Raw genomic sequence first — 72,089 nt, forward strand, 5'->3', positions numbered from 1 at the left:
ACTCCCTCTAGGGGCCGCCACTGATTAAAGATACTGCCTGCGAGGGACCTGCAAAGTGAAGAAATGTGCTGAGGATGCGTCTTGTATCGGGGGTCCAGAGGAGACTGTGTGCTATGATGTGAGGTCCAGCGTTAGGGATATGAGGTGCTGCAGGTGTTCCGAAGCACAGCTTAGAGGAGATACATAACGCTGCATCAGTACTGCCCACAGGACTACAGATGGGCTGGCAGAGCAGCTTAAGGCCCCTTTTCAAGGGTCCCACACTGGAGTCGTACCACCTAGCAGGGGTACTTACAGCAGACAGAGTACAGGTGCTGGGCTCAAAGTGTTTGGAGCTTTTTATGTCCTGAGGCTCTGATCATCAGGAGCCAGTCTTCTAGCTCTTGGAGTCACTCTTTTAATCCTGGGTTCAAGATGCAGGTTCAGTCCTTTTCACTCAAGCGGCAGGGTAACAGATCAACAGTGCAACAGTGATGTACACGTGTGGTAGGTGACAGCTCCTCACCCTCATCAAGAGATGGCCCATCCTGCTAACACCTATTCCTCTTTGTCTCTCTGTCTGGAAGCAATACAAAAAGGCCAATTGCCAGCTACACTGTTGCCGATACCACTAACCTGCGGTAGGTTTCTAGGCTCAATCCACAGGAGCGACAAGAAATTCTCCACTCTCTTAAAGTCAGTCTAAGGGCGAGAAGAAGAGGAACCCTTACACCCCCAAATTGTCTCCCGGAGATGAGAGGATTAGAAGCCAGGACTTTATGCCTCAAATCCTTCAGCGGATTCCCTCAAAATGACCAGCGTGGAAGAGAGGGTAACCTACAGGGAAAACAATAAAAGACAAGATTAGGAGATAAACTTCCCCTCCCAGGGAACAGTACAGATCATAAGGTAACACCATGCAACTTTTATGAAAACACACAGTCCCTTACCAACTGGACATCTCCTGGTGCCAATAGGAATTTATGAATGAGCAGCAGTGCAGAAAAGGACTCTGTCAGCTATCCAGCCAGGAGAGCTAATAATAATTCACCTTACAAAATGATGTAGGCTAAAGGTGAATATAAAGGAAGACTAGTTCTTATTGCCAAATTAAATGAATTGAGGAGTAGGGCAAGGAACATGGTAAGGATAGAAACGAGGCAGAAGGATTCTAATGCACCACAACAGGAGCTGTCATTGCTATTTAATTATTAAAAACAAGAAATATAAACACACGCGCACCGCGCGTTTGAAGCAACCTGCCTCCAAAAAGGAAATGCTGGGAAACGCGAGTATGAAAAATACCCTGACTCTTTCTAAATTTGAGGGTACTGGTTACAATGTAACTGCAAGGGATAAAGGAAAAACACAGCCGCGGATAACCGCAAGGCAAAAGAAAACACAGTCGCGGTTAATTACAGACCTGGACGCGGCCGAGTTTAACTGGGGAAACAACTCACCGCGCAGGGTAAACAAACACGAGTCAAAGCTACGAGCACCGATAACAGCTCGAAAACGCCTGACTCGGACAGACCTGCGCCGGCAAAAGGACGAGGGGACAGGAAGGAAAGAAGACTGGGAAACGGGACAGCGGGAAGGCGGGGAAACAATTAGAAGCAGCTATGAGGATCAACAGGACACAAACAATTCCAAACAGGACAGGAAACGAAGGGGCGTGGATTCACAAGGGCGAAAGCCAAGCATCAGCTTCCTGTCCACTCAAGGTATTTAAAGGGGGAGAGCGTCCATAACTGCACCTCCCATATAGATGGCTAGGGACCATGTAAAAAGTGTGTGTTCACAAAACAAGCATTCAGACCTCTCCAAAACGCCAAGAAATTACACAGGAAGCCTGATGTCTAACAGTTCTCCCACCCAAAGGTCATGTCACAGGACAAGGTTTTGTAGGGTGTAGGGCATGAAACCTACTAATTAAGACAGGAGCATGTACATGTTCAGCAGGTTCCCATGATCTATCTTCAGGAGCATGCCCTACCCAGTCAATCAGATATTGTACCTTACCCCTATATCTACGGGAATCTAGAATTCTCTTGACTTCATATTCCACCTCGCCTCCTACTATGACAGGGGGAGGAGGTTCTTCAGGGGACTGTGAGGGTGTATACTCTTTAAGTAATGAGACATGGAATAGGGCATGAATCCTCATCTCTTCTGGTAATTCAAGTCTTAATGAAACAGGAGTTATTATCTTGGTGATGGCATAAGGTCCTATGTAACGAGGTTGTAACTTGCGAGGACCTTCTAATCTCACATTTTTAGTGGATAGCCACTTTATACTCTGGAACTGGTCGGCGGTGTTTATCAGCCTGTACCTTCATGGCTTCTTTAGTCTTCAATAACTCACGTTTGGCGTTCTCCCAAACTTCTAGAATGACCTCATGATGTTTATGAACCTCAGGGATGTTGTCTTAATGAGAAGGCATGGGAAAAGGAAGGAATCTAGGGTGATGGGCATGAGCAAAAAAAAAAAAGGAGAAACACCTGTAGATGAATGTGTTGTATTGTTATAGGCAAACTCTGCTAAAGGTAAAGCCTGCACCCAGTCAGAAGTGATGGTCGATAACAGGCACCTAAGATACTGTTACAAGGTCTGATTGGTCCGTTCTTTTTGCCCATCTGTTTGCGAGTGGTATGCCGTAGATAACCTATGGTCTATTCCTAGGGAGATGCACAATCCCTGCCAAAAACGTGACATAAACGGGGTTCCTCTGTCGGTGATTATTACTGATGGAATGCCATGTAACCAAATGTCCGGCTCCATAAACACTTGGGCCAACTCTTTAGATGAAGGGAGTTTTTTCAGTGGGATAAAGTGAGCCATCTTTGTAAAAAGATCGACTACTACTAATATAGTATTGTACCCTTGTGCTCTAGGTAGGTCAGTAATAAAATCCATGCTGATGTTGTTCCACGGGACTGAGGGAATCTCTGTGGGGTGAAGTAATCCTGCAGGTGCAGTGTGTAATGATTTTTGTCTTGGACAAACAGGACATTCAGCTACATACGACAAGACGTCTTTATTCAAGCCCTTCCACCAAAACCACCTTTTACTTAGTTGGAATTTTCATTCTCCGCCAGGATGACCTGTCAGGGAGGTATTGTGACACCATTTAATAATCTGTTGCTGCAGATCTACAAGAGGTACATATATCTTGTTGTCATGGAGATATAACCCATCTTTGATAGTGTGCAGTGGTTCTTTTACCGATTAAAGAGGAGATAAGTTAGAATAGGCAGTTATTAGCTGAGTCAAAAAGGGAGTGGTTTGATCTTCCACTTCTCCTACTCCAATGATTTTTTGACAAGGAATGAGGGGAGGATGCTCGTCTAATCGTATTCTTTTTTTCCGATCCCAATCTAGATAGAGCGTCCGTTTTCCCATGTTGGGGCCCAGGGCGATAAGTAATGACAAAATCGAATTCGCTAAAAAATAGAACCCATCTCGTTTGTCTTGGAGTTAACGCCTTGGCAGACCTAAAAAACTGCAAGTTCCGGTGATCAGTGTTTATAGTAACAGTGTGAGGAGACCCCAATAAGTAATGTCACAATTCTTGAATGGTGAGTTTTATTGCCAGTAGTTCCCTTTCTCCTATGGTGTAGTTTTGTTCTGCGGGAAGAAGAGTCTTGGAAAAGTACATCACAGGATGTAAACAACCTGTGGCCGGATTACGTTGAGATAAAACTCCCCCCACTGCGTATTGAGAGGCATCCGCCTCAACAAAGTATGGCTGAGTGTTGTCGGCATGCCTAACGATGGGGGCGGTAGTGAATTTTTCTTCAGTTGAGAAAAAGCCTGTTCAGCTTCGTTGGACCAAACAAAAGCAACTCCTTTACGAAGCAGACATCTAATAGGAGCAATCAGATCTGAAAAGTGATAAATAAAACGTCTATAAAAGTTTGCAAACCCAATAAAAGATTGAACCTCTTTTACGTTATTAGGACTAGGCCACTTGACTAATGCATCGATCTTCTTTGAGTCCATATGTATGCCCTCTGGTGATATAACAAAACCCAAGAACTCCACTCTGTGAGTGTGTAAGGTGCTTTTGTCTAGTTTGGCAGATAATTTGTTTTCTTTCAATCTTTGCAGAATCTTTTGTATATGCCCTAAATGTTCTTGCTCAGTATTGGAGTATATTAGAATGTCGACAATATAGACGTGACAAATAAATCCAAATACTCCCTTAGGATGTCATTGATAAAAAATTGAAAGCCACAGGGGCATTGCAGAGACCAAATGGCATGAAGCAGTATTCGTACAATCCGAATTTAGTTCTGAATGCCTTCTTCCATTCGTCTCCTTCCTTGACTCTGATAAGATGGTACCCCCCTCGGAGATCTAATTTTGTAAATATCTTAGCCCCACAAACTTGATCTAGTAATACGGAGATGAGCAGAAGGGGATATTTGTTTTTTATGGTTACTTTATTGACGGCGTGGTAGTCAATGCAAGCCCTTAAGCCGCCTTCGCATTTCGGAATGAAGAAGATGGGAGAGGACACAGGAGAGGTGGAATGCCTTATGAACCCCTTACTCAACATCTTGTCAATATATTTCTGAAGATACTCCGTCTCTGACTCCGTTAATGCATAGACTCGACTCACAGGTAACTCGGCTCCAGGAATTAAGTCAATTCGACAATCATAACTCCTGTGAGGGGGTAAAGCAGAAGCCTTTTCTTCATCAAACTCTTCTCTGTAGTCATGATAAAGGGGAGGAAGGTTATCCTCTAACCCCTCCATGGCACAACATAAAGAGTTTCCCATTCTTGAGCTTCTTTATAGTAATGCAACATGCAATATGGAGATTTCAGGATAACTTTGCGAGTGTTCCAGTCAATACAAGGGTTAAGCACTTGTAACCAAGGCACACCAAGTATGGCCCCAACATTAGGAGTATCTATTAGATCAAACACTATCTTTTCATAATGTCCATTACTACACACCATAGTTAATACCGGTGTATGATACATTAATAAGCCGGAAGACAACTCTGTACCGTCCACCGCTCTAACAGGTTCTGGCTTAGCTTTGGGTAAGAAGGGGATCCCGAGATCTTGAGCAGGGTGAATATCTAAGAAATTACCTGTTGCCCCTGAATCTAATAGAATGGATAAGGCCTTTCAACATTGAACGGAGACAATGAGAGTTATGGCAAGCGTAAAATGCCGTGCCACAGGAACCGTTATATTGGCTATTTCAGGAGAGACCTTGAAAGCATGACAACTTGAAGAAACGGCCTCCTCTTTCCCCAAGCTCTCTAGTTTCCTGCCAAAGGTGCATATTCTTGACACATAGCTATTTTCTTGGTGGATATAGAGCTTTTAGCAGGACATCCACGGGCGTAATGTCCTCCTTTGCCACAATATAGGCAGGAATTATTCTTTCTACGGTTTTCTTTTTCTTCTGGTGTCAAAGGGATCTCATGCCTCTTATTTCCATTGGTTCACTAGTGTCTTTAGTGTCTTTGGAATCTTTCTTATCCCCTCTAACTACAAGGAAACGAGCCATGTTTCCACAAGATTTTTCACCTTTTCTTTACGTTTATCTCTGGTTTAATTTTACTACTAGATCGTTAAAGGCGGGACAGTCTTCAGGAGGGTCAATGACTTGTGAGAGAAGATCTTTTAAGTCATCATTCAGTCCTCGATAAAACAAGGACGTCCTCTTCTCTTCGGGCCAGTGTGTCTCAACTATCAATCGGTTAAATTCTGTGATGTAATGAAGATCATCCTCGTTCCCTTGTTTCAGGCTCAACAGTTCACTATCACTAGCCTGTACATAAGTATGGCGGGCAAATAAACTTTTCAACTTATCTTTGAACAAGGTATAGTTATATAAAAGGGGGTCATTGCTTTCAATTAATGGAACTGCCCAATGAGCCGCGTTACCCTCTAAGTACGAGATTACAAAAGCCACCTTGGCAGCATCATCAGGAAAAGCAGATGCTATGCACAAAAAGTGTAATTGACATTGATTTATAAATACACAAAACTTTGCACTATCTCCATAAAACCTCTCAGGTACAGCTAAAGGGACTGGGTTCTGTATATGTACAGACACCTGAATAGCCTGTGGATTAGCGGAACTGGAGGTGGAAGGTTCTGTCGAGGAAGAAAGAACTGTGAATCCGGCTGGTTGTATGTAAGTATGTTTATTCCTTTGTGAGGCTTCTCCTGCAGGGTTACTAGATGCATGTTGAACTCTTTCTAATTGTGTATGTAATTGCTGGTTTTCTGCTCTAAGTCTCCCTACTTCTCGTTGAAGATCTATGAGAGCCGCTGCCAACTCTTCTACAGTGGGACTCTGAAGAGGACCCTCCATTAAGGAGCTAGCCCCTTCAGTATTCATCGTCGCTCGGGTGGAATTAATACGTGGGCTTGGCTTTCTGTTGCCGATAACACTAACCTGCGGTAGGTTTCTAGGCTCAATCCACAGGAGCGACAAGAAATTCCCCACTCTCCTAAAGTCAGTCTAAAGGCGAGAAGAAGAGGAACTCGCACACTCCCAAACTGTCTCCCGGAGATGTGAGGATTAGAAGCCAGGACTTTATGCCTGAAATCCCTCAGCGGATTCCCTCAAAATGACCAGCGTGGAAGAGAGGGTAACCTACAGGGAAAACAATAAAAGACAAGATTAGGAGATAAACTTCCTCTCCCAGGGAACAATACAGATCATAAGGTAACACCATGCAAGTTTTATGAAAACACACAGTCCCTTACCAACTGGACATCTCCTGGTGCCAATACGAATTTCTGAATGAGCAGCAGTGCAGAAACAGGACTCTGTCAGCTATCCAGCCAGGAGAGCTAATAATAATTCTCCTTAAAAAATGATGTAGGCTAAAGATGAATATAAAGGAAGACTAGTTCCTATTGCCAAATTAAACGAATTGAGGAGTAGGGCAAGGAACGTGGTAAGGAAAGAAATGAGGCAAAATGATTCTAATGCACCACAACAGGAGCTGTCATTGCTATTTAATTATTGAAAACACAAAATATAAACCTGCCCCCAAAAAGGAAATGCTGGAAAACGCGCTCTGCGCGTATGAAAAATATCCTGACTGTTTCTAAATTACAGGGTACTGGTTACAATGTAACCGCAAGGGACAAAGGAAAAACACAACTGCGGATAACTGCAAGGCAAAAAAAACAACAGCCGTGGTTAATTACAGACCTGGACGCGGCCGCGTTTAACTGGGGAAACAGTTCAGCGCGCAGGGTAAATGTTATGTTGCTGTATCTTTAAGAATGTCATACTTGATTACATCATTGATGGAATGATTACATTCCAATTGTTGAAGAATCAGTTTGCTGTAACTTCTGCCTGTTGATGGTTGTACATTAAAGCTCCTTCTACAACTTATCAGATTTCTGAGCTTTTATCACTGGCGACGAGGACCAAGGCTTGATTGGGGACAAGCACTTACAACCACCAATTCCCCTATCTTTTGAATTTCGTTTTGGACTTTGGATTTGGACTCTGGATTTACTCAAGTCTTGTTTTGAATATCGGTCTACACTTTGGACACTGGATTTACTTGGGTTTTGGTCAATTTGGATTAACATTTTTACAAACTTTTCGCAGTTTGATGCCCCTTTGACTTTTTTTTTCCATCTGCACCTTCGAGGAGTTTACCAGGACCGAACTTGCAGGTTTGAACTGACTCATACTTATGTTGGATGACTATTTCATGATACTGAACATCAAGCCTCTTTTGGACATTGCGCTCAGATTCGAGAGAAACGAGAAACAAACAAAGTGATTGTAAACTGGTTTGGACATTCAGCTGCTCGGCGAAGCGAGGTGGCGCTCAGCGCTTACCGTTACATCTTGTCTTTATTTGAATCTCCATGTGAAGCTTCGCGTGTGCTGCGGGTGCCATTGCGCGCGTATAACAACGCCTCCTACTCGCGCATTGAAGAAAACTTTGACCTCGCGTGCAGCGTCATCACGCAGCGTCATCACGCTGACAGCGGCCATCTTCAATAATATTTCATTACCATAGCTACCCCGATATGCACGGCAGCGCATTTCACCTGATTTCGAGACGCTTCGACACTCGGTGGTGTATTCCTGGTAAACTTTCACAACGTTAAGGTGCAGCAAGGCTTCAACACACTCTCAAGAGCATCATAATCTGGCCAACCATTCCTGATAACATTCCTCAGCAGTTGAAAAACAACATCATCATTAACTTTCCGTGACCATTCTTCCTCGGAAATGCTAGACTCCAAAACCCAATTTATGCAAGTGACTTCATCTGTAACACAATCTCTATCAATGGGAAGACGTGATAAGCAATCAGCAGGTTTATTGTTCAACCCTGGAATATACTGTACTATAAAGTTGAACTCTTGCAACCCCTCACTCCATCTCTTCAACCTTGGTGTCATATGATCACTTTGATGACAAGAAAAGATTTGAACAAGGGGACGATGATCGGATTTAACCACAAAAGGAATCCCCCATAAATAAAATTTGAAGTGATATATAGACCAAAACACTGCTAACGCTTCTCTTTCGATACAAGAATAATTATGCTCAGCCTCCTTTAAGGCTCTTGAAGCGAAAGCAACAACAACTTCTTCACCATTAACAACTTGGGAAAGTACAGCCCCCAACCCCTTAAGGCTGGCATCAGTTGTCAAAATGGTTTTGAGTTTGGAGTCAAAATGACCTAGGGTTGGCATCTCACCTATCTCCTTCTTAACCAATTCAAAGGCTTTCTCGCAATCACTAGACCAAGAAAAATGTACACCCTTTTTTAAAAGAGACATAATGGGCTCAACAAGACTGGCAAAACCCTTAACAAACTTGGAATAAAATTCCGCCATCCCTAAGAATGACTTGACCTGATCCTTGTCAGCTGGAGTTGGTGCTTTAACAATGCTCTCAGCTAACTCTAATTTGGGTTGAATTCCACTCCCAGAAATGACATGTCCTAAATATGTGACAGAATCTAAACCAATACGACACTTTTCCTTCTTCACTGTAAGTCCACTCTCATTTAACTTATCTAAAACAGATCTTAACACTTTGTCATGCTCACACATGTCTGCACCATGAATCAAAATATCGTCCTGAAAGAACATTACGTTGGAGAGACTGCCTAAAACTATCTTCATCACTCTTTGAAAACACGCAGCTGCTGAAGCTAAACCAAAAGGCATTCTTAAAAATCGATAAGCACCTAAGGGTGTAACAAACGATGTTAAATGCCTGCAATCTTTATGCAGAACAATTTGGTGGTAGGCTGAAGAGAGATCAAGAACACTGAATATCTTTGCACCTTTCAACACACTAATACTCTCAGCTATGTTGGGCAATGGCTGTCGATCTACCCAGATCCATTCATTCAATCCGCGAAGATCCACACACATTCTAATCGACTTCCCACCATCTTTGGGTGCAAGAACCACAGGACTCAACCCCTCGGATGATTCAATCTCTTCAATCACTCCTAAGTTTAACAGTTTTTCAATTTCAAGTTTAAGTGGCTCTAGCATCATGTTAGGTACTTTCCTGACTTTGTGCACACATGGTTTTGCAGATTTTTTAAGGATGATTTTGTGTTCAAATCCGTTTAAACACCCCAATTTATCAGAAAATACATTTGGATAATCATAAAAATATTTGTCTGACTCACATACAAAATCTACTTGAGAGGGAAGAATACTAGAAAGAAAATCTTCCATGAGCATGACTTGATTTTTTGGATCTTCTGCTCCCGGATTAAGAATAATCCCTAAATCATGCTGGTGTCGCCATCCAAGATTGTCACCTCTGACAGCTACGTAAACCTTACCAGATATACTCCTACCATTGAAAGAAATGTTGGCCACAGTGTACCACAAAATCTCTATTTTGGACTTATTATAGCTAAGAGGAGATATATCAGGAGGTGACAGTTGAACATTTTCCAAACCAACTACTTCATCCCAAATCTTATTTCCAATTAAGGTAAAAGGAGACCCAGAGTCTGCCATAAGTTTAAATGTAAACTTGGCAATCCTTATTTCACAGAATGGCATAAAAATATGTTCTGTGTCAACCATAGCACCATTAACATTGGAGACAACAAGTGTACGTACAATGTCAGAGGTAGGTTCACTGATTTCCCTCTTTTTACCAGACCTACATACACGTGCATAGTGTCCTTTGATACCACAGTTATTGCAAATACTGTCCTTAGCGAAACAATGAGGAAAATTTGAAGTGTGAGAAAAACTCCCAAACCTGAAACAACGCATTTTTTGATTACTTAAAGGACGTTGTTGGCGAGAATCACGCTCTTTAGAGAAATTAGACTCTTTGGAAGAAGAACGATTTTCAAGAGTGTTTTTCTGGAAAACTGTTTTTTGGATAGGTTTCCCCTTAGAACTTACACTGACTTTAGCAACTTCCTCATGACCATCTCCAAACAGCTCATCTTCCTCTAACATATGAACAGAGTCGGGGATTTTCTTTTTATTGTCACTGACAGTGTGACTATCATCTTCTTTATTTTTTCGTATCTCTTTGACCCATGTAGAGGTGTTCTCCATCCCTTCTACTATATCTAAAGCTTCTTTCAGGGAAGGGTTCTTGGATAATAATTTCTCTTGAACCCTAGAACTGTTCGTGCATCGAACAAGTTGGTCCCTAACAAGAGATTCAGATAAATCCCCAAAGTCACAAGTACGTGAAAGAGTTTTCAGAGCAGCAACATATGTCCCGACACGTTCACGAGAACCTTGGACACGAGTAAAGAATCTATGTCGTTCCAAAACAACATTAATTCTTGGACCAAAATATTGTTTTAACATTGTCATAGACATCTCGAAAACATCAGCAGGCTCACCATCAGCCCCACCCACTGGTATACTGTCCATACTATCATAAGTGTGTCTACCTTCAACTCCTAAATTGTGTAAAAGGATGGCTTGTTTCCTAAAGGCTGAAAACTTTTCTCCACCAATAGCAACTAAGTATGAGTCGAATAAGTTCCTCCATCTCTTCCAAGGAAGAATGGGTTCACCTTCTTCTGAAAGGAATGGTGGTGGTTGTGACATACTAGATGTAGTAGCCATAATGAAGAGTGATACAGTATACTTCAACTATTGCTAATGTAACCCAGAATAAATAATCTTAGATCAAAATACTTGTATGAATTATTAAAAGTACATAATACACATAAAAGCAGTAGTCCAAAAAATATACAGTTGAGTGTATCAGCGTTGTTAATCCATTTAAGAGAGAGAGTGGTTAATCTTGCTCATGAAGGGCATTTGGGCAGATATCTTACGAAAGCTCGTATCAGAGAAAGATACTGGTGGCCTGGAATGGATCGCATGGCAGAAACTGTTGTCAAAGATTGTCATTTGTGTGCAGTCAATGACAAGTCACGTACCACCAGTCATTCTCCATTGTCACCTGTTGAAGTTCCTGTTGCTGTTTGGACAAAATTAGGCTTAGACATTGCAGGTCCATTTGAGCTTATGCCCTCACATGAGAGATATGTTGTATTATTAGTTGATTACACTTCCAAATGGGTAGTGTCCAAATGCATGAGTATAGTTAACTCCAGAACTGTAATTGAATTCTTAAAAGATGTGTTTGGGTCGGAGGGTGTTCCCAAGTTTTTACTCACTGACAATGGGGTGCAATTCACTTCCAGTGAGATGAATAGTTTCTTGAAAAGCCTGGGTATTATTCATCAGAAAACAGCCCTTTACTCTCCTCAAGCAAATGGTCTCACGGAGAGGATGAATAGGGTTGTGAAAAGTTGTGCACAGAGGGCTTTAGAGTCCAAGATTTCGTTTAGTAATGTTTTACGGGAGATGTGGTGGGCACACCGCACGACTCCCAATGCTGTCATGCAGAGGTCTCCCTTTGAAGCCTTGAGAGGTAGATTAGCTTGTTCTAAACTCAATCCTACTTGGCTTCCGGAGAAGGTTGGTGGAGACAGCATTGAAAGAGAAGTAAGGAGGAGAGAGGTTTTGACAAATTATCAGCAGAAGTATAAACAACGTTATGATGCTAGAATGGTTGTCAAACATAAGAAATGGAACTTAGGTGAAAGCGTTCTTGTAAAAAAAACGAAATTTGGTCACAAGGGTGTTTCGAACTTCAGTGGTCCTTTCACCATTGTTTCCATTAGAAAAAATGTTGTCACTTTAGACAATGGTTGCACTTGGAACATGTCTAAGCTAACCAAGTGCAATGATGTCAGGAATCATTTCAATGCCAATTCCGGTCTCTCCAATAATTCTGATATTTCTCCCTCCACTAGTTTCCAGAGAGGTCTTTACAGCTTCCCAAGAAGTTCAATGATTATGTGATGCATTAATATCTTTTTGTTATTACACTTTCTTCTCCTATTGCTGTTATTTCTATTCGTTAACAAAGATCTCATTTTATTATTTTATTATGTATAGGGGATGTGTTATGTTGCTGTATCTTTAAGAATGTCATACTTGATTACATCACTGATGGAATGATTAAATTCCAATTGTTGAAGAATCAGTTTGCTGTAACTTCTGCCTGTTGATGGTTGTACATTAAAGCTCCTTCTACAACTTATCAGATTTCTGAGCTTTTATCAGTAAACAAACACAAGTCAGAGCTATGAGCACCGATAACAGCTCGAGAACGCCTGAGTCGTACAGACCTGCACCGGCAGAATGACGAGGGGACAGGAAGGAAAGAAGACTTGGAAACTAGACAGCGGGAAGGCGGGGAAAAAAATTAAAAGAAGCTATGAGGATCAATAGGACACGATTCCAAACAGGACAGGAAACGAAGGGGCGTGGATTCACAAGGACAAAAGTCAAACAATGGCTTCCTGTCCACTCAAGGTATTTGAAGGGGGAGAGCGTCCATCATTCCACCTCCCATATAGATGTCTATGGACTCTGTAAAAAGTGTGTGCTCACAAAACAAGCTTTCAGACCTCTCCAAAACGCCAAGAAACTACAGAGGAAGCCTGATGTCTAACATACACATAGTCATGTGACGCAAGGTTGAGGCTGCAGGAACAAATGGTTAGGGCAAACAAATGCTAACTTTCTAAAAGTGAAAAACACAAAGGCATGTCACTGACATGCCGAACTCATGCACTGCGCGAGTGGGACCTTTTCCCATGTTTGATCCATCTTTTTAGTCCATATTTCTTCAAGCTTAAACAATGTGCTCACTGGTTTAATCCATCTTTTTGATTAGATATCACCGAGACAAAGAAATTCCTGTGTAAAAGTTTATTTGACATTTTCAAATGCTGCTGCTTTCCGATCCAGGTTTTAGACAACAACACGTGCAATTAAATAAACTTCAACATCGACCCAGTTTATGTAACCCAATGCATTTCGTGCCAAAGAGGCACTTTGGGGTCGATTATGATGGCGGACGGACCTGCGTCTGTCCGCCACCCCCGAGGTGGAGGGACCGTCCGCAGGGGCAGCGGCGTTCCCTCCGTTGGAATTAGGATGTGACCGCCACCCTGGCGGTCACATCCCGTATATTTAACATTGCGGCGGGTGCTGCTTTAAGCAGCACCCGCCGCAAAGTTAAAAATGCATGCTGTGCATTTGCATGCACAAAGCGGCAGGCACTGCGCATTGCCTGCCGCGTTGTGCATGCAACTGCAGGGGGGTACCATAGGTACCCCCCATGTGCACCCCCCACCACCCCCTTCACCCTGGGAGCCCGCAACGGGCCCCCAATGCAAGGACCATATGCCTTTTTGTGGCGGCATTGCCGCCAAGGAAAGGCAGAGCCCCCAGCACATCCTAATATGGCTGGCGGTGTCTGATAGACACTGCCACCATATTAGAGCTTTTCCGCCGCAGTCGCAAGGCGACCGCGGTGGAAAAGCGGCGGGCGGTCTTCCCGTCCGCCACGGTCCCCCCCGACATTGTAATATGGCGGGGGGAAAATAGGTGGCGGACAGGCAAGGATGGCGGACGGATCGCCAACGCCTGCATGGCGGTGGCGATCCGTCCGCCATCCTAATTGACCCCTTAGTCAGGGGTTTCTGTAAAATACAACAGAGTCATCTATATCAATTGCTCAAAACAAAACAACGAAAGCTATAAATAAACACAATATGCTCCACCATCTGATCCTTCCATTCCTTTATAACGTGCATTATTCACTCACAATCATAATGGTACCCCCGCTAAAAACCTACCATTGTAGCCGCCCAAAGTTATCCCGAAACTACACCACAACCGAAGAAAAACTTCCTATTGTTTACCTGTTGGTTTCCTAAAGCCAATACTTGTTTGAACGATTTCCTCCATTCTCGCTCTCCCGCAATTTACTCTCGCATTCAACCGCCCAAACGGAACCATTATAAACAATGCTCCTCCCGATCACATGCCATCAATCATACTGGACCATCCAACCACATGAAAACACTCTCATCTCGATCACAAAACTCAAACACCCATAATGCACTGCCTAATCCTCAACCAAAACCGTACTAGCGCATCAAATCACCCAATTCCTGCATCTCATTCAGAACCCAATCATCACTAAAGCAACGACGCATCCTTATCTGCACATTCCTACCCCTCCCTTCTACCTTCGCATTGCACACCTCACCAAAATCCATTTGAATTCCACACGAATCATAATACCCTCTCATCGTACGTGCCACCAGTCTCTGACTATTCCGTAACAAAAATAAACATGGATATGTAACAAAAGAGCCTGCCTGCATTAACGTGCTAATTACCCTCAACCAAACAAAGAGAATGACCAAAGTAAGAAGACATTAGATATCAATACAACTAAACAAAAATGCAATTCAAATACAACAGTCTCATATTGAGCGATGTGTTATGACCATCCATAATCCGGGCTCTCTTTGATATGAAATTATCGATGTCTCCGTAGTGAATCTTAGTCTTATAGCTCGACTATACTTTGGGGTGCACCCATCTCCGGGACGAAAATATTGTGGGTAACAAGAATACTTTAATCAGAGTGTACTCCATCCCTTGCGAGTGATCCTTGTAATCCTACATTTTCTTAAATTGCTTGCAAGTAGTTAAGTGACCCGTCCCAGGTCACTACTTGAAAGCGAAAAACACAAAGGCACGTCACTGACGCTCGAACTCATGCACTGCACGAGTGGGACCTTTTCCCATATTTGATCCATCTTTCTAAAAGTGGCATTTTCAGAACTGTGACTTAAAATCTGACTTCATCATTAAAGAGGGTTTTAAATAATAATGCTGTAGAAGCTAAGCTCAAAATTCCTACTTTTTCACAATTGGAAGTTAGCATTTATTAAATATAATAAGTTGACCCCATGAAATCCTACGGGAGAGGTAGGCATTGCAGTAGTGAAAAACACATGTAAGAGTTATTTGCTACCAGGACATGTTAAAGTTAAAGGTACATGCGCAGCTTTTTTATTACACTGCAGCTGTCCTATGGGCTGTTTAGGGCCTACACTAGTGGTGGCTTATATGTATTAAACAAGAATGATCAGGTCTATCAAAAGAGTTATTTTGCCAGGTCAAAGTTTACAATAGCATAAACAGCCTGCAATGGCAGGCCTGATACATGCTTCAAGGGCTATTAGGTGGATGACACAATCAGCAAGAGAGGCTCCTCCATTAGAGAGGAGGAGCATCGCCCTGCTAAAGAGATGCCCCCAGAAATGCCCCAGAGGTGAAAAATAAAATAGAAATACATGTAATTTATTATTAACATTTTATTTTTCAGCAACCCATCATTATCTGAGTGTCAGGATGGGGTGCGGCCATTGCTGCTGAGTGGCAGCAGCGAGCTGTACACTTAAGTTTAAAATGTGCATGTCTCTTTGGCCGGCTGTGTTGGGACAGCCAGCCAGACATGCACATTTTAAATGTCTCCAAGCCAGCTGTCTAAGACAGCTGGGTTGGAAGGAGCACAGGCCTCTAATGCCCTTAAGAGCGCAGAGAGAGGCAGCTCTCTCCAACCCTGATGCTTCTCTCATGCTCTTTACCAGCCTGAGACCAGCACCATGATTGGTTAGTGCAGTTTCCTGGGTCCCATGTTGGAGACTTGAGGAGAGAAGACAACCCCAGAGCAAGGAGCAAGTCAGGAAGGTAAGTGACATTTTGTTTTTTTAGTACCACCTGTATTTTGCCCACCCTGCCACTCTCCATGCATGGCAGTCACTCGTATTTAATTTACAGGCCCTAGGTACATGCAGCACCACTTTACTAGAGACTTACAAGTAAATTAAATGTGCTGTTTGGGTGCAATCCAATTTCACCATTTTTGAAGGAGAGTGCACAAACTCTAGTACTGCTTAGCGGTGGTAACGTTTGCAGAGTCCTAAACACAGCAAAAATGAAATCAGCAAAAAAACGAGAATGGAAGGCAAAAAGTTTGGGGAAAATCATGCTAAGGATGTCACGTCCAACAGTATCATACCAGCGAATATCTTTAATCAATGCAGACACCAACATATACTCATAAATCTAGGTAATGCGGATGGCTCCTATTATTAAGAGATTGGTGTTGGAGGAGCGAAATGGTTTTATTCCAAATCATACTACTATATCTCATATCAACACAGCTATAACTATGCTTGACACAGCAAACAGAGTCTCTGAACATGCTAGTATGATCCTATTGGATGCAGGAAAGTAATTTGACAAGGTGGCCTGGTTAGTTGCATTGCAGGTTCGCGTTGGATAGATTTTGGCAATAAATTCAGAGTCAAACATGTCAATATGGCACAATATTTACATCAGAACCCTAGGGCATCCAAAACAAATTCTCGATTCAGAGCAGTACACACTAGTGTTGACCTTTGCCCCCTTTAATATTTGCTCAACATTTAGAACACTTTCTGGTTCAGATCAAAACAGATATAGGGGATACAGTTAAACCCAGGTTGCTGCTTATGCTGATGATATTGCCATTTTCACACAGGATGTCATCAAAGCAATGTCAAAAATCAAATTATTGCTTCACAATTTGGTAACTTTTTGGACTAACTGCTGAATACGGCCAAAACTGAGGTTTTAACCAATTATGATATTGACCAAATTACAATTACTTGGGCATGACCATTTCCTGTAATCCACATAGGATTTATGAACTGAAATAGAGCATCTCTTCAGAAACGTTTTAAGGCCTGGACAAAGAGGGCTCTGGCCCGGGGCCCTAGCCTTTGAGCGGGCTCTGTTCTGCTGAGAGTCTTGAATAATTGTTGTTTTAAATGCAGTTTTTTTAAAATGTATTTTAATGTGGGTGATTGTGAGATTCTATTACAGATATTTTGCAGGAAAATGTGTTTATGTTTCAAGCAATATCTGTTAAAAAAGTTTATTTTAGATGACAATAGGATCTCACAAAACATGATATAAATAGCAGTAAACTAGGACATGTGTTCGTCTTGTCTCTCTGTGGTGGCATACAGAACAATGATAACTTAGCAGCATAATGACCATACAGAATTAAACTGCCCTAAGATAAAGTACTTCAGTAATACTCAAGTGCATAAAGCTGCTGATATCCAACAGTTGGATGGCCTGAAATGTCACACAGTTCCTACAAATCTAATTACCCTGATCCTCCATGAGTATCCCCTAGTTGGCCCAATCGCTCCTCCTGTGCCAGAATCCATTACGTCTTCCCTAGTTATACTCTCCATCCATTCATCTACTGGAGCCCAGATCAGATTACCACATGTCCTTGCTCTTCTCCCCTTCTGCTCTTTGTGGACTTTTTGCATACTATACATGGCCAGAAAACGTAATCTCAATATATAAGCTTTGGGGGATCTGGGCTAATCCATCCAGATGCTAGACACATCGGGCCATAGTCATCACAAAAAAAAATCAAGTACACTCCCCCTTTAAAACATTCCGGATCGTCACTGACCCCAAGAGAATTACTTGGGGCATGATATTCACATGATTTTTAAGAATCAGCCCAATAAAACCTGCAAATTTTTTTTTAATAATTAGACAGCCGGGGACAGGTACAAGAAATATGTATTAAATCAGCTTCTTCATCACCACATCTGTTTAATCCAGCCATTTCCCCATTGGAATAATTTTGTGGGTGTATAGTACGAGTAGAAAGCTGTTCTAAAATGTTGGCTTTTGAGACAGGCAGCCAGGAGTATCTTGTTGCAGATCTCCAGAGAGTTCTCAATTACTAGCCCAGCTACCCCCAACCTTGATTCCCACTTCGTTTTCCAGAATTCCAAGTCATCTGGAAAAACCTCTATTAAAGCATCATAGATACACCCGATTTGGCTGCCTTGATCCGCTACTTCTATAACTGAATTGGACGTTGTTTTTTTATCCAATTTACTAAGATACTTTTGAATCTGAAGATACTTATGAAACTTCTCCTTAGCTAACCCAGGCTTCTCCTGTAACTCCATCAAGGAGTACAGTTGATTATTGTCATCGAGATCCCCAGGCCTTGCACTGCTTACACATGCAATCTTGGAATATATGTGGCAGAACAGAGGAGCCCCACAAAGGCGTATAGTGGTTTAGTTTAGTGATATGGCCCTTCCTTCTGATCTAACACCATACCTTCAAAGCCGCATACAATGTTTTAAACTTGGTCTTCTTATAATAACTTCTCTCAAGATCTGCCCCCGAAGCCATCCACGATTTTAATAAAATTTGTCTAGCTATAAAATCTCTTTTACCCAAACCAATTTCCTGTGTTAAAAGTGACCCAAGATGGTTCAATCACGAGTGCTCTGAGGCAAATGAACAACTGCGCAAAGTTTTATTATCTGATCCCTGATGGAATCTTAAAGTGAAATCGGCCAGGTTGAAGTATAAAACTGCAATCTCTAATCGGAAAGGGGAAATTTAAAAAAACGTTGGGAGGCATAGTGATAGCGGCAAGTTTTCAGGTGACTTTCTATACATTTCCGTTTCTATCTAGATAGAAACGGAAATGTATAGAAAGTCTACTGACAGAAACAACACTGTTCATTTCCAAAGTTTCCATCAGGATTCGCTAAAAACTCACCTACCCACAACTCAGATGATGAGAGCAAAAAGAATTACCTCGGAATCCAACAAAATAAAAAGCACATTAGAAACCATGGGCGAAAGATTTCGCAAGAGGGGATATCCGACTAGCCTGATTGAACAATCAATTGAGAAGGTGAAAGGCATATCGAGATCAGAACTAATGAAGTCACGAGTCAAAGCAAAGCAAGAAAGAATGACTGTAGTATCTAAATACTCAACGATGAGCCACAAATTCAAGAAGATAATACGAACTCATTAGAACATCTTACGAGCCGAAAGTGACTTCGATAAGAGTTTTGAACATTTTCCCATCTTTGCTTTCACCAGAGGCAAAAATCTCGGCGAATTATTAAAACAAAAGAAACTGAAAGAAGAAACGTATCGAGGTACCAGACCTTGCCTACAATGTGGGCACTGTAACAACATCATTAGAGGAAGTGTAATCACACATCCAATGAAAGGACACAGTATCAAACTCCGTGTAAATGCGACTTGCGACACGGCCAATGCTATCTACATGCTGAAATGTCCTTGCGGGAAGGTTTATGTAGGGAAAACCACCCGCAAGTTGAAGACACGACTAAATGAACACAAGTCAAACATCAGGACTGGCAATGTCAAGTCATCCGTAGCAGCTCATTTTAAGGAAGAAAAGCACAACGTGTCTCAGTTACAATTCACAGTTTTAGAAGTGATCGAAAAAATTGAAGGACGGGACGATAACAGATTTCTCCTTCAGAGGGAGAACAGTTGGATGTATATGTTGAACTCACATAAGCCTTTCGGGCTTAATGATCGCGTGGAATTTACCTGTTACTTATAGATATTTTTCACAAATTCAAAGAAGCACAAGTGTGCTTAGCCTTACCTACGTTAATGGACGTCGGAGCCATCTGTCGTAAATACATTTAATTTAATTTGAGTTTGTTTAATTATGCTACTATGTTTTACCACTTTTGTAGAAGTACATCCCTCATTGATAACTCAGTTTATCTCATCTTGTGGTAAATAGTGTGGTTTAGAGTAAAGATCTTCCTATATGTCACCGCAATGACAGCTTTATTGTACCCTTCTCTCGACCGCTTACACAACACCAGAAGGGATAGATTGGCTCCCATTGGCTATAGTCCCGATCACATGATCGGACGTATAACCAATGAGAGCGAAACATATGAAAGAGCGTGTGTAACGTTCAGTTAAAGCACTAGCAATTGGACCGGCATCGTGCTAATGCCGGAACCCTTTGTTTTGTTGGAAGAGCGAACAGGATAGAGAAGACGTTTTCCTTACGTCAATTAAGTGAGTAACACAGATATGTGAACAGGACAAAAGAGAGATAGGAACGGCACGTTTTGGATAAGCGTTTTTCTATTCTTTGATTTCGTCCGTTTTTCTTGTCAATTTCCCATATAGTGTTGTATTCAATGCGAGCAGCACACACAGAAAAAAGTGAGTGCCTGACAGGCGTTTTTTGTCACAATAGAGCACTAGAGCATGTTTACACTCGGGTGTCTTCACAGATGGTCACAGTTCTGTTTTAATTAACATTATGAACATGCTTGAATGTTTCTTGTCTATATTTTATTATTTCACCACTGATATATAGCATTGTTATGCCTTGTTTCAGCTCAAATGGTCCCAGATGAAGGTCGCAAAGACCGAAATGCATTGGACTGACATAAGAACAGATATGTATATATAAGATGTTTAAACAATGAATACAAGCAACAAAAGAATGAATTTTGTGAAATAAAAAACATGAACAGTTAAAACTCAGTGTGGAGTAAATCATAGAGGAACTCTGGGTAGTCCCCAGTAGGATCTGACAGCAGTGCATCAAGGGATGCTCTCACCTTTTTAGTGGAAAGCACGACTTTGGGTTATAAAAACAATGTCATTGACATATGCCACCGCTTTACACTGCATTTGAGTCACTGAAACTTGTTGGATCTTGTTGTTGCTTTCCAGTTGGGCAATGAACGGATCTATGTACAAAGCAACTAGCAGGGGCAAACAGGGACACCCCTGTCTTGTTCAGCTCATAATAGGGATTTGGCTCAAACCTTTGCCTATAATCTGCAATCTGGCCTGATGGATTTTGCTAAAGCCCAGACCGAGTCCCTTCCACCTCAAGCCCTCCCAGAGGTAGCCCCAAGAGACTCAGTTGAAGGCTTTCTCTGCTTTGAGAAACAGCAGCCCCAAAGGTGATTTAGTGACCTCAGCTATATCCAATAATTACCCTGCGGACATTATAAACGATGACCTATCCAAGGATGAAGCCGAGCTGGTGGGGAGAAACAAGCTTGGCAATGAGCTTCCTGAGCCTGCTAGCTAATATTTTTGCATAGATTTTAGTGTCCGCCTTTATTAGTGAGATGGGTCTAGATGATCCCGGCTTTAGAGGAGGTTTGCCACTTTCGTTAAATACCACAATATTGGTGTCTTCCCATGATGGGAGTATTGCCCCCTCTAACTGTGCCACAAGAAAAGTGAAAGGCACAACCTGTAGGAGCTCAGGAAGGAATGCTGCATTGAATTTCAGATGGATTTTATCGGGCCTAGGAGCTTTCCCTCTAGCCCGAGAGTCTACTGCCACCATCAGCTCTTCAGAAACCCTTGGTTGGTGGAGGGAGGCCTTTCCTGCTCATTCAATGAGCTCCCCTTTACTGTATTAAGAAAATGAAGATAGTAGTTTGTTTGTGGAAATATATCCTCTGCATATAGATCTGAATAGTAGTTGCTAAAAACTTCAAGAATATCTGTGGGAATTTAGGTCCTACTACCCTGTTTAACACAGATAGCCTCCGCCCCTCTCTCTACCTCCTTCTGCCCAGTTCGATTTGCCAGCAATGTGCCGGTACTTTCTCCATGTTCAGAACACTATGCCCTGTACATTTGATATTTAGTTGCCACCACATTATATTGTTCAATAATTCTGGCCTAGATTGCTGCCATTTTCTGTGTCATTTCTCCACAATCCAGCCCTTGCCTTATTGATGTAGCCAGATTGACTTCATGCTTAGAGATCCCATTATACATGTCCTATGAAAGGATGTGATTTTGCAGTTGTTTTAAATAACCGAAACTCATTGTCCCCCCTTATTCCTGCTTTTAGAGAGTCCCAAACCATCCTGGGGCTGATGTTCCCTGACTAGCCAGAAGGAATTCCTTCGGACACTTATGCATATGTACCAGATAATCACCTTCATTCAAGAGCTTCTTCTCGAATGTCCAGAGTCTGGACTGTCTTTAAATGCTGCTATCGCACAATCTAGTACTAATGGATTGTGGACCGACATTCACCCTGGGAAAAGATTTGACTACTATCCGTCCTGCTAAGGAGGCTGATACATAAAAATAATCAAGGTGAACCAGCCTATTTTGAGGACGAGAAAATAAAATAAACACAGGATCTGGATAGTAAGGTGCCCCCCATACATCAATCAGGCCATGATATTTGATCAATTGTTGGACGGCCGTGTAAGCTAATGGCTTCCTGCCAGGATATCCAGAGAATCCCCTGGATTTCCCTTCCACTTTGATATGAAAATTAAAATCCCCACAGATAATAAGAGGAGCTGGCCTTGAAACATAGCCGGGTCTTCCAAATTAGGACCATATATAGAGCAAATTTTAATCCTCCGAATACTAATGCTCAAGTCCGCAATAGGTCATCTTCTCATTTTGTCAACTTTGGCCTTAATGAGCATCCCAATAGCTCGATTGGCCATTATAGCTACCCCTCTCACAGTGGCCCCTGCATTGAAAAACTTAATAATGCGTATCCTAGATCCTCTAATATTTTCCTTCTCTCTCACAGGATATGAGTTTCTTGTGTACAAACAACATTGGGCCTCAGAGCCCTGAGCCCCAGAGCAGTTCTACCCCTCTTACCACTGTCATTCAGACCACAGACATTCATTGTATAAATGTGTATTCTATCCTGCATCAAGGGCTCCACAAATTTTGCTCTGGATTGTATAAACCATATTTTATACCAGAATAAAACCATTCAAACATGGCTCAGATTCCTTGCAATGGCTACTTCTCTGCTGATAGGTAAAGATTTTGTGACCCATACCTTTCCTGCACCCCCCAGCTCCCACCTCCCATTTCCCTGAACCTCCCTCCTACCCCAATCAGCCAACACCCCCGCCCCTCCCACCGCACCCAACCCTCCAACCTCTGCTAAGGCTATTGGACCAGCCTTGGCCCACAAATGCAAGTGCACCCGATCCCCAAATCAGCTCCCGGAAGGCAGTTCAATTAGGCAGGAGAAGGAATAATATGGAATAAGATAGAGTAGAAATTCCTACAAATCCTCCTACTTAAAGTCGCACATCATACATTTCTCATTGATGCAATCCTCTTGGATAATGCATCAATAATCAAGCGCTCTTTTCTCATACTTCATGAACGAACACAATGCTCAAATTATTTCGCACTCCTTTCTACTCCACACCCTTTTTTCCCCCTTTTTGTTAGCTTGGAACACCGGTGACTACTACCTGAGCTCTCCAGGAACTCCTTAGCCTTCATTTCAGAAGAGAAATAATATTTTTTTATCCTGTAAGATGATTTTAATTTGGCTGGGTTTAAAAAGAAAGCTTACAATCCTTTAGCCTGCAATGGTTGTATCAGCTGTCTCTGTCATCAGCGTCTTTCTACTGTGGTATGGCAAAATTCTGGTCCCACGAAAACATTCATAAGTTTGTCAAAGGCATTTCTGAATATACTGACAATTAAATTCCGAGCATCATCCTTTACGGTGCCCTCCTCAATCCCTAGGACCCTGAAATTTTTGTGCCTTAAATGATTCTCAAATTCTTCAACCTTCCACTGGGTATCCACCGGATGCATCTCATGATCTGGTCCAGTTTATCTGAGAAAGCAAACACAAGGAGATGATGGACGGAGCGCTTCAACTTCTCAGACACTCACCCCCAGTCACAGATTTGGGTTAAATCCATTATCGTTCTTGAGCTCACTTCGCCTTCCCAGTTCAGACCCAGTCATATCCAAACCAGTCTTGATCCTATTCCTCATGGGAACAGTCCATCCCAAACTGCCAAGCCAGGTCTTCCCTGGACTGGAAACAATCATCCTGGGACCAGTATCGGGCATCATCCCTCATTAGCCAGGCTACCTTAAAACCGGTGGCATAGCAAGAACAAGACATTCCCCACAAATAGCTCTTCCATTCCACGCCTCCATTTTCCTTAACCACCTAACCAATTCCTCTCTGGCCTACACTCTGGGAACGATTTCCTCTGAATGCTTCAGACCACTCCTTAAAGGCTTGGTTTTTAATCTCTAGAGCGCTCAATAATTCAAATGTACTGGGAACATAGCTTGTATCGTTGACAACAGATAATCTGTTACTCTTGCTAGCTCTCTCAATGACATTCTATCCACAATCAAAACCTTGCGTACTTCTTTCCTTATTATCTGTAACTTCTCCTTTGGTAATTTCAACTGTCCATCCACTGTATTCATCATAAATCCTGGAAACTGCGTTTCCTGCTCCGGAATAAGACATGTCTTCTTCCTAATCACCACAAACCCTAGATCCTTTAACAACCCTACTGCAAATGTGTTTGTTGTACCAACTTCTACTTGCACTGATTCAGCAACAAAATGGCATCCAAATAAATAATTAGTCTTATCCCCCTTTCTCTCAAATATGTTGCCATAGGCTGAAGAACCTTCGTAAAGCACCATGGGGTGGACGACAACCCGAAAGGAAGACAAACAATAATCCACTTCCTTCCTCACCATCTAAATTGTAGAAATCGCTGAGGGGGCTGCCAATCTGGGATTGTCAGATATGCGTCTTCAAATCTAGATGAGTCAGCCAATCTCCTATCTGCATCACTAAATTAAGTCCTCCCATCTTGAAATGGTGATCCTCCACCCAATCGTTCAAACTTCTCAAGTTTATCACCCATCTCATCTCCTTGTCTTTTTCTCCACAAGAAAAATGTTGCTGAAAATTCCTTTTACCTACTCTTTTACTTCTGCTATAGCACCTTTGTCTACCAAATCCTGAACCTCCTTTTGTACTAAGGCTGAGAGTTCTACATTAAACCTTAACATCTTTGAAAGGTGACTGACACGGTTCCTTTATAAAGTCTGTGTGATATTTCAGAATGGTTTGCAAAAGCCACGGATCCCTTGTTACCCACAACCAATTCCCCAAAAATGTAGCAATTCTACTGTCCAACTTTTGTAGAGTTACAATAGGGTCTTGTCTTACCTGCATCTCTGGAACGTCGATCACCACATCCACCTCTTCCTCTATTCCTCTGTCTTTGAGACTAGAAGCCGCCTGTCTGATATGAGACCTGGAAAGTACGGGGTCTAAAAGAAGACCTTGTAATGCCTTGTTCTAATCTGGGGAACCAACCTCTCACTCTCCTGGTCCCTCCAAAAACACGCTTATCAAACACTTTTATGATCTCCCTCTGGGATTTCTGCAAAGAGCTAAAAGTTCCCACATATTTGGACATTTCCTTAATGAAATTGTCCCCAAACAACAATCCATTCACTGACTGACCACCTTCGTTGTTTAGGAAGTTCCTCCAACTTTGTATCCATTTTTAATCAAATACTCTTTCTGAGTTCAACCGACAAGGCAGTGTTTGCATTCCCCAGGAGATGAAATGATCTTTTATCCACTGTTTCAATTATTCAATATCCAAACACTTGTTACCAACATTAGCCTCTTTGGCCACTTCAAATATCTTTTGTTATAGGACCAGTCTAGTCCAACAAATGATCCTGACACATTTTAAGGCCCTTATCGAGACCTTTTCTAGGATCCCAACCCCCTGTGCCTATGAAGGCTATATTTTTAGCATATAGTTCCGGTGTCACCATGATCTTATTGGCCAGACTAGGCCTTGTACAGTCAGACCTCAAACGAAGAATAACATCCTTAGGAATTGGCCTCCTAACCAAGTTTCCACGTACTCTGCCACATGAGCCACCGGAGTCCATTCTGGTGACGAAGGGTGTTTTATTAACAAGGGGTCAAACATAAAATTACCCAAAGGATCTGTAAGAGCCTCTTTCTCCCTACCATTCTCTGTCAAATCTGCAGATGTCACAATGCTCCCTCTGAGTCAAAATCTGAGGAGCAACTTATTTTCACCTCTGCACTTCCAGAGGATTCATCACACAGCAAAGAGGAGTGTTTACATGCCTCAAAAGGCTTCTTGTGTAATATCTCCGGACCCTTAACTTTGTCCCCATGTGTGTCCTTGACACTTCCATCTTTTTTTTAAATCACCGAAGCCTTTACCAGAGCTTGCGTTCCTATATTTGTTTGCTATTGATCGCACCTCCACCAGATGCTTTTTTTTCCTACTTACCTTACCACTTTTTCTGGCCCTTTCCCAGCTGAATAAAACCTCTCATCCTGTACAACCAGATCTTTACTTTGTAATAAATTATGTAATTTCCATTCCATTTTATTATTAAAGTCACTTGAAAATGTTATCATACTCAAAATTCTCTCCTCCATCATACTACCCTTGAGCCTTTCCAAATTACTTGTCTCACTCATTCTAAAAATGGGCCAGCTAATTGCTGCTCCAAACCAATCATCGTGACTCAAACTCCAGTGAGCAGCCTGTAAACCAAAGTCGTTCACAACGAACTTCTGAGCCCAAAGTGTCAAAATTGTATCCTCATAAAGACTAATGTACTAATCCCAAACCTATAAAATGTTCATCATTAATCTTGCAGGAGAACTTCTCACTGATTTCCTGCTGTGCATGACCCAGGCACTCAATTCCCTGCAAGACCAACCTGAGCGAGCCGTGTCTCCTCATGCGATAAACCCTCCAACCGCGAGTGACCGATTTGGATCTTGCACGCGTGCCTACACATGCACAACTATGTCGCAAGGCAGAACTTGCTGACAATCATTTCCTCAACTAACATACGTGGTAATGGTAAGGCCATCATTCAACTTAACCCGTTAAAAAATACATTTCCAGCAGTGCTCAAGTTAAAATTTTAACACATTCTCTGCCCTTCGTCATTAAGCTTCCATATACAATGAAAATTAAATAGGAAATCACAATTGTTTAAAATATGAACTCATACATAGCAAATACATTCAAATGAAAGAACCAAAATTCCTCACAAAATTACCAAATAAACAATATTTATGTAACCACATTAAAATACACATGGCAACTTGTTTAGCTCATTCTCACATGTGGCGTAATGAGCTGTCATAGACTACTTATCTGTTTGTGCAACAGCAAAAAAGAAGGAAGAGGAATGGGGGTTCCACTGTTTTAAAGTGATGGAATTGTTTGTGTTTTGTGTTCTTATTCTTGAAGCTTTGTGTGGGGGCATTAAAGGAGAATGCAATAATGTTAGCCTCCAGTCTTGCCAAAAAATGCTGGTCCTGTTATATATTTTGTTAAGGTCATCTAGGGGCATATGTATCATCCTTTTTTTTAGTCGCAAACTCTGCGATTCGCAAAAAAAGCAGCGTTTGCGACTAAAAAAACGGAAAATGCGATGTATGATTAAAATCGCATCGCAAAATTAGGGAATCACAAGATTTGTGAATCCTTAATTTTGCGTCAGCATTTAAGGACTCGCAAATTGCGATTCCTTAAATGCTATGTATGAAGCACCCAAGTTGTGCGATTTCTCATTAAGAAATCGCAAATTACCACCAACTTGAAGTTGGTGGTAATTTGCGATTTTATTCACAAATGCACTTTTTGGCATTTGTAAAGGTGCCATGTGGCGCACATGCATGCCATTAGGGCATGTATGTGCGCCATATGCGCACACATGTAAATTTCAGGGGTGCTTCCGGGTGTCCTTATGACACCCTTGCACCCTTGAAATTATTCTCAATTTGCGATTCTCAAAATGCAAATCAGTTTCAGTTTATAAACTTTATATCGATTTAAAAATAATCACAAAAGTTATCACAATAGGAGGGTAAAACCCGGGTTAACCATAACATTAATCTTGGGTCGACAAACTTGATTGTACAAGGACATAACACGATCAATTTTAAGGAAATAAATATTACAATAAAAGACTAAATCTAAAAACATGCCTTGATGAGGCCTATACTTTAATTTATCCAACTCCTTTTGCAATTCATTAAAAAAGAGACTCCAATTTCATTTACAACTCGTCAAGAGGAACATAGGACACAACATGCATTCATAAAAGAATAAGGCATACATGTACAGAGGACACGATTACCTAAACCTTCCCCCAGCCCACCGAATCACCCACACCTGGCCCAGAAACTTGCCATTGCTATCATAATTGGGCCGTTTATTGCACTTTTTAGTATTCTATACACTTCTCTATAATCTCTAATACACAGTACTAGACAGGTTGGTTTCAACCAGGGTCGCCTCGGTACACTGTAAGCCGAGCACGCAAAGAAAATGTGTGGTATGGATTCCACCCTGCCTGGACAGTATGGGCACATGCTGGTAGTTACCTCAGATTTTGACCGCCACCTCGAAATAAAGGCCTTGGTTGGTAAAGAGCCTACTCTGAACTGATGGAACAATTTCCTATCACGCGGAAAAGTAATTATGTCCCAATACAGTTCAAATTTGGGTTCATGCTTATGCTCAAAAAATTTGTGCTGGTCAGGGTCAGACCAGTGGAGACTGTGAACCGTCTAAGGTTTATCATATGCCAGTAAGCTGCCTTTAGTTCGGCTTTGCTGGGAAAGGTGCATGCTGAGGGCGAGGTCCACGAATGTCTCGGCACTAACTCACAAAAAATGTTCCTTACACAGCTAAACCACGGAAGTTTCTTGTTGACATCTAACTTCCTACCTTTATCCAGAGCCAGGGCATAATTAGCCAGCTCTGGTGTCACCCAGAGTCTCCTCCAGTATACTACTAGCCTGTAATGCGCAACATCTTTAATGGAGCAGCACCCCAGGTCTAAATATAAGGGAACCAGGGGGGTGGATTGCGGTAGCCCAACCACAGATCTTAAAAATGTGTTTTGGCTCACCGCTAGGGTAGGGGTTCAAGGTTCCCATATCCCCACAGCTCAACACCATACAAGATAGATGCGCTAATTTTGGCTTTGTAGATCTGCAGTATAGGAGCTATGGGCTTAGTGTAAGAGCATTTATGTTCCTTGAGTAAAACCCCAGAGAGTTGGGCGTGCCTCACTGTCAAGCTATCTATTTGCGGTTTCCAGCTAAGTTTTTTGTCAATCATAACCCCCAAGTAGGAAAAAGTCTCTGCTTGTTCTAAGATACCCTCCTGCATTCTGACTTCGCCAATAGATTTGCTACTGTTCTGTAGGACCATGAACTTTGTTTTGTCTACATTGACAACTAGGTCATTCGCACAGAACACCTCAAATCTAGAAAGGGCGCGTTGGAGTCCCTGTCTACTTTTTGATAGGATCAGGGTGTCATCTGCAAACATCAGGAGGGGTATCCCTTTTCCTGCTAAACACGGGGCATCGGTGGGATAGTTTTCAAAATAATCTAAAACCCCATTTATATAAATGGAGAATAAGGTGGGTGCTATTACGCAACCCTGCCTTACTCCCTTCTCCACCAGAAACTGTGGTGTTACCTGCCATGTCCCATCTAACTTGGGCATAGTTATCCATATAAAGTTTGATTAGAAAGGCCAAGATTTCCAGGGGCTTGCCTAGTTTGGAGAGTGTTAGCCACAACTTCGGACGCGGAACTGAATCGAAAGCGGACCTAAGGTCCACAAAGGCAGCGTATATTGAACCTTTACCCAAAGTCATGGTTCGCCAATATATTAGGACAAACCTTAGAACCTGGTCCACAGTACTTATGCCCTGCCGGAACCCGGCTTGTAGGTCAGAAAGAACATGACAATTCCCCAGCCAAGCCTGCATTCTTCCTAAAATTACCCTGGCCACGACCTTCTGGATGCAATCGATCAGGCTTATAGGCCTGTAGTTTCCCGGTTTGGAGCGGTCCCCCTTCTTAAAGATGGGAAGGATCACCGCACCAGCCCAGGTTTTGGGAATCTCAGCACCCCTATCGATAGCATTCATTAAAATGTGTATGTACGTAGCCCAGGAGTCCAGATCCTGGAGAAAAGAATCTGCTGGAATACGGTCGAGTCTCGGGGCCCTGCCCTTTGGGACCTGAAGTAGTGCAAGTTCCACCTCCCTCTTGGTAATGCAGAGGGCGGGCGACGAAGAAGGCATAACAAAGGAAACTTGGGGAATCAGGTCCCCTGCAAACTGACTACTAAAATGTCGGACCCACTGATCTGGTTCCACATTGTTAATAGGCACCTTGCTCGGGTTGCCACTCCCCCACTTGACCAGGTGCCAGAATTCAGACATGTCTCTCCCAGAACAGGCTCTGAGCAGGTCGGCCCAGTGTACTTCATCCCACTCTCTTTTGGCCCGGGATTGGGCTACCTTGTATTCCTTCCTTTTCTCTTTTATGGCATCCCTATCTTGACTCCTGATAGCCACTGCCAGGGATCTATAAGCCGTGCGGCAGGTTGAATTGTACCAGACTGCCGCCTTATGGGCGGGTGATATACGTACTTTTTTGTTTATGGTTATAAAAAAACCTCTTAGTTGGTTAATAAGAGTCTCATGTAGGTGACCAACTCTATCTCCATCTATCGCATCAGTCTGTAGTACTGCTAAGGTATTTGCTACTAGGTTACTCATAACTAGCAGGGTCTCCGGATTTTGCACTACCTTTGCCCAGTTGAGGCGTCTCGTATCATTGGACAGGTGACCTTGAACAAAATCCACCTGAGGTGGCAACCCATCGGCTGGCTTGATCTCGGGAAGCCGCAAACTAACTAGAAGTGGGTTCTGGTGGCTTTCGGGCCGAGCTTCTACCACCATATCTACCAAATCAGACCAAAACTCCTTGTTTATGATAAAATAGTAAATTCGACTGGAACGGAGCCCACTATTATAAGTTGACGACCCAAGTCTGTCTGATACAGTGCGACCATTTACTGCCCTCAGCCCGTGTTCCAACACAGAAAACTTTCATTTGGAGTGCTGCGCTGGTCCACTTTTTTATAGGTTGCAATTCCAGGCGAGGAATTAGCCACTGCTCGTCTTCCTCTTTAATAAAATTCATGTCCTCACAATCAAGGGGTTCGTAGGTACAGTTAAAATCCCCGGCTATAACAGTGTTCGTGTGACCTCTATGATTCAATAAAAAGCCATCTAAGTTAGCAACAGTATCAGAGGCCTTTCTACCTGGAAGACCCCTAGAGTAAAAATTAATAATCAGGATATCCATGGAGTTGCCCAGTTTTACTTTAACAATAAGGATGTCCTGCGAATCAATGGCGATCTCCTCTATCCTGATGGTCTGAGTCTGCCTAACCCACAGTGTCAGGCCCCCTGACAGCCTATACCATTCACCCCGTACTGCTGGTTTGGATATATTGATGTATCCCTCACAAAATACCCTGTCCACTGCCCATGTCTCTTGGAAACATATTATATCATTGTTCTCAATGAAGGCGGACCATTCAGTAGATACAACTTTGCTAGCTAGTCTCGCAATATTCCACAAGACAAACTTTAAATCAGAGCTGGGTACAGTGAATACTCGACTGTCTCTAGGGGTTCCTAGGACTGGCTTCAACAAACTGGGGACTGGGGCCTTAACCTTAGTATTTAGTATGGATGCTTTGCCCATAATCCATACCCCACCCATCACCGAGGGAGCCAAACTGGTAGTCTGTGTATGACTCGGGGAAACATTTATATAATCTTCGCTTCTGATGCTGTGACTCACTTCATAGGAGTCCCCACATGGTGCCCGCAATACAGATGTGAGGTTTACGTCAGGAGTTATAGAATGAAGTCAATCAACATCCTCCAGATCCGCAAAACAATCAAACCTATTGAAGGTTGGGACAGAGTATTCATATGTTCCCTGGGTGTGAGTCAGTGAATTACAGCCAGCCCCACCCCCTGGTGAATGGGGGACTTTTGATAAAAGAACCCTAAGGGCATACTACTAATGCCTTCCCTCTTAATAAACCTTGATCCAGTCCTGTCTAGGATAGTTTTTACAAGTGAAGGGGTCCCAAAGTTCACCACCACACAGTCTCCGTTGCTAGATTTGCTAGATTTTCCAATCCATGACACTCTGCGTGCCATTTTGAAACCCCTAAAAAGATGAGCCCCAACCCAGTTTCGATATTTACAAGATGAAGGGCCTTGTTCCTAAGCAAGACCCAATTTTCTTCACACCCAGGTTTGAGGGGAGGCACATTTGTGAGTATAATGGTATAGGGTATGGCCTCTGGGGGTAAGTTAAGACTATCTGTCCTAGTTTGCCCATCCCGTGGACCCTGCACCAACCTCACACTGGGAAGCCCTGTTTGGTCTAGCCTTGGTTGGACTGTCACTTCATGAGCTAGTGCATTACTCGATCTTGGCGATGGAACAAGGGAGGAACTTGTGGCAGCCACACAGGTCTCAATGGGGGGAGGGTGTGACTGGTTAGGGGCTGGCACAGCCTTACCGTCTGGTGCAACTACGCCACTAGACATACCATTAGCTGAACTATATGTTAGCCGAGTTAGTTGGTGCTCGATGTTACTCAGTCTTTGGGTAATGGCTACAAGTTGCAAGGCTAAGGGTTCCAGTGCCACAAGTAGTTTAGCCTCAAGTTTGGTAATGAGCCTGTCTTCCATGTCACTAGACAGCTGGTTAAAACTAGCCTGTGGACAGCTTGTTGTAGAATTAAAAGCCTTTGGATTATTGCCCTCGATTGAGCAACCTTGCTTGCCCCTGGCAGCCCCTCTCGTTTTGGCCACTTTGCTAGCCTGGTGTATGGTGTGTGGAATACCCCCAGCCTTTCTTTTCTTACTGGAGACTGTGGGCTCAACCCCCCCTTATTTGCCTGAATTTGGCTCTGCAGGCGGGTAAGTGCTTTCACAGGTGACTGGATGGTAACTACTGGATCAATGGCTAAGGGGGAAAGAGTCTAAACAGATGTCACGAGGGAGCCAGAAACAGATTGAGACAGCGGGTCAACAGGATTGCACAAATTTAGTTGGGAGCAGGTTACAGGAGCTCCAATTGAGACTCTACGAGGCTCTAGAGATAGCCTATTTTGGGTGAGCTCGATTTCATCTAACAAAACAGATTCCGCTCTAACCAAAAAAGCGTCAAGTGTTCCGACTACCCCGGTCCCCCCAAATCCCTTGGAGTTAGTCTTACTCATTCTAGACTATTGGTCGCAAGACTCTACTAACAAGAATGGTTCAAAGATCCAGAGATGCACAACTTAACAGAGAATAGCTTGCAAAAACAAAAGGAAACAGTCACTAACCAAGTCCCTCTGGAGTCCAGTGTGAGTAATGAAAGGGGGTAGCCCAGCCCTAGCCTTCTCCGGGCTACGATGGGCGCGGATGGGCGCGCCCTTGGCCCGGGCTTCGCCCGGGCACTGTCCGCGTGCGTCCCGCGCTGCGGGAGTCGTGGTCCTTAATTGAAGGCTGGTGGCGCCGGGCAATGACGCAGTCCGGATGTGCCTGAGGTGGTGGTTCTGGGGACTGTAGTCCCTTGCAAGACCCAAAAAAGTTAACAGGCCGTTTCCCTCACGGCAGTGCAATGAAGTGCTCCCTCTGCCACAGAAAGCACAGTCAGGGGTACTGGAGGGCTGGGCAAAGGACCGGTCCCCTCACGGTCGTTCTGGCAATCTTCTGTTGCGCGTCCCGCGCTGCGGGAGTCGTGGTCCTCAATTGAAGGCTGGCGGCGCCGGGCAATGACGCATTCCGGGTGCGCCTGAGGTGGTGGTTCTGGGGACTGTAGTCCCTTGCAAGACCCGAAAAAGTTAACAGGCCGTTTCCCTCACGGCAGTGCGATGAAGTGCTCCCTCTGCCACAGGAAGCACAGTCAGGGGTACTGGAGGGCTGGGCAAAGGACCGTTCCCCTCTTGGTCGTTCTGGCAATCTTTTGTTGCGCGTCCCTAAATTGCGAATCGCAAATTGAGAATAACATCCCATTCATTCCTATGGGCCTCCTGGCCCATAGAAATGAATGGGAAAGTATTCCTTAATTGCGATTCACAATTTGCAAATAGCAATTAAGGAATATTAAGAAATCGCTAAAAAATTGTGATTTGAGAATCGCAAAGAGGGATTTTCATACATATGCTCCATAATGATCAATTGCCATCTAAGTGCATTGGTTTAAGTTGTGTAGCAATAGCAGTCGTTCGACCTGTCATTGCTAGTCACTGGATGGATGCAGCGCCACCTAATTACATGCAGTGCTGGTAGATTATGTGTTCTATATTACAATTGGAGTCTGCTATATACTGCTTGAAGGGCACTAGAGGCAGACAAATTGCTGCTGAAGTTTGGTCTAAGTTCCACTGACATTTCGTGTACTTCATTGCATAAGGACAATCATTTTTTCTTTTTCTTTTTTACAATGAAAGATACGAGTCTGTGATTGGGGTGCAATTGTTATGATGTATTTCTTTGGGACTCCTGGTATTGTATAATTTACTTTATCTGTTCGTAGTTCGTGGCTTATTTACCAATGTCTGCATATATCTAGGTGATAAAAAGGAGAGAAAAGAAAAAAAAACACGGTGTCCAAATTAGAGTACAGCACATGCCATGATAGCCAAAAAACAAAAACATGCACAAGTGAAATGAGAACCTAATGACTTTTCATACTACAACTCTTCAAAACTTGAACTGCATTTTGGTGAACAAAGCCAAACAAAGAACTTTGAAATACATTTCATTTTACATCTATTTCTATATTTATTAAGGAAGTTTTTAATACAACCGTTTGTGAGCATATTGGACAAGGGAGAATCCAGACCTAAATTATATAATATAGCATGTTTTGTCATTATATGCGAGTGCCCTCAATGCTGTGAAAACACATGCATGCACCTTATCCACACACTAGGTAAACAAACATGTAGGATCAACTTCTCAACAGAATTGTTCATGTGCAAAGGAGTCACGTATTCAACCTCATATTTAAGGCTATTTTGCAACTAGTCTCAAAATAATAGATTTTGGCTTGGCACTCTCCTGACTAAGGGCCTAATTACGATGTACGGACGTGCCGTGGTCTCTGGACCGACCGACCTTCCGTTGGCAGTCCTGACACCGCCATTACAATGCAACCCCACATGGTGTGGTCGAATAGTCCCATTCCTATATGGGAGCTTGTGCTGTGGCCGTAAACCGGCCGTAGCACAAGCTCCCATAGAGAAATGGGAGATTCTGTTAATCTCTGCACTGCGTGGAAGACACTTCAAAGTGCCTGCCACTCAGTGCAGGGATTAACAGGTCCAACTGAAGGCCGTGGAGGAATGAGGGCCCTGCTGGGGGCCACCAAAGTTCCTTTCTGACAGGCTTTGCCTGTAGGAAAGTCCGACATGGAAAGCCTGTTGGAAACCAACATCGTAATCCTGACAACAGAAACTCTGTCCTCAGGGATTATTGTGGTGCCTCTGACTGGCCGACGGGAAAGGAGCCCTTCGGAATACAGCCGGAATGACCGGCCGATTTCTCTTTCGACCGCCTGTTGTAATGAAGCAGTCGAAAGTGAAACCGAAGATGTTGCTCGGAAAGCCTCCGACTCACCGACATCAATATAGGGTCCAAAGTGTTGATCCCTTAGTTAAAAAAAGTAAAAGCATGTTTGTTTTCCTTTATAACGTCAATAGGCAAATATTGATGTATGGGTTGAACCAAAATAACACTGATTATGCTAAGAAACACCATACTGCAAAGCATGTAGAGGAATTTGCACTTCCTAACAGCAAAATCATGAAAATCCATTGCTGCAGGGGTGAGCAAATATCGTCACAGGGAAAGAATTAAATCAAACAAAGGTTGTAATTTTATTAAGAAGTTTAAATTATTGCCTTAAGCAGTTTTTACCTTGATGGGAAAGTCTGTGCAATTGTGTCATTAAATGATGGGTTAACTCTTTTTAGTGTGGTAAGCTCAAGTGCAAACTGTGGGATAAAACACTTTTGAAGCCTGACCGCTATGTCAATTGTGCAACGACTTGGTCATAGACGCAAGCGAATGAGTGTTACAAAACAATTCAATTAATAAATACTTAGCAATAATGCCACACTCAAATTTATTAAGTATCAGATACGCCTTTTAAATTTGCCTTGGAAAAACTATCAGATTTCCCGCTTTCCTCAGTAGCGAAATTAGAAAGCAACATCGACGCAGAATAACTAGCGTATCAAATCTCAGCCCTGGGGCCTTATTTATGAAGGCCTTGCGCCGCCGGTGCGTCACTTTTAACATGGGAAAAAGTGACGCACCGGCGGCGCAGGGACTTCATAAATAAGGCCCCTGGTATTTTTTTTTACATTAGTGCACTCTCCAATATATCTTGTTGGCTCAGTTTTCTTTTTATCCTTTTAATGTAATTAATCTAAGCCGGAGACTGCTTTGCCGAGAATATTTCACGGTGAGGACCGTCCAAGACAGCGAACAGGTATCACTTGTCTCTTTTGTACTCAAGGGCATACCGAAATACAATTTTCATGCTGAAAACCAGTTAAACCGTAAAGCAGGTGTTTTGTGAGATTTTTATACCCAAGAGCAAGCAGTTTGTACAATTTCCAGGCAGATGGTTGAAGCTTAATTTGCATGTATTTATCAAAAAATAATATGCAGGTATATTTCGCCTGAAAAAATATTTCTCTGTTTTACAAAATAGTACAGTGCTAAAAAATGTTGAGTCAAAACATTATATTAAACTCACATACACTTACCTGAAATTTACGGGCTCCTGCAAACCGAGCTTCTCCTCAGGGTCAGCAATATTAGCCCAGGGTGTATGAGCTGCTGAATGGCCCAGGGAATGCCAGTGCAGCTGAGCATGCTGGGCTGGCTGGCACCCAACAGAGTGTGCGCGCTCTTTTCTGGTGTAGGCTTTATGGAGTATTCTGTTTGCCTCCATGATAAGGATGAAGTAGTATAGCACACAGCGAATATGAATACCTTCTCCTACTCTTGAAAAATGTTATTGGTGTCATATCTGGACGGCGCTGCCAGCATGAGCCATGACTGGTAGCAGAAAGGGGTGGCAAATACAACAAAAGCTGGCAGGCAGAAAAAATGAAAAATAAAAGGACAGGGACAGGGAAACTGGACATAAAGTGAAACTAAAAGAAAAACAGGCATTGCTAAAGCCAAAAGGTTTTCCCTTGGCAAGCTGGTGCAGTGGTTCTTATTTTTTTATGCAAGCATATGCCTCAAAAATAAAAAAAAATTGGTTGCCACCTACTCTTAGCCACTTTATGCTTGCAATAAAAATGTTAACTTTAAAAATATTCACTGTTGTGACTGTTTTACTACTGATTTTAAAAAAAATAAGCATTTATGTTGTGCCATGCAGTTTGTTATTTTTTATTTGTGAAGGAGTCCGTAATAAATAACCGTGTAGCCAAGCACTCAAATCCCAGGCAACAACAATGTTACACGCCACATATACACTTTACAACACTAACATTAAAAATGAGATGGAAAATAAATCATCAACCAACTGGTTGCCTGAAGTGAGGCTTTTGAAATTGGGTTCCTGACATTTAGTACACCAGGATGTTTGGGAATCTTTACTGTGGGATAGTCTCACTAACAGGAATGTTATGGTTTGCTACCATAAGCAATCATTGTTCTACATTGTTCCATTTATTAAATGCTAAATTTAGATTGGTACCAGCTAGTCAAATACTTCTTCCACTCATTTGAATTGTAATTTAAAATCCACGTCTATGGTAAACAAGGATTTTAAGTTATGATTCAGTAAATGCAACTTTGGAAAGTTGGCATTTCCATGCCTAAAGTTTCTGGGGCTTTCTGTGAGTGGCCAGCAGTCTGGGCTGGTGATGGCATTTCCTCTGGGAAATGTGTATAGGTACCAGCCAATGAACAAAAGATGTAGAGGGAATAGAGAGTAGTGGGCCTTCCTACCAGGATGGCTGGGGAGGGTCCGTGCCCCGCCCTGATAACCCTTCAGATGAACTTGCTGGTAGCACACACAAAGGAACCTGACACCAGACCTGCCCTTGCCTTTGTTCTACTTGCCAGGCAGGAGCTAAACCCAGGGGAATGAGAGGAACTGACCAGAACCAGTTTTAAAATGAGATAAAGGGGTGTCCTCAACCCACAGGCTGGCACTGGGTATAAATGTGGCATCCCCAAAACATGACGTAGAGCAAGACTTTGGACCTGGACTGCAACAGTGGCAACACTGTGAAAAGACGGAAGGAAAATCCCCCTGATGCCCTGATGGACTGAGGACTATGTCCACAGATGACTGCAGGGCCAATGATTCTGACCCCTTTACCCTCTAAGGCCCAGATGGGGAAGACCTGGACTTCTATAAACCAGCAGGAGGAGGGGAGCATCTGGAGCCAGGCAGAAGAGGAAGCTGGCACTGGGAGCCAGTGAGATCAGCTCCTTGCAAACCAGTCTAAGCATATTAGAATAGAAATACAATGCAAATAGGATGAAGCCAAATCTTGGAAGGCGATTCACCCTGTATGGGAAAAAGAAATCACTAGTTCAATAATTGCAATGTAAGTAATAAGGAAACAGAACTTTGCATCAGATTGTATCAATTTGTCATTAAAGAGAAGCATAGGGTCCTGTCCATCCCTACTCTCCTCTAACGTGGCAACAATAAGCTAAAGCAAGATTTAGGTAAGGAGAGAATATGGAAAAAGGTGTCAGTCATCAGAGACCTCTGTGAAAGAAAACTCCAACATGCGTTAAGGAGCATAAAGCCGCAGATGTTAGAAAGAGGTCTGTGCCTTAAGGAGCCCTAAGCCTGAATGCTATCTGTGCCTCGCTACATTACATCATACCATAAGTTGCATCTACGGTATGTCCCACAAATCCAATAATACTTTTCCATTTCTCCAGCACACATTGACTTCTTCAAACCATCTTGCCATTCCCACAATCGCTATTCCAGCCATCCTTGATCTCATCTCCTTCTCCCATGAGAACTCACCCCCCATCTTGTGTAGTAAAGACAGGACCCTGCTTGCACACATTGCTATGTTAGCATAATCTTAATCATAATCTTATTAGAACTTTAAACTCCATAGACGGCTGTAATGTCAGAAACCGGTCCCAGGAAGCTTGATTCTGGTACAGGGAAGGCATGGCTTGGCAGTTCAGGCTGGACTGTTCCCATGAGGCACAGGGTCAGACTGATTTGCATATGGCCATGTCTGAACTGGGGTGGCAGAGTGGGCTAAAGAACGGTGATGGATGAAACCCAGATCTGTAGACTGGGTGTGAGTGTTTGATTGGTCCAGATGCTCCGTCCATCACCACCCCCTTTTGTACCGCTTTGTTCGCCATAAGTTGGCAGGGTATGTTCAGACGTGAGTCCCTTGCTCACTTTGCCACTGGATTCAAGCAAGCCTTGCTGAAGACGGCTGTAATGCCAGAAACCGGTCCTAGGAAGCTTGATTCTGGTCCAGGGAAGGCATGGCTTGGCAGTTTGGGCTGGACTGTTCCCATGAGGCACAGGGTCAGACTGATTTGCATATGGCCATGTCTGAACTGGGGTGGCAGAGTGGGCTAAAGAACGGTGATGGATTAAACCCAGATCTGTTGACTGGGTGTGAGTGTTTGATTGGTTCAGATGCTCAGTCCATCACCACCCCCTTTTGTACCGCTTAATCTTGAATGGGCACTCTGGAAGTAATCAGCAGGGTTCTGATCATTTCCTGGCCGATGCGCAATGTTATAATTGTAGTCTTTTAGCCGTAGTCCCCAAAGTTCAATGCGATGAGGCATCCTAGCCTTTGGGTTGCCAAATATTGTTAGTAAACCTTGATGATCAGTTACCAGCATAAAAGCCTTGCCATACAGGTATACATGGAGGTGTTCACACACCCATAACATCGCTAAAGTTTCTTTTTTTCAGAATGTGAGTAAGCATGGTCTGGTTGAGACAAACTCCTACTCGCATACACCACAATAAGCCTTCAAGCAGTCATGTGTCCACTGTGTTTTATGAGGGGAGTCTCTAACCCCACTGGGTTAGTGTCAACAAACACCCCTGTAATAAGTTTTGGATTGAAATAAGCTATATCAGTAGCATTCTCAATGGCTGGTATGATTTGCTTGAAACTGTTCTCACATTCCTGGGACCACTGAAATAAAACATTATTTTTCCTCAACTCTTTTAATGGAGCACTTACTGTAGCAAAGTCTTGTATATATCTAGAACAGAAATTAGCCATGTCAAGAAAAGAACACACCAAAGTAACATCTTGCGGGAGATCAGCATTTGACAGCGCTTGTACTTTATCTGGAACCAGTGTCAAACCCCCATCAGAAAAGATATTGCCAAAAACGTTAGCATTTTTATTATGGAACTCACATTTGTCCGCATTCAAAGTCAAACCTGCTTCAGCAAACAAACAACATACTTGAGCAAGAGCTTTATTTTATTATTTTTGTGTAGCTTTAAAAAACAATAGGTGCTCACTGTAATTAAATGCTTTTAAGACCAGCTGTATGATACATGGAATGACATCTTGAAACATTTCAGCAGTGGATGACACATCAAAACGAAGGGGCCTATTTCGATGTTGGTCAGAAAGCCTCCGACCTCAGGTCAGAGGCTTTCCAATCAACATCGACGGTTTTAAATCTGACCTCCTTATAACAATCTATTTTGATTAGTTCACCAACATTGACTTACTATCGAAACACTAAGGAGCTCATTAGGATGGCAGGTGGAGGCACATCAGTGGTGCTCACGGTGGTGGAAAATGTCATTTTCCACCCTCCAGCAGTGGTCCTCGTGCCCGCCATATTACAATGGCCAAACATAGCCCATTTCCTGTCGGCCGCGGTGCGACGTGAACTGCCATAACATTGCGCAGGAAACATCTATCACATTAAGACAAAAGAACCAAAGCAGCAGACCAGGTCAAGCACAACAGTTCATTTAGTTCCTAGTTAGTGGTGGTGCAGACTCTTCCGACATCCGCTGCCGTAGGATGCGTAATTAATCAAAATATTCGAACAGAATAGAAGGTGCACTCCAAAGAAGTCAATGTCAGGGATGGTTTTATGTAAATTCTTCTTTATTTAGAAATTCTTTTGAACATCATAGGCACAGCCTATGATGTTCAAAAGAATTTCTAAATAAAGAAGAATTTACATAAAACCATCCCTGACATTGACTTCTTTGGAGTGCAACATCCATCACATCACAACTTTTACGATGCACTACCATTACAACGCAGGAGTTACAACGCAAGTCATTACAATGACTTGCGCTGGAGGGTGCTTTGGGATAGGGAATAGTTTAATTTACTATCCAAAACCTTCCCTACTATCCACGGGGACTGGAGTTGGAATAGTAAATTAAACTATTCCACTATCCAGCACCCCCCAACGCAAGTCGTTGTAACGACTTGCGTTGTAAAACCTGCGTTGTAAAGGCATGCGTAGTAAAAGCATGCGTTGTGATGACATACATCCAAATGCGCCTGCCACTGCGGTGGTGGGAGCCAATAGAGACCCACCGCCGGGCTGAAAAACGTCCCGTCGCCGTACAAGTCAGGATGCCCCAAACAGCCCATCACACCATAGCAGAGAAACCACCAAACCAGAGACGGCGGAAGAACAACAGCGGAGAGAGAAACCAGACTCCCGGTTTCCTCCACCCAGTCCCGACCGAAATGGATCCAGCGCCTTTCTGGTGCTGTATCGGATACACTACCAGCAAATAATGGACTGTCGTGGACAATGCTGCAGGTACGCAATCACACAAGTCCATACACAAACACAACACACAACTCCTGTGCTGACATACAGTTCCTGTCAACATCAGCCACTCTGGTAGGGACAGGAACACATCCCCAAGTGCACCCACACATGTCCTACCTTAAAGAAAATCACCCCTCTGCATCCGGGTCACCCATCAACCGCGAAAGCACCGCAATGTCCCAGTCGCATCACCGCAGTGGTGCAGACGTGGGAAAACCTGCACACAATGTAGTAGGCAGGGCCATTGCCAGGCATGGGCCGTCTGCAAAGATTTACAGGGCCCCACCATGACCCTTCAGACAGTATGCCCCCACAGCCATTTGGGGACATGCTGTGTGCTCCTCCTCTGCCCCCCCCCCTGCACGTTCATCTTCCAGGTATAGCCAGACCCTGCACCTCACACACCAGGGAGCCTGTCTTAGAAGGTGGGGGTAGAGAGGAACACCCTGCACAGAAGCTGAGGGGCAGGGCATCCCTCCTCCTCATACCTACCTCCCACTCATGTCAATCAAACTGAGTCAAATCACAAAAAAAGACTCACAATGCATATGAACATCCACTGAACTGTCAACACTGCCTGTCAAGTAACTCAGACACACCCCACACTGGCACACAACAACATACAAATACCAGATGTCAGCAGCAATGGAGGACAAGACATGGGCTAGCCAAAAGCGAAGTCGACAGTGCTGGAAAGCTATGGAGCAAGCCACAAAGCATGAGTACATCACATGCAAGAGAAGGAACTATCACCCCACCCTTAGGCCATCAACCAGATAAGGGTGGCACAGTCAGTAGAATTAAACAAAAGTGACCTCTGTGCAACAACTCAGGGAGACATCAAGGCAAGCCATGCATAGGCACAGCCATGATAGGAAGTGTCTGTAGACAAACAATGATCAGCCATACATCTGTGTCAACCTACTTGACATATGAATGTCAGCAGCACAAAACATATGGCTTATTGTCACACTCCCTGACTGTCAAAGCCCAGTTGGACCGCCCCACATACCCCTCCTCTACCCAACTTACACCTGCAGCACTCAACACCAATGTTAAACACACAGAGTGGTGTAAATGATGTCCTGTGAATTCACTGACAACCAATCACACACCCTGGGGTGCATCAACAAATGTCAGGCTCATACTCAGGGATACCTGAACCAATGCTGACACAAAAACAATATCCATACACAAATCTCTTAAACAACATACACAAAAGTCCAACAAGCCCAGCCATGTGCCGCCAAACAGTGGAAAGGCAATGTGACCCTAGACAGAACAGGAGTACTCACTATTGTCACTCAGTACCAATGTACAGACACCATACCCCAAAACCAACAAGAATTGCATCATCTCAAAACAATCATGAACATGGGACCAATGGGACGATAAGCTAACACAGAAAGAGACACCACACCAACCATCAATTCAACATGGTGTCATAGTGTACCACAAGCATTCACATGCACAATCCTGACAAGTGACAGGTCAAATATAGGAGGACATAGCACTATTCTGCACCCAAAACAAGCCCAGTAACAAGAATACTCCTTACTGCATGTGACAGACACACAAGTAATACACACTTCACTTGTAACACACATCAGAATGTATCACAGTGTATCACAGTGCACAAACTACTCATGCACAATGTCATGCAAATAGAACATCACTCACACAGAGCACCTGTCAGCAGAGAGAACCAACAAAGGCCAAACACTGCATACATCCACAACAAAAAAGCAACAATGCATGAGGAAACTCACCTACAATGTCAGTGTGGCTGAGCAGGTCTGCACAGTGAGCACAAACAGTAACAAGACACATGGCTGATCAACAAAACAAAACACTGACTTGGCAGTCACACACTCTGCATACTCACAACTGGCAGCAACAACAAGTAGGTGTCCCCCAAGAGTGCAAGTGCACACCAACACACTGCACAGTGCACAACCTACAACTCCTACAAGTGCCCACAATCTGAAGCACATGGCTGATAATTCAAACAAAAAGGCACTCAGCTTCTGGGTCATACATTTGTGCAGTTAGCATTCCAGGGGCACACATATCAACCCTACTGGCAAAGTCACCCCTTCACACTTCACGACCACTCAAGTGCACACATTCAAATGTACCCATGTGACTAGGAAGACAAGCCATCACAAGATGAATATTCATCAACACTGCTGTTCACACATCAAGAAAGATCACACTGACATGATGGACCCTGGCCAGCCCACATGTAATCCTGTGGATATTATTCCCCTCTGTGCTGGTAGTGCATCCTAACATGAAACAACAAAAGAGATGGTTGGGTATTCGATGCGCTGAGTTGTTGATAGTAAATTTCACAATATCATGATACTCATAGGGATATAGGTGATACCCATCCAATCATCACCAAACATGTAGACAAAGTCCACACCATTAAGAACAAAATTGTTGTATCCCGAGCAATAAAAGTCCAGATTCTTTGATATAATCCAGAAGTTTTTTTTCCAAAAGTGTTCTTTTTTCTTCTTCTTTTATTTCTCAAAACAGCTTTCAATTGGATCCTAGCTAACACGTGTTTCGTCGTAATGAGTAGTGCACAACAGACTTCTTCAGGGCAGAGATCTCACGTTGTATTCCATAAACCATAATTGAATAACCTCACTGTGCAACATAGTGTGTCATCCAGAACGTCAGGTAAAGGTCACTGAAACTTAGTAATAGAAAAAATCCAACAGTAATAACAGCAAACATCCACAAAACTCCTGTGCAACGCGTATTCACAGAAGGCCTTCTCATATAGATGGATTGACCTCACACTCATGAGACCGATACTGACTGGGAAAGCCAGTGTTCCTAAGCGCGGCGCTAGTTATAGTTAGCTCAACTAACTATAATGTCTGAATTTCTCTAGTTTTGTACGAGTGAAATGTCCGACTAACTATAACCTCCCTGAAACCTATGTATTTTTAGTGAAAATATATATACATATATATATTCACTGAAAAAACCATAGGTTATAGACCATATATAGTTAGGAATTAGCATTTACAAAACCTTGAAAATTCACTGAAAAAACCATAGGTTATAGACCATATATAGTTAGGAATTAGCATTTAAAAAACCTTATTTTACTCACACAAAACCATTGAAATTCCATATATAGTTAGTTGCACTAACTATATATCGCGCACCCGCAATCCACTGCTGATCATGTCACATATTACATCATTCATGACATGGTCAGTGACATCACTGATGACATCACTGATGACATCTCAAATGACATCACTGATGAGATCACTGATGACATCATCCAGTGACTGTGTGTTTCTGTAAAGTTTAAATATGTTTTACATATTGAAGAATGAGTAGATGTATAAGTGTCTGGACGAAGGATTTAGTAGGTGCATGACTGAATGTATGAGTGAGTGATTAAATGTGTCTCACTGAGTGCATGGGTTAGTGACTAAACTGTCTTAATTTGTGCATCATTATGTCTGTTGTTCTGTAAACTGCTGCATGTGTTGATCAGTAGCTATATGATTAACTATATGGGTTATTGATTGATTGTCCAAGTATTTGTATAGGAGACTGAGTGTGTGTGTGGCTGGCTGGGAGGTGTGTGACTCTGTGCCGATCAATGTGTACTTGTATCAATGATTGTATAAGAAAGTAAGTATGTGTTAGTGTATGTTTGAAAATGTAAGGTGCTCTATGTTTAACTGTATAGACAAGAAAATGGAAGTGTGATTGATTCTTTACAGGACTGACTAGGTGTGTGAGTAACTCCATGGATGAGTGGCAGAGTGTAAGTGTCTGTATAGGTGTATGAGTGCATATGATAGTGTTGTAAAGATGAGTGATTGTATGTATGAATGATTGTATGGGTGAATGAGTGAATGTGTGTGTAGACGTAGGAATCAGTGAGTACGTATGTAGTAACTAGTATTGGTGTGTCAATGGTTTCAAAAATTATACTCTGTATTTAACACTGGGTGAAACAGAGGTTATATTAAAACGTGAGGAGATGCATTGTATTGTCACATGAATGATATCATCAGTGATGTGGTCATTGATGTCATTTGAGATGTCATCAGTGATGTCATCAGTGATGTCACTGACCATGTCATGAATGATGTAATATGTGACATGATCAGCAGTGGATTGCGGGTGCGCGATATATAGTTAGTGCAACTAACTATATATGGAATTTCAATGGTTTTGTGTGAGTAAAATAAGGTTTTTTAAATGCTAATTCCTAACTATATATGGTCTATAACCTATGGTTTTTTCAGTGAATTTTCAAGGTTTTGTAAATGCTAATTCCTAACTATATATGGTCTATAACCTATGGTTTTTTCAGTGAATTTCAATGGTTTTTTAATAGCAAATATCATAAGCTGTCGAATGTCAAGTACGTGGTAAGTAAAAACATTTTCGTGTTTATGCACACTGATCTGCTTTGAATACTGCCCCCCACCCCTCATTTCTATTAGGAGTACTCTCTCTTTGCAGATAGTGAAGGGTAGTTAACGCAGCCCTTTGCCCCCTTTGTAATACGTCGTGCCTGCTTCTCTCTCCATTTGATTGATTGTTCTCTTTGGTTCATTCTCTATTTACAAACAAGCACAGAGTCGCAATACTCTGTTTAGTCTTTGCAGATAGCGAAAAATCGTGTAAAAAAACAAAAGGAATCGAGCAAAATCAGTAGGCCACTAATGGGATCTCTTTTTGACCTCGCTAAAATAGAAACATTAGGAACAACCTGTTGAAAATAGCAATGCGTATGTACATAAGCGGCGTTCATTTGTGTTCACAGTACCCCTTGTTGATTGTTTCAATCGAGCATTGAATTGTTCGAAGTTAATTCTCTTAAGGATCTTCTCTACCTGCAAACGAGGAAGAATAGGAATATTCTCTCTCCCTTTGCAGATAGTGAAGGGTAGGTAACGCAAGCCTTTAACACGTCGTACCTATTTCATTCCTCATTGATTGATTGATTGTCCGAACATTGACTGTTTGGGAATTAGTTCTTTTTGGAGGTATTCCCTGTTTGCAAATAAACGTAGGAAAATCTTTGCAAGTAGTGAAAGGGTACGTAATGCGGACCTTTCTCCCCCGTTGTAATCTGTCATGCCTATCTACTCCCCACTGATTGATGCACCTTTTTCACCCGGACCATTTACTAGAGATACGTCATCTGGCCCGACCAGAGAGCACCCCTAGTGAAAAGGACATATGCAATAATAACGAAGTGATCACTGTATCCTGTTAACAGAAACTTTACCATGAAACAACCTGGAAAGAAAAAAATAGGAAAACGAAAATCAGTAGGCCACTGATGAACATGAACTTTTATTAAACAACAAACAAAGAAACGATAACATAACGTAATGATAAAACCTATTAATGTCCTAGAAACAAGAAAACGTTAAAGTATGCCAGTGGTGAGAGACCAGAAAAACAGTCCGAGAAACCAAATCACCCCTCGCTGTCCCAACTCATGCACTCTGAAAGTTCAAAGTTTTGAGGAGTGCTTGTAACATTGTCTGAAGCCTATTTGCAATTGCTTCATCTTCACTATTCTTAAAGTAAGTGGGGGCTGTTGTGATGCGGTGCCACCCTGAACCGCTTGACGGAGGCCCCCGAGGGACGGTGTCATGTCGCGGACTCGGAGGGGGCGCTTGGCTCCGGCCCCCTCCCCAAGTCGTGTTGCCCTGGTGTGGCCTGAGATCGCCCCCGACATAGGTGGCCGGCTCCCGGGGTCAAGCGGAACTTTTTTCCTTTTGGTGACTCTTCCATTCTTCACCTTGTCCCACAATCCGTTTCACCTAAAGACACGCTGTAGTGGGGCACCCCTTTTCCGTTTCATTTGCCATTCAGCCCGCTTTTGCTACACTGTGCCTCTTCCGCTATTCAGCTGTTTACCGCCCGCTCTTTCGACTACAGCGTCTCGCTCACCATGTACTTGAGTTGCTCCCGCTCTTGCGGTGCAGCGATAGGCGGCTGCCACAGGACTCTCAAAATGGCGGCCATCTCTTCAGATTTGGGCGTGGTCCACTAAAATGGGCCTGCGACACCTTGGAACTCGGACGCTTGTCTGCTAGAGCTTGGGCTCCATTCTCGAAAGCGTCCCCTCATCCTTGAAGATTCTACAAAAGTCTTGGGGGCCCCCGACTCCCGCAGGCTTCTGGTGGGGAGCGCCTAGCATGATTGCTCGTGGAATGGCCACGACGGAGCTACGAAATGGTGGTGCTCTCATGCTAACGCCAGCTTCAGTCTGAAACATCCAGAAACACTGTAGACTACCAATTCGATCAGTTCCGGTAGCGCTCCAACGTGACCCGGTAGAGAAGAACTTGCCCTCCCCTCTTTGACTGATGGTTCTTGTTGCCTGTCCCTTCTGTTGTCATTTAACAGAACTATTTAGCCTGCTGAAAGGGGTTGTGTGCCGTCCGCTGGTTGGTGGAGACATTTTGACTATATTCTGGACCTGCGTTGTCGCGTAATGCGTCATATGACGTGCCGCGTTAGAAAGTTTAATAAATTATTAAACACAATAAACAATCCTTAAAAAATAAAAAAAAATAAAAAATAATCAACAAAACCAACAATCAATTAACATACAGTATTTGAAAAGTCTATCATTCATTTTTCATTGCAGTACGCTGCCCAGAAAGCTTCCCGGTTCCCGGACCGGGCGCTACCCACGCAAAAAAACAAAAAAAAAAATATTTTTTTTTTTTTTGCCCCGCGGGGCCGTTTTAAAGCCTCCACATTAAACCTAGGGGGTCAGGGAGGATCTACTATGCCCCCTTATGGTTATTTGCCCCTTTGTTTTGGCCTCCTCTTGTCTCTCGATCCTACCGAGAGACAAGATGGCGGCCGCTACGGACTTTTTGGAATGTTGACAGACGCCAGAGAACCAATCAGCTTCGCTTCACAAAGCTCCGTTGCGCGAAAAGTACGCGTCCTGGAGCGCTGCCCAGAGCGCGCTTACAGATATATATCTTTTTTTAAACGTTAATTTCTCAAAATCCACTGGAGCACATATATTGAGACCTACAAAAGGCACATCGGGCTACCAGTCCCTACAATTTTGCCAAGTTTCGTGCAAATCTATTCAGCCGTTCGGGCTAAAAGTGAGGCCAACCGCCCTATGGAAATTAACATTGGAAAAACGCGTTTTGGGACCCCCCTTTTTTCTCGGCCCCCCCTTGACGAAACCCCCCCAAATTTTCAGGGGCTGCTCAGAAACAAACTGTGCCATTTTCCTGAAAATTTCAGCCAATTCCGTCCACAAACGCCAAAGTTATTAGACATAGAATTTTCAAAAAACCCATAGGGAAAAAATCCTAACTATATATACCTACTGGCGACCGCCAGTAGGTAATATATGTATACATATGCATATAGTGAAAATAGTCTATTTACATATAATTTATAGGAGTATCTCTTATACAACTTCACACATATATGTAAGTGTGTATATGTATATATATATTTATATATATATTCACTGAAAAAACCAGAGGTTTCACAATCGTTATAGTTAGGAATTAGCATTTAAAAAACCTTTGAAATTCACTGAAAAAAACAAAGGTTTCACATTTGTTATAATTAGGAATTAGCCTTTAAAAAACCTTTGAAATTCACTGAAAAAAACATAGGTTTCAGACCAGTTATAGTTAGCTGAACATTTTACTCATACAAAACCATTGAAATTCCCACGTTATAGTTAGTTGGACTCACTATAACTCGCGCGCCCGCAATCCACTGCTGATGATGTCACATATTACATCATTCATGACATGGTCAGTGACATCACTGATGACATCACTGATGACATCTCAAATGACATCACTGATGACATCACTGATGACATCATCCATGTGATAATACGAAGCACCTCCTCACACTCTAATCTAACCTTTGATATACCTAGTGTTAAGTACAAACTACCATTGCTGAAACCATTGACACACCAATACCAGTAACTACACACACACTCACTGATTCCTAGGTCTACACACACACCCACTCGTTCACCCATACAATCACTCATACATACAGACACTCATCAATACAACACTATCATATGCACTCATACACCTATACAGACACTCACACACTGGCACTCATCCATGGAGTTACTCACACACCTAGTCAGTCATGCAAAGAATCAATCACACTCCCATTTCCTCATCTATACAGTTATACAGACAAAACCTCAAATATAAAAACATATACTAACACATACTTACTCTCTTATACAATCACTGATACAAGTGCACATTGATCCATACAGCCACTCACACAATCACTGGCTCTCATGTGTCATTTATATATTTATATATGCCAACTCTCACATGCACTGTGTTTTACATATGTACTTACTTGGACATGTAGCACTGAGATATTCATTCACTCACCAACACAGCCATGCACACAGTCAACCGCCCATACAGTTGTTTCCACATGCACTCTTGAACCCATACACCTAGTGAATCAACTGGTCACACATCTATGCACAGAGTCACACACCTCACAGCCACCCACATACACACTCAGACTCACATACAAATACTTGCGCAACCAATCAATAACCCATATAGCCACTTATACAGCTATTGATCAACACATGCAGCAGGTTACACAACAACAGACATAATGATGCACACATTCAGACAGTTTAGTCACTAACCCATGCATTCAGTAAGACACATTTAATCACTCACTCATACAGTCAGTCATGCACCTACTAAACCCTTCATCCAGATACTTATACATCCACTCATTCTTCAATATGTAAAACATATTTAAACTTTACAGAAACACACAGACACTGGATGATGTCATCAGTGATGTCATCAGTGATGTCATTTGAGATGTCATCAGTGATGTCATCAGTGATGTCATTTGAGATGTCATCATTGATGTCACTGACCATGTCATGAATGATGTAATATGTGACATCATCAGCAGTGGATTGCGGGCGCGCAAGTTATAGTGAGTCCAACTAACTATAACGTGGGAATTTCAATGGGTTGTATGAGTAAAATGTTCAGCTAACTATAACTGGTGTGAAACCTATGGTTTTTTCAGTGAATTTCAAAGGTTTTTTAAATGCTAATTCCTAACTATACCAAATGTGAAACCTATGGTTTTTTCAGTGAATTTCAAAGGTTTTTTAAATGCTAATTCCTAACTATAACGATTGTGAAACCTCTGGTTTTTTCAGTGAATTTCAAAGGTTTTTTAAAAGCTAATTGCTTTGTATATCGAGTTTGTAACCTACGATTTTTAGTGTTTTTTTTATTAGCTGTTTTGTATAAGTATTAATTATTATTAATTTATTTTAAAAAGATTACTATTTTTTTTAATAATTTTTTCCTGGTGTGCTCAGGGTGCACGCACCGGTAAGCTCACCCGTATCATTTTGACTTGGAGCGCTCAGGGTGCGCGCACCGGTAAGCTCTCCCGAGAGCGCAGCGAGAGCGTTATTTCTGCGTTTGTAAAAAAAAAATATGTATGAAAACTAAATAATAATGCAAGACATTCAGTACCATGCTTATAAAAGTAGTATTTTTGATTTTCCGAATGAAAATGATTTTGCATTTCCGTAAAGCTACCAAAACGGCACTCAGGCACGCCGTGTAAGCGCCCCCGAAAGCGCCTACGTTCGTGCCGCGTAAGCGCCCCCGGAAGCGCTCCGGTGCGCGCAGCATAAGCGCGTCAAGTCATGTGACCTTAAAAGAACTCTTTTCATTGGTTGTTAACAGTTTTTTTTACAACTAATGAAAACACTACCCTTTTCCTTCACTTCTTCTTTCACTTTGGTGAGAGCAAGACCTCTTTTTTTCTGTCCTAACAATTTGTGGAAAGAATGGCTGCCAGAGCATCCAGCAGCAGTGAGGAGTCAGATGGTTTCATTGATGAAGAGCCTCCTCAGCCGAAGGTGAAAGAACATTTTATTTGGAAGTTCTTTGACATACCTGAAGGATTAAAAAAGGTGAATGCTCCCAAAGTTGAATGCAAAATCTGCCATACTGTACTTTACCGAGGAGACCCCAAAAGGAAGTACAGTTTTGGAAATGCAACTATGATTCGCCACGTTCAACGTAGACACCCCCAGAACTATGCCCGGGAGAATGTCAGAGCTCTGGCACGAGATGCTCCAAGGGATGGTGCTTCTACTTCAACTGGAGGAGCAACTGTATCGGTGAGGGGGCGACCAGAACAGCTGATTCCAAATATTCAGTTTTTCATGGCATCACAAACAACTGTAAAGATTGTGGTGAACTACTTTGTTATGGTGAACAAAGTATTATGAACATTGTCCGAACCAGAGAAAATCACCGCTGACGCCCCCAGCCCTAATTCTGATTCTTTTTTTTTGCTCCTGTTGAGCAGTTTGACATTCCCTGTTTTTGTTTTTGTTGAGAAAAAAACGAAAAAAGAAGAAAAAAAAAGTTATTTTTAGAACTACCTCCAATTCTCAAAAAAGAGCTGTATTCTTAAAAAAATCAAAAAGAGTAAGTGGAGTGCAGTGAGAGAGGAGAGGAAAATGAGTGAGAAAGCAAAGAAAGGGACGAGAGGGGAAGGGAAGTGAAGTAGGGCGACTGAAAGAAGGTGAGTGTGGGAGGTGAGTGAGGAGAAGTAGAGTGAACATGGGGAATGAGGAGAAGTGAAGAAAATGTAGTAAAGGAACGGGGTGTGGAAGGGTAAGAAAAGAGCAGTGATGTTGAGGAAAGAGTGGAGATACAGACTGGATAAAGGCAAGTGAGTGTGAGACAAGGTGAGTAAGGGAGTGAAGAGATAGAGAAAGTGAAAGATAAAGTGAGAGTAGAAGACTGAGTGAGGGAGGAAAGAAACATAAGTGAGGGAGTGTGGCTGTGTTATAGGGAGTGAGCATGATAGAAGAGGAGTGGCAGACTAAGGGGTCAGAGAGAAAGAGGCTAACAGAGAGAGAATGAGGGAAGGGGAGTGTAGAAGTAAGAGGACAGAGAGAGTAAGAGAAGGAATTAGTGAAGTAGAGTAAGGAGAGTAAGGGAAGGGAAAACAGTGAAGCAGTAAAGGAAGGGAAGTGAGAGGAAGGAAAGTAAAGGAGAAGGTCTGAAAGGAGGTGAGTGTGGGAGTATGTCTGAGTTATAGGGAGTGAGCATGACAGAAGAAGAGTGAGAGACTAAAGGGACGGAGAGAATGAGGCTAACAGAGAGAGAGTGAGAAAAGGGGAGTGAGTAAGTTAGAGGACAGAGGGATTGAGAGAAGGGGTAACTGAAGTGGAGTAGGGGGAGTAAGGAAAGGGAAAAGAGTGAAGGAGCAAAGGATGGAAAGAGAGAGGAAAGGAAGTAAAGGAGAAGGTTTCAAAGTAGGTGAGTGTGGGAATATGGCTGAGTTATAGTCAGTGAGCGTGACAGAAGAGAAGTGAGAGACAAAGGGACGGAGAGAATGAGGCTAACAGAGAGAGAATGAGGGAAGGGGAGTGTAGAAGTAAGAGGACAGAAGGAGTAAGAGAAGGAATTGGTGAAGTGGAGTAAGGAGAGTAAGGGAAGGGAAAACAGTGAAGGAGTAAAGGATGTGAAAAGAGAGGAAGGGAAGTACAGGAGAAGGTTTCAAAGAAGGTGAGTGTGGGAGTATGGCTGAGTTATAGGGAGTGAGCGTGACAGAAGAGGAGTGGGAGACTAAAGGGACGGAGAGAATGAGGCTAACAGAGAGACAATAAGGGAAAGGGAGTGTAGAAGTAAGAGGACAAAGGGAGTAAGAGAAGGAATTAGTGAAGTGGAGTAAGGAGAGTAAGGGAAGGTAAAACAGTGAAGGAGTGAAGGAAGGGAAGAGAGAGGAAGGGAAGTAAAGGAGAAAGTCTGAAAGAAGGTGACTGTGGGAGTGTGGCTGAGTTATAGGGAGTGAGCCTGATAAAAGAGGAGTGAGAGACTAAAGGGACGGAGAGAATGGGGGTAACAGAGAGAGAGTGAGAGAAGGGGAGTATAGAAGTAAGAGTACACAGGGAGTAAGAGAAGGAATTAGTGAAGTGGAGTAAGGAGTGTAAGGGAAGGGAAAACAGTGAAGGAAGGGAAGAGAGAGGAAGGAAAGTAAAGGAGAAAGTCTGAAAGAAGGTGAGTGTGGAACTGTGGCTGAGTTATAGGGTGTGAGCGTGACAGAAGAGGAGTGAGACACTAAGGGGACAGAGAGAATGAGGCTAACAGAAAGAGATTGAGGGAAGGGGAGTGTAGAACTAAGAGGACAGAGGGAGAAAGAGAAGGAGTTAGTGAAGTGGAGTAAGGAGAGTAAGGGAAGGGAAAAGAGTAAAGCAGTGAAGTAAGAGAAGAGAGAGGAAAGAAAGTAAAGGAGAAGGTCTGAAAGAAGGTGAGTGTAAGAGAGGAGTGTGGAAAAGGGGAGTAAACGTGGGAATTCAGAATAAGTGAGGCAAGCGCAATAAGGGAACAGAGGTGTGGGAGCATCAGAGAAGAGTACTGAGGTTAAGGAAAAGAGTATACGGAAAGTACATTTTGTACATCAACCTTACCTTATAAGTAATGTAAACTTAGTTTCATATTTTCATTTAAATTTATATCTGTGAAAGACAAAACAAAATAAGTTACAATATTTATAATATATATTTTACAATACAAGAGACAAAGTATGAGATTAACAAGGGTGAGGGAGGGTGAGTGAAGGGCAGGGAGGTTGATGAAAAAGGGAAAATAAAGAGAGGATAAAAGTAAGTGAGCTTGAGACAAAGGAATTGAAGGAGTGAGAATATAGAGGTAGTGAAGGAAAAAGTGGCAGAAAGGAGCTGAGTAAGAGAGCAAAGAAAGGTAAGTAAGGGAGTGTGGGTGAGTTTTAGGGAGTAAGCATGACGGAAGAGGAGTGAGACAGTGAGAGGATCCAGAGACTGAAGCTAAGAGACAGGGTGTGAGGGAAAGGGAGTGAGGATGTGAGAGGACAGAGGAAGTGAGAGAAGGAGTGAGTGAAGTGTAATAAGGTGAGTGAGAGAAGGGGAATTATTGAGGAAACAAAGAAAGGAAACAAGGGGAAGGGGAGTGAAGTAGAGTGACTGACAGCTGGAAAGTAGTGGATAGGAGAGAGGGAAAAGGCCGTGAAGGAGTGGTTAATGAGAATAAGTGAGGAAAATTGAATAAGGGAAGGAAGGTGAGGGAGAGTGAAAAAAGGCCAGTGAGGGTATGTTAAGAGGAGTGATAGAGGGTGGAAATAGGTAAGTGAGCATAAGAGAATGGGAAAATAATATATATTTAATAATAAAAAATACAAAATAATTTGAACAACATGTTATATGGTTTATTTTTGCTGTTCTCAGAATATATTAAATTTAACTTAAAACAGTGACTTCAATAGTACTCATCATATAACAGCGGGCAAAAAAAACCCCATGAAATATCTAAACTCACTTTTGATCCATCCACTTTTCCACGAGGCCAAATAGTATATGGAAAGTCCTTTTCTTTGGAAATTAGTCCAGAGTATTCTTTATGTGTCATTTACCCGACTTTCTGAAAGAAAAGCTCCAACATCTTTTACAATATGAAACAAGAGTTTTATATCCACCTCTAGCTTATTTTTTATCAATAATTTGTGTAATACTCACAGCACACACTATATGATAAACATATACTATCTCTATGACAACTACATGTTTTTTATTATCTTCATCACTCTCATTCAGAAAGTAATTTTGAACACCAAACTTATTTATATTAACTGCTGCAATCTTCATAGGCCAATTACCTACCCTAAAATTTCGGTTGTAAGAACACTAGGTAAGAATTTAGTAAGTCAGAAGGCAAACGTTGTTTGAAAGTCAATTGAGTATCATTACAGTGTTTCCAGCCTTTTTGACATTTTAAATAAGCTGTGTAATGTCCTGATGTTGTTGAAGGACCATCATGGTAAATAATTGCTGCAGTTGTAAAGGTTCTTCCTGAAATTGATAATTGAGAAGCCACAAAATTTGTAATTAATGGTGTCAATTTAGTTCCATCAGGTCTACATCGGTGGAACATTAAAATAACATACTGTCCATATCTTCGTAAAAATAAAGTTGATAGCATTGCAGATTTACATTGAGTACAGACCATGTTTTGATTTGCTTCTCTAACTAGATTATTAAAAGACACTGATTTACAGTCTGGTAAAGTCAAATATATAAATCTTTCAGTGTCTACTGTAGTACTACTTGAAAAGGAGCAATTGTCGCAGTCATGTTGCCATTTATAAGAAAGGCCAAAAAGATTTTCTACATCTACACCTTCATCTTGCAATACAACAAGCATATACATTAGAAATTCCTGTCAATCTTGCTGAATATTCTGTGAAAATTGATTTTGACCAGAACATATGTCTAAAACCTTTCGAATTTCAGTAACACCTTGTAATTTTGTTCTATCACGGCTACATTTCTCTAATACAGAATTTAATAAACAACAACATGTTTGATCACGATTTTCAGCAATCTGTTCTTGTACAGTTTGGAGATAGAAAACAACATTAACCACTACATTAGCATAACAGTTGACACCAGAACTATTTTCAAACTGAAATCCAACAACATCTTTAACTGAATCCATTTAATTTCTGCTTACAATTACTGGTTCATCTTCCTTTTTTCTTTTTGCTACAACTTCACTACAATTTTTCTCATTTCTTCTTTTTCGGCCTACCACACGCTTTTCAAATAGAGGATATTGAGATAAATTTGGAGTATACTCTCTTCTTAACCTATTATATTCTTTTACACAATTTAGATCTGCATTAATCTTTGTCTCATCAAAATCAATCAAGTACAATCCTGATAAAGTTCTGACTCAAGATAAAGCAACATATGCCATACCCTCCTTGAACACAGAATTTCCAATATTCACCAAAGCACTATCAACACTTAAACCTTGAGATTTATGAATAGTTACTGCATATGCCAAAGAAACAGGAAACTGGTTTCTGCGGACATATAAATCTTTCACTAGCAAAAAATGGGCAGAACAACAACAGATTTGTTGTACTTCTTCAATACCATCAAATTTAATTTTTATAATTTCAATACCATCTCTATTTCGGTAATTCACAAAATCCACAACATGACCCATTGCTCCATTTACTAAACCTCTTTCCACATGTAAATTACGTTGTAAAATTATACAACAATTTAAAGATGCATACAGAGTCTTTTCCATACCAGCAGTTTTAGATATTGTCTTCTCTAAAGAATCCAATTTTGATTTCAACTTTTCTGACAAAATAATAGTTGCTCCTTCATGTTCAATTTTATCAATAGCTTCCAGTTTCACAATCTCTTGATTTTCTAACTTTAACATTTTGTTGTTGAAGATTGAACATTCTTGCAGAGTTGGCATCAAGCATATGACAGATTTGTTTTCAGGAATTTTCTGAAAAATATTCTCTGGGAGAATATTTTCATTTGGAAACAAATTTGAAATGAATCGTCCATGTAAAGCTTCTTTGCCATGCTCAGTTAGTTTTCCAATTCTTACATCTTGTAGAATATTTTTATAATCTTCATCCTTTGCCTGTCGCATATTATGAAGCAGCTCTGCATATTCAAAATATAACCAGATATTCACGTTTCCAATGCTTCCTAAGCACTTCCTGGTATCTTCATGCGTAAGCATTTTAAACACTGGCTGTCCTTTCACTGGAGTTAGTTGCAGTAAATCTCCAAAAACAATGATGTGTTTGCCTCCAAATAACACATCATACTCTGTTTTAAGAATTTCTTGCATTCTTAAATGCACAAAAGCAAGCATTATATTTGATACCATGCTTACTTCATCAATGATAAGAAGTTTCATTTTCTTTAGGACTCTTGAAACTTCTATTGTGTTTGTATCCAGGAGCCTAAATTGATATTACTATTTTATGCCCTTGTTCGGTTATAATCAATAATATCCCCATAACGGCATAATAATCATATCCATATTCAGTCGTAGCACATGCTGTCACATTAAGCAAGGCTACTTCCCCGGCCCCCTAGAAAGCACAACGAGTTCTCTAAACAATCCAAACCTCCAGCAACCTGGGAAATCCCCCTTGCTTTTGTTTTGATTTCATCCTAGAACTCCTGTAAAGCACTGTAAGAACGGCCAGTTCTTAGTGACATCTTTATTGACGTCTTATGTCCAACCTTACGTCAAACCCGGCACCTTTCAGGTATAAATATACCAACGTTGCCTTAAGCAAACACGCGGTGGTGGTTTTGGAGCAGAGCAGCTATCTACTTGCCCGAGAGCCCAGCTGATGCGAGAGCCCACGGACGCTGCCCCTCCTCTTTGACGCACTGAGAGAGACGCTGTCTTTTCTCCTGCCAAGAAATCCAGCTCAGGTGTTTCCAGATACCTTCGCGGGTTACTGGGATATCGAGTCCTGAGAGAGAGATACAAGACCTCCTGCTTTCTATTAACCCAGGTACGGAGCTGACTAAAACCTTAGAGAGAATTCTTGACTCAGATTCTTGGCAAAACAAACTTAACTTAAACTGCTACTTACTTACTCCTTCCCACGTATTAGGCTTAGGTCAGGTACACCGGGGTAGGCGTATTTAGAAGCACCAGTTGAGTACGTTAGTCAATGTATATAAGTATGTATATATTTTATCTATTTTAAAGTATCTTATGGCTAAGAAACCATATCAATACTTTTACAGTATTATTTCTTAATCCTCCTTTTACTGTACGCACTTTACTTTACTATGAGTATTGCAATTGTGGCAATTCATTTCTCTTGTATGAGGAAGAAGACTGCTCAATAAATTACACCTTTTATTGAAAACGCCCGTCTTTCTTTTCTCTGCACTCTGGTGAAACTAAGTATGCACACTTGACTGAGTGAAATAGCTGTCTATTGTTTTCACACGACTCTAGAGATACACTCTTATTCTGAGGGAGCAAAGTTGTCATGTTATATGGTTGTCAGAAGCTAATCCCTTCTTGTCTATCCAGGGAGGTTAAACTCCTCCTCGCTTATTCGAGAAAGTTTCTAGTGACCTCTGAGCTAGCTGGCAAAAACTTAAGTCTAATATAGTCAGTAAAGACCTAGATAACCTCAGTCCTACGTCTACACTACTGAATATATTATTCCAATGCGGAGAGCCTATTGGGAATATAGGAACAACACTACACTTCACAACAAGCTTCTCCAGATAGCTTGTGCTATTGTAATTTGTTATCATGCTCCACTGGCAGCATCAATAAGCGATGTCAAGTAATCCCTTTAATGTTGTGTGCTGCCAACTCAGTTGGAGCAGTAACAACACAAGAGAGTGATGACTCCGTTGTTTTCTGCAAATATGTTGCAATCGCTTTAATCAGGAAACTTTTCCCAGTTCCTGCTTCTCCACTCACATAGTCGGACAGGTACAAATGATGTGCTTGAGCACTCTTTTTTCTCATGAGATAAACCATGCTCAATGTGTTCTGTGACTTCGTCATATATTTGTCTCTGCTCAACGTTTAGTTCTTTTTCCAAATCTTCTAAGTCAACTCCATCCTCCTGAGCTTGTTCCATGGCTCTTTCAACTTCATCCATGGCAGTAGCAGCTTCATTTTGTATAATTGGTCCTCCTAGTGGATCCTGACTCAATGAAGCAGAACTCTGACTATCTTGAGAACTGTCTCTAGCAATCTCTGCTGCAATTGTAGCTTCTTGCTGTATTTCCTCATTCAACATTTGGAGATAATTTGAAAAAACAGGACATCCTATCGTATCCTTGGTTGCATTGAATGAATCTTCATAAGTAAGAAAATCTCCAAGTAGTTCCTCTTCTGTACGCCAAGGCTTAAAGAGTTGCAAAAGAGCTAAGTAATAAAATTCCCTTTTGTCTGGAGAATCACAACTCAATTTTCGATGATTAATCAAATGGCCTTTTTTTTGTTTTACTAGACAGCCTTCAATCCAATTACAGCATATACACCTTTATTGATGTCTTCTGTGACGTTCTTTTTAAAAATATAGGTTTGCAGAACTTCATAGAGACAAACATTCTCAAGGTGAGTACTTCTATTTGGGTAGTATGTATCCAACATGTTTGTCTTCAAAATATCTGTACTGTCTGGTTCTTTCTCCGCCAAATACTCAATTTCTTGTACAGATTTCAAAACTCGGTTTCGTGTTGCAGCAAGACCTAGACTCACCCAAATGATGGTTCTAGATTTGGCATGTAGACTTGCTGATGACAACCGATTAGAACATTCATATGCTCCAATTTCTCGATGCGACAACATCTCAGACTGTAACTGTATAATTTCTTAGACTCTTTTCATGTGAAATTTCCTCCCACATTTCCTTCAGTTCCGTCTTTTCTGATTTTGTGATGTAAGACGTCACACATCGCGCCACAGCAATAGAGTTGTCAGCCACATATTGAATATCCATCTTAGCATTCCACATGGACAAAATGACTGGGTTGTAGTTATTTATGAATTTGGATTCCTCATTTCTTCTTAGGTTGTATGTATTTTTGGGTGAATTTCTTGTCACAGTATGTCGCAGAGAAGACATAAAATTGTTGACTCTTCCTTTCAATGTTACTGGACGTAGAAATGCAAAACGACATTTCGTATAGAACTTGTCCTTGGATTTGTATTTTCGACGACAGTAGTTCCCACAACGATGGCTTTGAATGCGTAAAACTTGATGTCTTAAATTGTTTTCTTCTGTACTTTTCGGAACAGCACATATAGAATACTGCTCAATGTAACTCATCACTTTCTCAGCTGAATCTGTTCCAAATTTTGGTGCATCTTTTATCCATAGCAGCATATGTATATGAGGAGCACCTCTTGCTTGATACTCCTTTCTCCAAAAGAAATCCAACACCTCTCCAAGCGGAGGATTTTTTTTGTTTGTAATAAAAGACATCATAGCTTCAAACCTATGATTGAAATATCTGCATACATTAACTGGATCCAAAGAGCACAGTTCTCCAGGTGTCTTGTATTCAATATTTTCGATGTTTTTATTTGCCTCTCGTAGAAATTCAAGTAAGTCTTCCCAAGCATACTCAGCGCAGCTAAGAGTGAGGAACCATGTAGGAGTTCCTAAGTTTCTTAGCATACATTTCAATTCCCCATGACAACGGTACCAATACTCGTTAGTACCACGCTGACATGCCATGAGATTAATTAGCTGAGATTCCAAAACACTGTCTTGCAGTTTCACTTTATCCATAAAATCCCTTGCCGAAACATTTTGTAGATGTGTTCCACTTTTCAGTATATGGTTTACTGCATAGGAAAGTCCAGACAAGTCACTCTCAAACAGTAGATGGAACAAATATGGAATGCATTGACGAAACCTTGGATCTTCTGCATATAATCTTGAAGTCCGGTATTCAGATGCAGGAATTTGAACAGGTCGGTCGTCATATCGTCCACCTTCACCTGTTGGAAATAACTGTGGAAAACAACGAGCTTCCAAACTTTCTTCCCATACACTAATGGGACTTCCTTCGGCTTTTTTCATCTGAAACAAGTCAATAGCATTCCCTATTCCTTCTTTGGAATGCAATGGATGAACACTATAATGTTCATAAATTTCTTCACTTCTAGAGACATCAACTTTTTCTATTTGCCCAGCAGAGACATCAGTATCCTCTTCTACAGTTGTTTCTTCTTCTCAAACATACACATTTCTATAGTACTGATTATTTGATTATTTTTTACCAAATACAACGTTGCCTTCTTGACTTTCCTAACATCCACTAATTCTTGCCAGATTTTCTTACTTTTTGTCGGAACACCATTAACTAGAATAACCAAAGGTTCCTCTTCTACTTTTTCCACACCAATTGTATCAATATTTTTCTTAAAATCTAGAGTTAAATAAACAACTCTTCCCTTTAATCCTCTCTGTAAATCTGAAGGAGGCAATTTCCCTGTCTTAGGCTCCATGCGAATAATAGCCTGAAAAGGATGTACACATTGAATAAGAATAGACTCATAGGTATTTAAATCCATCAATTCAGAAGGAATGTCTACCAACTCCAGATTATTGTGAACAGCTCTAGCAGGCATTCTGTTTTCATTTAATTTATTATAGCACTATTTACAAATACGTTGATCAGAGCCCATATCAAAACAATTTTCAACCAACAAATAAGTTGCAAAATCTTTCCACTCATTATTATTTATCTTTTCGCTTTTTACATATAAATCAACTAATCTAGTCTGATGCTTATAATGAGTTTGTCGACAACAAACACAAGTTAAATTAGGCCTTTCACTTGAATTGACCTTAAACTTTGTAATTTCATTTTCAAATGTTTCTGTACTTAAAATCTCTACATTCTCTTCTACATTACCTTCTATTACTGTATCAATTTCTGCACTGGCCTCTTTTTCACCAAAGTAACAAAACTCAATTTCATCACAAATGTTTTTGACATCTAATTCAGTTCCATGCAAAAGAGCACTGTTTAACTGTTTTAGTTTAAGTGCTGGACTTTTTGCATAATACAACCTTCTCACTAAGGGCTAGATGTAGGTAATTCTTATTTACCACTTCTTAAATACCGAATTTTACCGATTCGGTATTTAAGAAGTGGTAAAATAGAGGGGGGGGGATGTAGGTATTTCAGAATCGGTAAATACCGAATCGTTAAGATTCGGTATTTACTGATTCTGCAAATACCGATTCGGTAATGCCCATTGATTCCTATGGGCCCTGAAGCCCTTAGGAATCAATGGGCAATACCGAATCGGTATTTACCGATTCGGTAAATACCGATTTTTGCAAAGGTGCAGGGGGTGTCACTTTGACACCCTCTAGCACCCCAAAGACGGGCATTTGTGCCATGTGGCACACAGACATGCCCTAAGGGCATGTCTGTCTGTCACATGGCTAGGTGTGCAGGCACACATGTGCATGCACACCTGAATTCGGTATTTTACCACCCAATTGGATTGGGTGGTAAAATACTGAATCTGTAAGGCCTTAGGGACTCTGAAGAGTCCCACCTACCTCTGGCCGTTACCAAATCGGTAAAAATACCGATTCGGTATTTTACAGAATCGGTAAATTTACCGATTCGGTAAATTTATCGAATCTGTAAAAATGGCCCCCTACATACCAAATACCCATTTACCGGTCGGTAACGGCCGAAATCGGCCGTTACCGACCGGTAAAGGGCTTCCTACATCTGGCCCTTAATTCCTCACTTTATTATGATGCACTGCTAACATCCTAAAATGGTGAAAAACACTCTGACATACTTTTCTTGAAAGACAAGCCAGTGAATGCCCTTGCAAACCTGTTTTTTCTCTCACTCTACAAGGATCAAACTCTAGTAAAATTTTCATTTTTTGTTTCACACTTTTCTTAGTATATATCCGTAAGAAAGTGCGAAACAAATCAATTGATTTCTGTCGGACACTAGAAATACTACTACAATTCCATGTATACACTGGAGCCTTAGGACATCTCCCTAAAACTTCATCAGTTAACACCTCTTCTGTATTTCTAGGCACAATCTCTTCTTTTTCAACCGGACAACCGTCCTTCACCTCATATGCTCGACCACTGGTGTCAACTGCATGCACCAAATCATTATCCTGAAAGTAACTTTCTTCATAAAAAAATGGCTCACAACTTAAACTATGCTTCCATTCTCCAGAAAAAGCATCACAGAAATGAGTTCGATTAATTACTCTCCTCCACTTACATTTTGATTTGAACACATTGATTACCTTATCAAGTGTACAAATTCTATTCATTACTAAACTAAACAATTTATTTTTCACTTTAAATACTTCATCCACAATCTTAACTATGTTTTTTTTTCTTGCAAAAAGTGGTCTTTTTTTTATAGCTCTTTACATTTTTTAATAAATTTGTTACTATTCTGTTGTAAAACATTCGTCCACGAATTTCAGTAAATTGGTTGCTCCTTCTTTTCTTACACAAAATATTTTCTCCTTGGCACAATTCCAGCCGATAGCTCTGAACGCGGTTATGCAGGAATTAAGTCGCCGTAAGTCAGGGTCACCTGACGACCCCTGTCCACCTAAACTCTGGAGCACCATAGCTGAATTTGTGGCTCCTATAATACAGCAGATTTGGAATAGGTCCATCTCCTCCGGGGTGTTCCCGAAGATATGGAAACATGCCACTCTCCTCCCGCTAAAGAAAAAACCAAATGGGGATCCCAAGGACCTTAGCATTCTTCGTCCAATTTCTCTGTTGGCAGCGCCAGGCAAAATGTTTGAGAAAGTAATCCAGCGCCAGTTAAGCAAATTCACTGAATATAATAGGATATTGCATGAGACGCAATCAGGCTTTAGACCCGGCTTCAGCACTGAGACAGCACTAATTGAGGTGGCAGAGTCAGTGAGGTGGTCGATGGATTCAGGAAACTCAGCGATGCTGGTGCTCCTGGATCCGCTTTTGATACGGTCGACCACGCTAGGCTGCTGATGCGACTGGCTGAGGCAGGCATTCAGGACCAGGCACTGGGGTGGATACAGTCGTATCTGACTCAGAGAACACAGAAGGTGGCGCTGGGGACCGTTTCTTCAACACCCAAGATCCTCAGCTGTGGCGTCCCTCAGGGGTCGGCACTCAGCCCATTATTATTTAATATCTACCTGGCTCCACTTTTCACGCTGATTGCCAATTGGGGGGTCAAGGCAATCTCATATGCCGATGACACCCAACTGGTGTTTCCGTATTCAGAGGTGTCGGAGGCGTCCTTTTCGAGTTTTAAGGGCTGTCTCCAAGATGTTGCATGCTGGATGAATACAAATAAATTAAAACTTAATGCAAACAAGACGGAAGTGATTTTTTTGGCAAAAGCCCCCCTCCACCCTCAGAGCTTTGGTGGCCAGCGAAGATGGGACAGGCCCCTTCGCCTAGCCAAATGGCAAAAAATCTGGGAGTGCGGTGGGATGACAGTTTGTCCTTTGCCTCGCACATCCAGCAAGTAGTTGGTTGCTGTCTGTGTAAGCTGAGGAATCTTTGGAAGATTCTGCGACTTCTACCAGAGGGCTGCCGAAAAACAGTAATCCATGCCACAGTGACATCTAGGCTGGATTACGCAAATGGCCTCTACCTGGGCTTACCAAAGTACTTAATCCAGTGGTTGCAACTGGTTCAAAATGCGGCTGCGAGACTGTTAATGCGGATCCCTTTCAAGCATTCGGTCTCTCCGCACCTTCTCTCACTTCACTGGCTACCAGTAGCCAGCAGAATTAAATTTAAAGCACTCACGTTGGCCTTTAGATCACTGTATGGCACCTGCCCAAACTATCTGAAAACTCGGTTGCCGAGATATACCCAGGTCCACTCCCTCCGGGATTGGTGTCACTACATCGCGTTTTTTTACAACGCATTCCGTTACATCGGAATTTTTACAACGCAGGATCCATTACATCGGATGCCATTACAACGCATGGCATTACATAGCAGATGCTATTATAACGCATGGCATTACATCGTAAGTATAGGTAAGTATAAAAAATGTAATTAAGTTAATTTAATTAATTTAATTTAATTAATTGAATTAAAATACATTTTAAAATAGTAATTAATTTTATTTAATAAATTTAAATCTATTTATTTAAATTAATTTTAATAAAAATTGTAATTAATTTTATTTAATTAATATAATGAAATTAATTTAATTTAAATATTTTTTTAATTGTAATTAAATTAAATTAATTAAAATAATGTATTTAATTTAATTATGTTAATTAAGAAATGTAATTAATATAATATAATTAATTTAATTTAACCTAAAAACACCCCTGTACCCCAAAACCCAAACCCTGCCCTGAAACCTAAAAACACCCCTGTACCCCAAAACCCAAACCCTGCCCTGAAACCTAAAAACACCCCTGTACCCCAAAACCCAAACCCTGCCCTGAAACCTAAAAACACCCCTGTACCCCAAAACCCAAACCCTGCCCTGAAACTGTGGTAAATAAATAAATAATACCCTATTTTTGACTAGGCATATAGCATAACAGATAGCTCAATAAATAAGAGTCAAGATTCGAGGTAGTAGGAGTTTCTGCAGGTTTATTACAGCATAAGGACAGGATCAGGACAACCTGCATAGAACGGGGGTAACAGGGCCCGGCAGCTGCCGGGGCTGGGTCAGGAATGAGCGCGCTAACTTTTAATAACAATACATGGACTTATATACATAGCGCAAACACATAGCATTACATTGCAGTAGGCGTAGCAGTGGGTGGAGCAGAAGGCGTGATGCGTAGCAGTCGCGAAAGATAACAGTAAAAAGAGGTGTAACTGGGAGTATACATAGACATGTGATGCAAACGTAACAGAATATGTCATGAATGGGGCGGAAACATAGGAGGGGGCTACCTAAGGAGCCGGGACCTCTAACCTAATGGTGCGCGTAAACTGGCAATGACGTGTTACTAGGAGAAGCTGGGGGCTACGAACTCTGTGCTAGGAACAGAGACTAGAGTCTGGAGGGTCGGAGCGACATGTACCTAAACCCTATCTGGTATCTGATGTTTAGGGAACATGTTGATATAAACTAGAAGTCATGAGGGGAAAAGCTAACTTGATTCTAAGACTGGACCATGCATTATTCTACATGTAGTGCGTGATGAGGAATATTAAATGACCAGTAAATGCAGTATTTCTCTAACATGGAGACGAGAAGGCTAGACAATGACGGAAACTATTGATGCAGTTCAGTAGCTTAGGAATGCAGAGAAGGAGGACTGAACTGATAACTGGAACTATAACATACTCTTGGCAGACTCAGAGGCAGAGCCAAGCTGCACCGGGCACTGCGAGGCAAGAAGTAAGTGAAGGGTCGAGGATACAGGTGGGGGCTGTATCGCTCCTCAGCGAGGCTTTCAGGAGACAGGAGCTGAATCTGATGTCCGGGCCCTTTTGAGGCCTGGAAACGGGGGCTTCATAATGGAATAACGTGCATACTGAGAAACGTGGCAACATAGCTTTACATAGGCCTGATATTCGTAGTATTCACGAGGACTGGAAACTAGCATACTAGAGGTGGACACAACTGTAATTGCGTCATTAATCAGACATGGGGAATAACATATGCATATTGGTCATGCACACATAACATATGATGGATGAGTAGGGACACAGAACATGGCAAAATTTACTTTTCCACATTCCCTCCTTGTCACTACGTTTCCATCAGGAAACATCAATTTTCATGATACCATCTATCATTTCATACAGTATCATTTGCTCGTCTCGAATTATCCTGGAACGGGACTTAGAACGGGGCTTGGGACTAGGAATACAAGAGGTAGCACACATGCCGCAAATCGCAGGGCCACATTGTATACAGAGGCAGCAGCTAAATATGATCGCTACTGCAATACCTAAAAAGGACAGGACTTTCCATCCCCATGCGGAAATTATATTCCAGAACCAACCGGACCATGTCCAGGTGCCTGGATCTTGGTGTAACAGATGGGCAATTTTATGGAGTCTGGTTATAGCTGAATAGACAGACGGCGCGTTATTTGGAATGAAAATGCAGCAACTAGATCCGATGACTCTACAGGCCCCGCCCCTATCGGCCAGTATGACGTCAAGGACGAGACGATTTTGCAAAACGACAAATCTCATAGCAGATTGTTCTTCGGTTAAGTTACCTAGAGCAGAGGCAGTCTCATTAACTACAGCTTCAAGGGTTCTTGTTAACCTACGAATTAGTTTACTATTCTGGACAGGTCCTACGAAGAAGAAGAAACCTTTATTGAAATATGTATACTGTTCTAGAGTAGTTTCAGTATAATCGACAATTGGGGACTCCCTTCTATGTCTAATGTGTACTAGATGTGTGTTTCTGTGATAATCAGATGGGGCTAGGAAAACAGGTGGCAGTAGGAAGGCAATGTAACAGGTTCCCTCCCAATCGAGGGGCAGACGGACATATGCGGTTTGACCACAAATAAAATAAGAATGACGTGAAGCTTTGAAAACAGATTTCCTACTGTCACTATACTTGACAATAGTAGTACAATCACTATGTCCTACGTGTACGGAACCATAATTACGGACACATAATTCACCTTTGACTGGTAGTACTGAAATAGCAGGTAAGTCTGGAGTAGTATCAGACTGAACATTCAGGACCATGAAATTCGACGAATAATTACCTAAATTATACACTTCATTTTCTAGATCTAACCCTGTTCTGTGGGGAAGACCTTGCTTGTCTGGGAAACATGTACTGTTAAGAAAAGACATATCTGTTAAGGATGACGTTAACGTGGACCATGCTCCACACGAACCATTGTGTGAGAATGGATAAGGAAAGAGTGGCAGAACTCCCTTCGAGGTCTGGAAAGGGGGGAGTCGACCACACACCCAACAATTAGTGGCATTGCTGGTCTGGTGGGAATAATGTAACATACGGATAAATGAGTTGTTGCGCATAGCGAGGCGGTATGAATATTCGTGAGGAGGCAGATCACTAAACGTGTGCTCTACTGTAGCATTAGCAGACATATTTACATAAGGAACTGGAAAATACAGGAAGAATGCATAACTGGTGCAGGAAATCATTATGCTAAGGAATAATATGAAACTCAGAAAAACGATACATTGAATTGAACTTCGACTGACTCTCTCACTATGGGGGTCTATTTTATACATGTCAGAAACAATCTAACCGTTTCACCTAGGGGAGGACTTATACAATCAAACTGACTGACTTATTTTACTAGACCTGAGCTTTAACTTATACTCCTGTTGCGGAGTTTTCTCTAACAAGGGAGGGGTTGTAATAATGTCTTTTGCGGGACAGTCCTTTAAAACAATGTTCTGGCAGTCTTTCGAATCCTGGGAAATGTTTTTAGAAACAGATTTCAGTCCTTTAAAAAGTTTAACATGAGAAAGGTGGATCCATCCTTTTCTGCCTTCCAACTTGACGGCAGTACGGGTGGTCAAGAGGACCTGACGTGGCTCCTTCCAACGTGGTTCCAGCGGACTTGATCTGTCGAAATTTCTGATCATCACCAAGGAGCCTGGAACGATCTCGTGCGGTGCCACCTCGGTATTGTCTGGAAAGGCGGCAGCAACCTGTGAACGACATGAGTTGAGGGCAGACATCAAGGAAGCTAGGTAATCTGTCAGCATATTACATGAAACATCGGTAATACTTCGGGGTCTAGGAGTACCCCACATGTTAGGGGGGCGGCCGAATACGACCTCATACGGGGACAGACCTGATCTGGAATGTGCGACCATGCGCATATAAAACAGAGCGACTGGCAGAGCTACTAGCCAGTCCACACCTTTTTCTTTACAAACTTTGGCAATACGGATTTTCAGGGTCTGATTATGTCTCTCGACCAGACCGGCTGCTTCAGGATGGCGTACACAATGAAACTTCCACTGGTACCCTAACAACAGGGAAACATGCTTCATTAACTCTGAGGAGAATGGCTGACCGTTATCAGAATATACGACTCTAGGGAGTCCATACCTAGGGAAAAATTCACGAACCAACTGCTTGGCAGTGGTCGCGGCTGTGTAATCTGGGACTGGATATGCTTCTGTCCACCTGGACAAAGCACATACAACTACAAGGACATACTTGAAACCTCGACATCGCTCCATCTGAATATAATCCATCTGGAGGACCTCAAAAGGGTGGTCAGGGGGCTGGAAACCACCTTGTTCCACCGGGACACTTTTACCTGGATTAAACTGACAACATATCATACAGGTACGGACTTTCTGCTTGGCTGCAGCTCGTAAATGCTTGTTGAACCAAATGTTCTGGATACTGTCTAACATAGCTTTTTCTCCTAAATGTGCTGGACTATGTGCGGTATTGATAATGACTTGAACCATAGAATCGGGGAGAAACCATGTGGCTCTACCCTTCGTTAACCATCCTTGATCTGTCTGTACCCCTCCTTGTTCAGACCATTTCTTGATTTCATCGGGAGTAGCATGTAACTGGATATCTATGACATCTTGTGTAGGGTCCTTAACTGTCATGCATGTAATCGGATCTGGAGTATGTGTCATGTTAACTGGAATGTCTGGAGTCTGTGCTGTAAGCTTGGCTGTGCGATCTGCTAGATCGTTACCTTGAGAAATAATGTCAGTAACTTTCGTATGTGCTTTGCATTTCATAATAGCAATAGATGTCGGTAAATGTATGGCATCTAACAGAGCTTGAATAAGGAGACCATGCTGAATCTTGGTTCCATGAGAAGTCATGAAACCTCTCTCCTGCCAGAGCACTCCGAAGTCGTGGACGACTCCAAATGCGTAGCGTGAATCTGTGTAAACATTAACTTTCAAGTTCTTGGCGTGTATGCAGGCTTGTGTCAGAGCAACTAGCTCTGCTGCTTGAGCAGACAGGGTGTCAATACGGTGTGTTTCAATAACTTCAGTGTCAGTAGTCACTGCATACGCGGCGACTAGTTCTCCTGTACTAGTTCTCATACATGAACCATCCACATAAAGTGTCAGGTCGGGATCTGGTAACGGAATGTCTGTCAGGTCTTGTCTTGGCTTTGTCGTAATGTTGACTACTTCCACACAGTCATGTGTGTCTGGATTTGAATTAACTGATGGTAACAGTGTAGCAGGATTCAGGACGTTGCAGCGTCTAATTTCTATGTGTGGCTGGAACAGTGTCAATTCATAACCTGTTAAACGTGCAATTGTCAAGTGCTGTGTTTGTGTTCGGTTTAAAAGAACTTCTACTGAATGTGGGACTTGTACTGTCAGGGAATGTCCTAAAACTATGGAATCACTTTGTCTGATAGCTAGTGCTGTGGCTGCAACTGACTTGAGGCACGCAGGCAACGCCTGGGCGACTGGATCTAATGTGCTCGAAAAATAAGCACAGGGCTTGTATTGTCCTGCTTGATCTTGTGTGAGAACAGATAATGCTGTACCTTCGCGTTCAGTAACGAAAAGTGTAAAAGGCTTACTGTAGTTCGGTGTGGCTAGAACTGGAGCTTGACATAGGGCTTTCTTTAACTCATTGAAACTAAGTGTATGGTCAAATGTCCAAGGGAGGACAGTCGATACGGCTGCCTCCTGTGTCGTTAACTGTATCAGTGGCTTGGCTAGAAATGCATACTGGGGAATCCATTGTCTACAATAAGAAGTAAGGCCGATAAAAGCACGTACCTCCTTCTGGGTTCTGGGCTGGGGAAGACTCGCTATTAACTGGATACGGTCGGGTGTCAACTGCCTACCCCTCTTGGACAGCAAGTGTCCTAAGTATACCACTTGCTGGACACAGAATTGAAGCTTCGAAGGGGACACTTTGTGCCCCATCTCGGCAAGGAAATACAAAACTGTAAGTGACGCTCGCTCGCAGTCACGTTCAGAACGGGCTGTGATCAGTAGATCATCGACATACTGGAGCAGGGCAGTGTCAGTTGGCATGTGAATGTTGTCTAGTTGTCTCTTGAGTGCTTGACTGTAAATACTAGGACTTTCTGTGAAACCTTGAGGAGCGCGTGTGAACATATAGCTCCTTCCATTTAAACAAAATCCGAAAAGAAACTGGCTGTCTGGATGAATTGGAACACTAAAAAATGCATTCTTGAGGTCTATGACAGTGAAGAACATGGCTTCAGAATCAATGGCTGTTAACAGGGAAGAGATATCTGGAACAACTGGGTACTGAGGAATAATACATTTATTAAGCTCTCGTAAATCAATCACTAATCGATATACTGGGGGTGCATTTGGATCAGTACGTTTCATGACTGGAATGATCGGAGAATTGCATACATTGGAGTCAGTTTCTACAACTACTCCTTGAGCCGTGAGCTCGTCAATAATTTTGGATAAGGCTGCTACAGCCTCAGGTGGCAATCTGTACTGTCTGATTCGGGGTAACACTACACCTGGTTTGAGAGTCACACGATGGGGTGTGATTTGCATGTAACCTACATCAGTTGGACCTTGCGCCCATAAATGCTGCGGAACATTAGACAATCTTGAATCAAAATCTCGTAATACATAGTGACCCTTAAAGTCACGTAGGAACAATCGTATTCCCTCTGGGGAACAGCAAATAACTGCACCTAATTCTTTCAGTGTCTTAATGCCTAACAGATTTTCTGGACATGACTTAGTAAGTAACAGATCAGTAGTGTGGGACAATGGACCTACTTCTAGAGTGACTGGCTTTGATATCTCATTAACTATTGGCTTTCCTGAAAATCCAAGGGAAACATTTCTTGAGCCTGAGAGCGGAGCCCCTGGAACTTCGGCATGACTAATTGTGGTCCTACTTGCCCCTGTATCGATCAAAAACTTTCTGT

This window comes from Lissotriton helveticus, chromosome 6 (assembly GCF_964261635.1).
Source record: "Lissotriton helveticus chromosome 6, aLisHel1.1, whole genome shotgun sequence".
In the NCBI taxonomy this organism is placed as follows: Eukaryota; Metazoa; Chordata; class Amphibia; order Caudata; family Salamandridae; genus Lissotriton; species Lissotriton helveticus.